We start from the raw sequence: 72,089 nt of genomic DNA on the forward strand, positions 1-72,089 counted from the left end.
ATGGTAGAAAAGGCTTTCTTTCTATACCCATCAGCTGGAATTTTTTAACTGACAGTGTCTGTGACATACCTCCTTTGCTGACTGGGTGGGATGGACTGAGGTAACAGAATGAGGCTAGTTCTGTAGACAGCCTGGCTCCATGTCATGTCATAGAGCTTTGTAGGCATGTTTAGGTCTTATATGAAAGATGAGATATAAACAAATCTCATTTGTCTATGTCTCTCTCACATATACAACTAAGGAGATCATGCTCAAATATTTCATACAAGCCTTACAAAGAGACATAGTGTTTTTGTGAAAATAAATGGAGCTAGAGACCAACTGGTACAGATTAAAAACATAAAGATTTGGATTTGTCTTTGCCCCACTAGGAGTTGTTTTATTGTACAAAAAAAGTGTCAGTAATTATTATACCTCTTGTGTTTAATCTTAATTCTAACTATACATTTGTATCTATTTCTTACTGCCTATCTTAATCCAAATTTTTCCTGTTGCTATAAATTGATTTCACTTTTATTTAGCCTATATATTTCTATCTCTGTGTTTCATGGCTACTTTTCCCTATTTTTATACTTTATACGGTAGCTCTGTATTATATTCTCTCCTATATTCACTTTTTCCCACCTCTTTGAATCTTCATATTTTCCCATTTCTTCAGCTTTTTAGCTATACATAGTCTCTTTACATTTGAAAACCTTTTCATTCCTTCTCTAAGGACATCATCATCATCATCATCATAGTTGAAAGGCACCTTGGAGATCATCTAGTCCAACCCCATGCTCAGGCAGGAAACCCTATACCATTTCAGACAAATAGCTATCCAGTCTCTTCTTAAAAACTTCCAATGTTGGAGCATTCACCGCTTCTGGAGGCAGGTTGTTCCACTGGTTAATTGTTCTAACAATCAGGAAGTTTCTCCTTAGTTCTAGGTTCCTTCTCTCCTTGACTAGTTTCCATCCACTGCTTCTTGTCCTGCCTTCAGGCGCTCTGGATAATAGCTTGACTCTCTCTTCTTTGTGACAGCCCCTGAGACATTGGAACACTGCTATCATGTCACTCCTCATCCTTCTCTTCATTAAACTAGACATACCCAATTCCAGCAACCGTTCCTTATATATTTTAGCCTCCAGTCCCCTAATCATCTTCTCTGCACTATTTCGAGAGTCTCAACATCTTTTTTACATCATGGTGACCAAAACTGGATGCAGTATTCCAAGTGTGGCCTTACCAAGGCATTGTAAAGTGGCATTAATACTTCATGTTATCTTGATTCTATCCTTCTGTTAATGCAGCCTAGCACTGTGTTGGCTTTTTTGGTAGCTGCAGCACATTGCAGGCTCATATTTAAGTGATTGTCCACTAGGAGTCCAAGATCCCTCTCACAGTCACTACTATTGAGCAAGGTACCACTTATACTGTATCTGTACAGTTGGTTTTTCTTGCCTAAGTGTAGAACCTTACTTTTTTCACCATTGAATTTCATTTTGTTAGATAGCACCCAGTATTCAAGTCTGTCCAGATCCTCCTGTATCTTAAGCTTGTCTTCTGGAGTGTTGGCTATTCCTGCCAGCTTGGTGTTGTCTGCATATTTGAAGAGTTCCCCATATATCCCCTCATCCAAATTGTTGATGAAGATGTTGAAGAGCACTGGGCCTAGAACAGAGCCCTGGGGCACCCAATACACACTTCCCTCCATGTAGATGTAGTTCCATTGAGGACCACATGCTGAGTACGGCCAGTCAGCCAGCTATGAATCTATCTGGTGGTGATGCTGTCTAACCCACATTTATCAAGTAGTAGGTTGTGATCTACTTTATCAACTGCCTTACTGAAGTCCAAGTAAATTATATGCACAGCATTCCTCTGGTCCACTAATTTTTTTCACTTGGTCAAAGAATGCAATAAGATTTATCTGACATGATCTGTTTTTGACAAATCCATGTTGGCTTTTAGTAATGACTTTGTTTGCCTCTAGGTGGTCGCTGAATTGTTGTTTGATTATCTTTTCCAGAATCTTCCCAGGTATTGAGGTCAGGCTGATAGGTCTGTAATTTCCTGGGTCCATTCCCCCCCCCTTTTTTTGAAGATGGGAACTACATCAGCTCTTTTCCAGTATTCTGTATTTCCCTAGTGCTCCAGGATCTTTGAAAAATATAGTTCAGTGGTTCTGAGATCACATCTGCCAGTTCCTTGAGAACATTCGGGTGTAATCCATCTGGTCCTGGTGATTTGAACTTGTCTAGGCTGGACAGGTGCTCATTTACCATTTTCTTGCCTATTTTAACTTGTGTTTTTATTCTGTTTTTTATGGCACTGTTTTTGGTAGGTTGGACTGTTTTTTCCCTTTGTGTAAAGACAGATGCAAAAAATGAGTTAAATAGTTCTGCTTTCTCCCTGTTGCTTGTCACCTTCTTGCCACTTTCCCCCACTAATGGACCAATCATTTCCTTAACCTTTTTCTTGTTTTTTACAGTTTGCAGTATTTAAGTTTTTCCTCTCTTTCCTTCCATCACTCAATATCTTCTTATCATGGAGCTTAAGTCAAGAACTCCACAGCTGGACTGTTACATACAGTGGCCTTTTTTCAGCTGTTTATTTTCAGGTGCTGCTCAGTCTGTCCTCACTCCATCCATTTTTGGGGGTCTACCTCAATCTGGTTTGCTTGTATAGCTGCCATAAGCCTTGCTGATTGCTTCTCTCATTCCTGGACTGCCACTGAGTTTATTTGCTTTTGAATTGGCAAATAATTGGAGGCTTTTCCCATTTTCCTGGCTTTGCTCCTTTGTCACCATCTGCACCACACTGATAATGTCCCATCAAGTCATTTTCAGTTCCTAGTTACCAGATAGTTTTTCTCCATGATTGATCTAAGCCTAATCTGGTTTTTTAGATATTTCAGTACACCCATCACCACTTTAAGTGAGATGTAGAAGAGAATAGAATACAGCTGGAAGGGACCTTGGAGGTCTTCTGTTCCAGCCCCCTGCTGAAGCAGGAGGACCTATCCCATCTCAGATAGGTGATTGTCCAGTCTCTTTTTAAAAACTTCCAGCGATGGAGCACCCACAATTTCTGTTCCACTGGTTGTTTGTCCTTACTATCAGGAAGTTTCTCCTTAATTCCAGGTTGCTTCTCTCTTTGATCAGCTTCCAACCATTGTTTCTTGTGCTGCCCTCTGGTGCTCTGATGAGCAACCTGACCCCCTCTTCTTTTTGGTAGCTCATCAGATACTGGAATACTGCTATCATGTCTCCCCTATTTCTTCTTTTCTTTAGACTGACCAAACCCAAGTTCTGCAGATGTTCTTCGTACATTTTGGTCTCCAGGCCTTTGATCATCTTAGTTGCTCTTCTCTGATTTTTCCCCAGGCTCTCAACATCTTTTTTGTGATATGGTGACCAAAATTGGCTGCAGTATCAAGGTGTGGTCTTACTAGGGCTTTATAAAGTGGTAGTAGTACTTGGTATGATCTTGATTCTATGCCTCCGTTTATACAATCCAGGATTGTATCAGCTTTTTTGGTTGCTGCTGCATACTGCTGGCTCATAGTTAAGTGATCATCCACCAGGACTCCAAGGTCCCTCTCACAGTTACTGCCTCCAAGCCAGGTCTCAGCCAATCTGTATTTGTTCCTTTGGTTTTCCCTGCCTAAGTGTAAGACTTCGCTTTTCCCCACATTGAAACTCATTTTATTGGATAGGGCCCATTGTTCAAGTTTGTCAAGATCTTTTTGGATCCTTAGTTTGTCTTCTGGGGTGTTGGCTACTCCTGACAGTTTGGTGTCATGTGCACCACATGCACCTGAGGTTTCACATGAGCAGGTGGCCTCTTTTACACCTCTTTCCTAGGCAAAATGAACCTATGGATCTGAGGAAGGCAAGAGTAACACCCCCTCATTCAGGGAGGTGAATTCATCTGCCCCATAAAAATAAAAAGCAGCCAGTCTGATAATCATATTTCAACTTCTTAACCCAAATTACTTCAGCCCAGCATTTCATTAATTGAACGATTATATTGATGCACCTCACTCTGTAAATACTTTTGATATTAACAGCTCTGGTTTTGTTTTAGGATAAAGAGAAAGTACTACCACTATGCTGTTACAAACTTAGAGAGAAAAGAAGAAATCATTAGACTGTAACAACAGCTCTTTTAAGATTCATAAGATTCCTATTTTTTCCTTTTGTTTTTCTGCTTCTCTTCTACCATGGAAGGAAAGCAGCACAATGAAACACAATCTTTCACACATGCACAATCCTGAATCCTGAAAAAGTTTGCCTTATAAACACACTAGATCCTGACAAATGAAGGCAAATATATGTGTCCCAGAATAGTGTTGCAGGATCCAATCTGGGCCAGTCACCAGGACCAGAGGTTTAGTCTTCTGAACACGTTGTGCTAGAGAGACGTTCCCTGAGTATGGACTCCAGCATGAATCCGAAAGCTTGGTGACCGACCCAGACTGGATCCTGCAACAATAGATGTCAACTTTGAAAATGAGCATGGCTGTGGCCATTTTCCCTATTCATTTTCAGTTGGCACATTGAAAGGAAGAAGGGGGGATTGCCAGGTGCTTTGCTAGTCAAAATAATCTTTTGTGCCTTGGGAACCAAGGTCATCAGCTGCTCCTGAGACTGCTGGCTGGCCATTTTGTGCAAAGCCCACCAAGAAGATGTATTGGGGAATATAGTTGCTTGCATAGCTTTAGAGGTGGGATTTCTTAACTTTATATTAGGGAATTGTTACGTGTGTCTTCAGACTTGGTTTCACTTTTGATGTGCCAATATTTTGTAACTAATAAACGTGTTCTTTGAGGAATTTCCAAGCCTCGGAGTTCTGCTAATTTGTTTCTGTCTATTGGAACCATGATACTCGATCCTGATTTATTTAAAATCTTTTTGTCCTACTTTTCTTCTCTAAAGTATTTATTTTAAAAACAGGACAGCCTCAAAATAAAAGAAGCTATCTGGACAAGATGCCTAACAAATAATTCCCAACCAATTTCCAATTCAATTTCTTTTTTTCATTCTTTTTTCAAATCCTGAGAAGGAAATTAAGAAAGTTACTCTAACCTTCTTCTTTAACATCTTCCTCTTTGCAAACATGTCAAACTCGCGACGTCATGTGATGTTACGTGACATATCAAAGTTTTTTCTCCATTGCTGGCAATGGGGTGGGTGTGGCTTCCAGATGACGTGCTCGGTCCGTGGGCCAGCAGTTTGACACCCCTGCTCTAAATCAACAGAATTCCTATGAACAAAAATGGCAAACATATATATACAAGAACCACTTACCATGAGCCCAGCTGACCTTTTGATAGCATTCAGCAAAAGCTTTCAGCTAGTAACAATGTATGCGAACCCTTAATTTTAGCAATCTAAAAGCTGCTGGTTGCTCTAAATTGCAGGTGCATCTCTACTGCGATTGCAGCAATTAAAATGATTAGAGATGGAAGTTCCATAATGAAGGTATTAATATATGCTGCCTTTGTGCTATTCAATAAATCTGGGCTTTTTAACAAGGCAGTTCCTATCACTGGACAACATTTGCATTGAAAGGTTTAATTAGTACCAGCCAGTTAAATTGGTAATCAGGAAACAACTGCTTTACTGCTTAGCTAGGAACTTTGTTCTGAATTTGTTAAAATGTAAATATATGGAGAAAAATGGGATATTAAATGATTGTATAAAGACTATTGTAATGATTTGTGAGGGGAGGAAGAGGAGAAGGAGGCGGAGGAGGAGGAGAAGGGCCATTAGACTTGGCAATGGTGAGAGAAGAGGCAGGATAGCTCACAAAAGGAAGATGGATGTAGCAAGCATCTCAGAAGGATCCATCCATCATTTTTTGGACTGTAAAGGTGGTGGGTGGGTCGGTGGGAAATATACTTTCAGACTTGCAAGATTCTGTTACTATAACCTTATAGTACTATAACCTTAAATGCTGTGTTAGTACTTATGGTTTTGTCTGGACTACCACTATAGTCTCCCTTTCTCTTTCTTCCTGTTGAGGTCACATTTCTAACAGAACAATTAGATGAAGAGAAATAATGGGAAGGCTTAAAAAGAAATGTGTAAGGCTAGAACCAAATCTACTTGGAATACTCATTCATGGACCTATTTAGGCAATACTGCATCTTAAAACAAATCCTGGTCATTTTTTATTTTTTTTTCCACTAAGCTGGACTTTTTACCAATGGGCCATTATTATTTTAACCAATATAGTCACATTTGCATGGATTAGTTTTACTGCTTGAAAGAGCTGATAATTCAAAACTATATTATTATTAGCTGTGTTATATGTATATCAGTTATTGTGTCAGTCCTGTTCATGAGTGACTAAATCAAGATTATTTACATCAGTGCTGCATCACTGTCAATTAAAAAGATCAAGTATTGGATCACTAGTGAATAAGAATGACAAAATAAGATACCGGTATGCTATCAAAACATTGCCACCAATACAATATCCTTATAAATAAACAATGCACTATAAATTGTATTTATAGAATGAATGAATGAATCTTTATTGTCAAAGTACAGCCATGTATACATTGAGATTGGCTGAGCCTCCCTTCATGCCCCCCCACAACTCACAGTGACAACAAACCCACCATCTAGTTACACCATGTGAGCTAATTGCACAACACACCGGCCTTGCAAGTCAATCATACATAAAATTATAAAATTATTTCCCATTCAAGAGCCTGGCATCCCATGGATAGAAGCTGTTCTTCAGCCTGTTGGTACAGCTGGCTATACTCCTGTATCTCCTACCCGATTGTAGGAGAGTAAAGAGGTACCGACCAGGGTGTGAGTCGTCCCTGAGAATTTTTCTCACTCTTCCAAGGCAGCGAGCCTTGGTGATGTCATCCAGTGGTGTCATGGGACAGCCCACAATGTTTTGTGCTGTGCTCACCACCTTCTATAATATTTTCCTATCCACAGCTGTCAGGCCAGCACACCAAACCACAATACAGTGTGAGACGACACTCTCTATAGTAGACCGGTAAAAAAGGGTCATTAGCCGTTGTTCTACCCTGTTCTTCCACAAGACCCTGAGGAAGTGGAGTCTCTGTTGGGCCTTTCTGGCCACCTGGGTTGTATTGACTTTCCAGGTAAGATCTTCACAGAGGTAGACTCCCAGGAATTTAAAGGAGGAAACTCTCTCCACATACACACACCGATGTAAAGTGGGGTAGGTTCCTCTCTTTTCCAATGTTCAGGTGCAAGTTGTTCTCTAAACACCATATGGATAGTTTTTGTACCTCTCCCCTGTACGCTGTTTCATCTCCACCTGTAATAAGACCCACTACAGTGGTATCATCTGCAAACTTAATTATCACAGTAGATGGGTCGGATGATACACAATCGTATGTGTACAATGAGTACAGATAGGGGCTAAGCACGCAGCCCTGTGGCGAGCAGGTACAAAGTTTCAGGGGGGTGGATAAAACAGACAGAGAAACAGAAGAATTATAAGCAATATGCATCTCAGGTGTAATTGACAGATTGAGGAAAATTCTGGACAAGGAAAACATGGGGATAAGATCTGGGAAAGATAAAATAATTGCTGCTTTTAATAAAAAATAAACTCACAAAAATAAGAACCAAGGGAGTGTATAAAACAAATTGTCAGTGTGGGGACAGTTATATGAACAATCTGAATGCCTCACAGAATACAGAAAGGAATATTCACTTAAAAAAGAAAGGATATTCAAGCAAGGTTGAATGCTAATCACATGGTCAAATCATAAGATTTCTAGAACATCTATATATATATATATATATATATATATATATATATATATATATATATATATATATATATATATGCATTATAATAGCTGCTGTCACAGAATTATTAGAAAGGGTATAGAAATTTATAAATCATACAAATGATTATTATTTGAATAATTTAAAGGAGGAAAGCTTTTAACTATCATCTCATTAGCATTCAGCAGTTGATTGAGGGCATTTTTCTTTCTTTAATATGAACTATATTTAAAATATAACTTTTGTGTCCAAGTTTGGTCTCAAACTTTCTCTAAAGATGCTGGGCATGTAGCTTGTGAAATGTAAGTGCATGCTCATTTTTCAAGGTGCTTTTTGGGGAAGTCATTTCATGTATAGAAATAATACTATGTAGAAAAATCTTTTTATATTATTGCACTAATTTCCATTCAATTTGATAAAAGTTCTTGAACTTTCTTGCAAATGAAAAGAGAATTTAGGCAAATGGAAGATGATAATTTACATTTTTAGTTATGAGATGACCAAGATATATGCATACATTTCATGTCTTTCTTTGTTCTCCCATGTATAAATATATCTGCATTTATGGATTATGGCTTGAATTGAGGAGAAACAATCATTTTATTATTTTGAAGGTTTATGGAAAGCCATGTTCATAAGGTTAATAAATAATCAAGTTTCTTATATATTAATGGTAACATGTTATGGTTTTCTTCCAAAATATCCTTAGTAAATGATACAGATGTTGTGCTTGATATTATTTTACGATGTCTTAAGATGAACTTTGCTTCATATTACAAGGTCTTGGCAGCTTTATAAGTCTTTACTTCATTTGATGGGATAATGTAAGTGTCCCACTGAAAAATAACCAGAACTTTCATTCTTTTATAAAGTCTATTTAGCAAACAAATTCCAAGCTTTTGGAAATAATTTTTTTGTGTCAAGTCAGTGTTTATTCCTGGTGATTGCCTGGACAAATAAATGTGCATAGCTGGATCTTGAGTTAGTTTGCTTCTTCTGTCTCCATTCATTTTTCTTATTAGATACAGCTCAAAACAGCAAGTCAAAAATCCAGAGGAATTTGGATGCACTGCAGTAAACTGTAGTATTACCTTGGTATCTAGGTGTATGTGATGGAAACATTATCAAGGTGAGGCTTTGCTCAGTTCTATGTCAAATTCTTCTATAACTCTACAGCAAGAAATGTAAAGAATATATATAAATATAAAGAAGAAATATGAAGAAATATAAAAAAGGTAAGAGAAGCATCAAATTATTTGTCTTTGCTATTGATTGATAAATAAATACATGGAGTGGGAGCACAAGTGTGATGTGGGGAGAAAATGAGACTATTGTTGGATAAGATGAAGAAGTGTTCATTTGGTAAAAAGGACAACTGAGAGAAATGTCAGAAAAATGTGACATGTTGCTGGACGAAATGAAGTGAAGGTGGCAACAAACATAGATAATTAAAGAAACTCAGAGAATATCTTGCCTTTAATTATCCAGTAATTATTACTACAATTAGCTACTTTGATCATCTCTCTTGTTTTACCTCACAAGATATCATAAATCTGTGCCAATAAAAATGAGAAAAAAAATGTCTACCTATATGGTTTTTGTTTTGGGCAGTGCTGAATTCAACTTGGATTCAATGTTTTTTAAATGCAGAAACTACTCCTGAAAAACAATTTTCAGTTAAATTGAGACTCCTGAGATAAACTTAAATTTTTCAACCCTTTACCTCTCAGCGCAAAGCAGAAAAAAGCAAAGAATGACAAATCCTTGCTTAAAGAAGCAGAATAAAATGAAATCACTCAAGCATTAAACCTGTATTACCAAATGTGAACTTGGGTTCCTCAATCTCTGCCTGCTCTTTTTCTTGCCATCTGTGTGTCTGTCTGTATGTGTGTTTGTGTGTGTGTGTGTGTGTGTGTGTGTGAATGATGAGTGCAGGCCATCATAATTCATTTTGACAGCATCTTTACCAAATGTTTTATAAATGGATACTATTAAACGTTTTGTCTACATGCAGAGAAAATTCACTCCTACAAAATAAGTGTTGTCAGGCAGGTTTAAATATATGTCTGAGTTTGTGCTTTTTGTAAAGACAAAGATATATTTGGATGACCAGTCCAATATTAGTCAAATCTAAAAAATGCATCTAAAATTGAAAGAGATAAGAAAGCACAATTCTTTAAGGAGAAAGAAAAAAGCATGTAAAACCAACTTAATAATTAATTGTCTTTGCATTCCTTTTCTTGACTTATGGCTGGAGTTCACAGGAGATGATGCTAGAGTGTTAGTTCACAATGAGGCTCCATGAGGTCATGCACACTGTGTCCGAATCCAAACTTTTTCATCAATGAGTCAAACTTCAGACATAAGGGGATGCATGCATAGGTGCAATTCATCTCACTTAGGAGCAAAAGTTCATCTTTGTTAATGGCTGGCTAACTCAGCTTGCAGCTAAAATAAAATAAAAAGGGAGGGACTTGTAAGTGTTGATAGATAATAAATTTACAAATAATGAGCAAACCAACATTTTTAGAAAATGCTGTTTTAACATGGCTTGATTATCTTTCAATTAGACTATTACATATCACTGTACAATAAGATTATCTGTAAAGCAGGGCTTTTCAACCAGTGATATGTGTACCACCGGTGGTACTTTAGCACCTGGCAGGTGATACATGACCATCTTAGAGAAGTAGTAGCAGGGAGGGGGGGAGAGGAGAGGAATGAGCTGAAGTGGCGGCAGCACTGCACAAACCTGAGGGAGAGACAGCTGAAGCTGTAGGGCTATTGGGACTGGGCAGAAGCCCTAGGATCAGTGCCCAGAGGCTGGAGGTGCCCTGAGGAGTAAAGGAGGAGGGGAGAGAGAGGAGAGGATATAAAAGGAGGTTTCGGTGGGAAAGGGCCAGCGAGGGGCTTCCCCCCACCTCCTGGGCATGCAAAAAGGAGAAGTCAAGCATCCTGCTGACCGTCCCTGCTGACCACTGAGAAAGAAAAAAGGTTTATCAAGAAAACCTTCCTGTAGTCACACAGTCATGGCCACCCTGCAACAAGCATTCAAGAGCCAAACTTGTTGAATTGGAAATGAAGATTGGATCTGGAATCCAAAGGAATATTCAGAACAGCAGACTAAGATGAAAGCAGATGTAGATAGCTGCAAGTGTACCTGTGGGTGATGAAAGACTCTTACTTTCATGCAAGGGTTTGCAATTAACATGGGCCCTTAATGTACCATGCATCATTTTATTTCTTGCTAACTGACACAGATGACATCAATTTCTCTTGTAATGGGGTTGAGAAATAGTGGTAACTTTGTTCCTGAAGCATTCGTACTTTATCAAGAAAAAACAGCAAGGATGTGTCCACCACCCTCAGAACATGACCTTTATAATTTTGTGAGGATGAGGGCAACTCATTAAATCATAGGCCCGATATAACTGTCAAGGATGTACAAAGGAATGCAGCTTTTACTGCAGTGCCTTGTTACAATGATAAAAGAAAGAGATGCACTAGTTGGTAATGCTGGATCTGGCAAGAAATTTTGGAATCTTTGTATCTTTGGACAATTAAGTTACTCTGCAGTACAAAAACAAAGCACTTAGCTATGAGCAGCCCTGCTGCACTTTTGCCATCCTCTTGTCCCCTCCTCCTGACTCTCCTGATGGTCTCCCATCCTATCTCTGAGGTTGCTTTGGTTACAAAGCCAGGTTTCCTCACATGGAGTGGGGGTGGGCCTCCCTCTGACCCACACATTTTGTCCTCCCGCACACACCATGAGCAACCTGGCCAAGGAGAGCAAGCCAAGCAGCAGCAGCCGCCACTGAAGAAATTTAAACCAGTACTTTTTTCTTTTTTTGATGGTTTATAACATTTTATTAGATTATGGAATAAAATACAAAAATACAAAAGCAATACAGTGGAGAAGAAGAAGGGGGAAAAAGTGAGGGGGAGAAGGGGAAAAGAAAAGGCATTGACTTCCGACTTCCTCTGTTGCAGAAGATAAAGCATTAATATCGAACCTCAACTTTTTACTTTTCCATAATAGTATAAACCAGCCATTTCTATAACAACAAATGAATCTAACCAATAAAACCCCAAATCCTGCCCCCCTTTTTTTCAGTCATCAAGTTTTTGACACCTTGCTAAGCACAGGTGGTAGTCGAATATTGTCATGTCCTAAAAGTGGTACAATCTGTCAAAAGGTTGAAAAGCCCTGCTGTAAAGCACCCAGAATCTATAAATGGTCCAGAACACAGAGCTTTGCTTTTGTACTGCAGAGTAAGTATTTGGGTAGGGAATCTATTCTTTCTTTCAGATAAGTATTTCACAATAAGGGAAAACATGTGTCACATTTTGTCACAGCTTTTAACAAGTCCAAATGTATTGCTGCTCATCAACTCTTACAGTGTTGTTAGTTGATTAAGAAATAAAAATGTTGATTCCTTTTTTTACATTTGCAAAATATTCATATTTTGAAAAGTTTTTTACACCCTTATCTGCATAATCATATTAATTTATCTGTAAATACATTAATCTGTAGGAACATTATATACTATATATTATGCAGAAGATTGATACTAGGTACTCTGTCAAGACAGACAAAATCAAAACAAAATGCAATTATAGAGTGAAATAAATAAGAGACCAGACCAGAACAAATATTAATAAGCACATCAGCTAAACTTTATTTGGAAAAAAAAGGTATGAATAATAGCCAACCACATTTTGAATCAGGCTTTGTGCTCTTGTGAATACTATCACAAATACAATGGTAAAAATTGCAAGTATAAGCATGAAGAATTAGATTGCTGGATGGTAAGGCTTTAAAGCAAAGCATCGCTATGCTGTTCAATTCTATAACCAGTTCTATGACCTAAAAGTAATTGAAAATCCTTGAGAAATGTGAAATGAAGCATGATACTCAAAAACATCAAGGACAAAGAAATGAAAGAGACCTATCAGATCAAATGTGAACCTTGTGTAGTTTCTTACCCACTAAATAAAGGACATCAGCTTGATTTGAGGATTTGGAAATAAGGAAAATGTATAGGTTGCAATCAACAATAAATTTTCATGACTTTGATTTTGAGGCTTGAGTAATAAAAATTACAATGAGTTCAATTTATTAAAGTGAGCTTATTTAATATTGCACTTGTGACCCAATAATTGAGATAACAATTATTGTTTGAAAATTAGGTTTCTCCGAATGCTTTGATGTAACTCTCCAATTTAAATTGTTTAAACATTCTAATACTAATACTATTTACTGAAATCTAGCATGGGTTTAATGCTCAGTTGACCAAATGGCCAAATGCATGGTAGAAAAGCCTTACAGGAAAGGACAATAGAGTTAGAGCCATCTGAATCTTAGCAGCAGCTCATTCAAAAAGGCAGAGAGGCTGGGAAACATATCACAGTTATCAAATAGTACAACTGAATTAATACAAGCTGTAACGAGAGTTTCTCTTCCCTTCTTTCTTACATTCAAGAGAGTTAAGGTAGCATCGCCTGACTTTCTATGCTTCCTTTTGTTTCTGTAATGGCTGCCACTCACTTTCTTCAAAGCTATTTCCATCTACTTCTGTACCCACTCTGTGTAACCCAGTAGGATGGCAAAATAACTGACAGTACAGGATCCACGAATAACCCTGCCCTGCATCATATAGTCCAGTGATGACTAGTCCCTTGAAGCTAGTGATGACTAGTCCCTTGAAGCATACTGAAAGCCAATGTAGCTTACACAGCAGTGGTATTTCATAGATGTACTATAGTCTGGACCTTATTTCTATAAAGGAAGCAGTCTTTTCTTTTACGAAAAGGAGTCCCTATTAAATTGTTTTGAATTAATCACCATGGTGTCAAGTCCCGTGGAATTCCCCTTTGCCTGGGAATCCCTCTGCCTGACCTCCAAGCAGCTGAGACTCCCAGCTGCATGCTGACTGCTCTCTCTCTGGCCGTCTAATAGCTGAGACTCCTGGCTGCATGCTGGACTGCTGGAGATGACACTGGAGGGGGGAGGCGGAGGCCAGCTATGCTGGTTTTAGGGATGGGCTCTGGATGCTGGCTGGTTGGATGGGGGGGTGGAGCTAAGGGGATTGCCTCTATATAAGGCACTGGGAGCAAGTCATTCAGAAAAAAACTGGTTATAGTTGGTGATGGTGCCTGTGGCAAGACATGTCTGCTGATTGTATTTAGTAAAGACCAACCAGTTTCCTGAAGTTTATGTTCCTACAGTATTTGAAAACTATGTAGCAGATATTGAAGTTGATGGAAAGCAGGTGGAGCTGGCCTTATGGGATACAGCTGGACAAGAAGACTATGATCGACTTAGGCCACTTTCATATCCAGACACCGAAGTTATACTAATGTGTTTTTCAGTTGATAGTCCAGATAGTTTAGAAAACATTCCAGAGAAGTGGAACTGCCAGAGAGCCGTGGTTACACTGGTAACCATGTCAATAAACACTGGTCAGAATGTTCCTGCCTAGCCAGTTACCTTGTTGACCATCATTTATCATTTGTGGAACCAGGGCTAGTAAGGACTCTGGCACATGGATTAGTCAGCATATACAATTCCAGCAACTGAATGGAGTTGATGCGTAGAAGCACCCTTTTCTAAGAGTGAAAATACAGTGATTACCTCTGAAAACTGATTTCTACAGACATAACATTTTCTGTACCTAGCTCTCCATTGAAGGAGAGGAGGTTGTATATATCAGTAAAGCAACAATATCCAAATGACATGTGCATGAAATGACATAATCATACCAATATGGTTTTATATACTTTTGTCAGGACATCTGACTGAGGTATATAAGTTTTTACATGCATTTACATCATTAAGCATGGGTCATCTTTTGCTGTTCCTTTTCTCCCTGCAAATGTCCATGGGTTGAAATTCATTAGGTATCAATATCCCAACTTATTTTTAAGCAAAATAGTAATAGCAATATTATGATAATACTATTGCGTTTACTAGATTGTAGTAAATGCAATATCATGTTATCCTATCTTATATCAGGAAAGGATAAAATTTCTGTGTCAAATGATAATTTTACTGGCCAAGCATCCAAGATAATTCGGGTCAAAACAAGATTAAAATGATATTGCACCCACACAAAATATTTTATTGCTGGAGGAAAAGAGAGCAAGACAGAGAAAAGGAAATTTGTAAGCTGGTGGGGACTGAGGTGATGGCCTCAATTATCCATTAGATTTTTTTCAATAAAATGAATGTTGGAAATGATATCAAAATGGAGTTAGGTTTTTCAGAGCAATTTGGAGAAAAAGTATTTGGACATTATTAGAAAATAGCCAATCTGGTCCTGCTAAAACATAGATGTACGGGCAATGCAAAGGTCAGTATTCTGTTCTGTTCTGCAGCAAAAGATTTCAACTACCTAAAATTGGTGCCATAGTACAGTACTGGGAAAATATAATTATAATAGGTAGTTGGCATCGCCTGAGAGGAATTAATTGGCTAGAAAGTTTTGATATAGTTCCAAGCAAGTCCAAGAACTGCCATTATGCTAAATTTAACATATTCTTCATTGATTCTTATCTATCCCTCCATGACTTAATTAAATGTATCATCTTAACAGGATTTTTTTTGTGTGTTTAGTAGAGGTTGTCCTCTACTTACAACCACAATTGAGCTCAAAATTTCTGTTGCTAAGCAAGACAATTGTTGAGTTTTGATCCATTTTACAACCTTTCTTGTTAACAGTTGTTAAATGAATCTGTTCAGTTGTTAAATTAACACAGTTGTTAAGTGAATCTGACTTCCCCATTGACTTTGCTCTTCAGAAGGTTGCAAAAGATGATTAACTGCAACCGTCATAAATACAATCCAGTTGTCAAGCTTCCAAATTTTGATCATGTGATTGTGGGGATGTTGCAGTGGTCACAAGTGTGAAAATGGTCATAAGTCACTTTTTCCAGTGCTGTTGTAACTTCAAACGCTCAATGAACAAATGGTTGTAAGTCAAGGATTACCTGTATGCAGCCCAAAGGAGAGAATCCATATGTTGAAGAAAGCAATTGTGTGAGAAAGTGACCACAGAGGACTAGCTGGTGTGAAGGACTACAGGAAGAGGCAGTTTCCCAGGAAGGAAGAAGCAGATTCCAGAAAGGGGGTGAGAGGGACAAGAGGCAGCCCAGCCCAGAGCTGGATAGGAGACAAAGGAAGGGACTTAGGATAGCTACTCTCTAGAATCTCCAATGTTATATTAGTTGGCATGAAAGTAGTAAAGGGTTAGCCTGGCAAGATTAGGTATATATCTAAGGTGAGATCAATAGGCATGATCTATTCTTTTCTTCATACATTTGTGAATATAAATAATTTAGGAGTGTTTTATTCAGAGTTTAGTTCATTAAGCAGTGGAATTCAATTGCTCATGGTTCATTCCTCATGCCGAGTTGTGTCCTTTTTTAAAAAAAATCCCATGTAAAAGAAGTTTCTGCTTTGCTTTGCTTTTTGTTTTAAATTTATTCTCAGACCATGCGAAAATACGTTTTGAATTTCTCTTGGTATTGCTGGGTTTGATTTGTAGATGAAACTGTATCTAGCAGGTGATACTGGCTTCTCACTGGTCTAAATTCTCCTGGCTGCTCCCACCACCTTATTTGAAACAGTTCAATAGGAGAAGTCATTATATGAGAGGCCAGGAGGTGGTATGGTGTTGGAAACATTAATACATGGTGAAAGAGAGAAACCATGATCATCTTTCAATTGTCAGGAATAGCCCAAGAATAACATAGAACAATCCAGTCAAAGTTCAGTTCTTTATTTACTCACCCCAAATAGACAGAATCTTGTCAGACTAAACTATATTACTCTCTAATGGGTGTACCTTGATAAATTCTAGAAAGTGGCTGTCCTTATTCTCTTTGTCTCCCATCCAGCTCTGTGCTGTGTGTTGTCTCTTCTTTTCCCCACCTTTGGAATGTGTTCTCTCCTTTGTGGGAGACCTCGCCTTTTGTAGGCACAATCCATCACAGTAATAAAATAAATAAATGTACCAACACCATATTTTTCCTAAGAGAATGCCACTGAAATTCTGTTAGGAAGCTAATATAAAAGCTGGTACTGAGTTGTTAGAAAATATGCAAGATTTTGTTATTCTTGGTTTTCATCATGTTTACTATGATACTCAGTAATGGTTAACATTTGTTGGACTGAAATGTCCATTAAGTATATTTTTTTACTGTTTTTCCTTTTACAGTTGTTTTTAAAGAACTAATTTATGATTTGAATAAAAATACAAACATGTTAGTATATTCATTAAAAATCAGCTGAAGTGATTTTTATATTGTGAATAAACCAATGAAAAGAAGCATGTACTTTTAAAAATATCTCATTTGTATATATGCATGTTAATTTTTCTTTGGACTCTATTTGAATAGATTTTGATATATATGAGGGTCATTAGCAGTTTTTATTGAAAAGAAGACATATATTGAGTTACAAAGTTCTATTAATGGAAATGTATGTTACTTTAATTATTTCTGGAGAAAAATTGGATCATAATGTTATAAATGTTCCAATATATTATTGTATTTCAGAAGTTCTTGTTAATGCTTCCCCTCTTATTTGTAATATTACTGTAAAATTTGCAATTGAAGTTGCTTCAAGATATTCAGATAGTGTTCTTCTTTTCAGGTTACATCTCTGCATCCCCACAGCAGGTGACACAGATTTTTCAGCAGTTTTTATTTGCTTGTTTTATTTGTTTGGGGTTTTTTTAGAAAAAGCAAAATTAAACACATTCCATAACATCCGAAACATCTGAAGAGAGAGAGAAAGAGAGAGAGCTTATTATTTTATACAGTATATGAAGACAAAAGAAAATGTGCTGAGATAACATTAGGTCACCTGAATGCTTTGTGATGATTCTTTAATGCAAGAGTGCCAAACTGCCGGCCTGCGGGCCAGATGCGTCATGGCAAAACCGTGTACATCCCATTGCCAGCAATGGAAAAAAAAAGTTGTAATACATAGCAACACATCACGTGACATTATAAGTTTGACACCCCTGCTTTAATGTGTGGTGTTGATATTGTAAAAAAAAGTTGCTTGTGTGATCTTAATTGACCAATTGCATTCAATTCTTACAACATGGCATATATTGAGAGGAAATGTTCACCGAGCAAAAACAAAGTAAGTACATTTTATTGTGCTTATATAAGCTGAATTTTAAGATAGCATCAGATTTGCAAACATCAGAGTGCTTTGTTCTTGCTTATTGGGCTTTGATATCCTCAGATGAACTAGATGTGATTTGTTAATTAAGCTTCCATTTGATGAAAGCAGCCGTCAATGGTTTTTAACAAAAGAATGGAAGAAAAAGAGTGAAAAGAGAAGAACATGCATACTGAAGAACTGCTGTAACATCAGCAGTTAAGACAATCTTTTCCCTCATTCCTAGTTACTGGAAATGGTATGTATATTATATTTTTTAAAAAGTGGGGGGAAAGACTGCTCCATCATGAAGTTTACAATGTGCTATACTTTTAAAATCCCCAGGTGGCATCTGAATGACAGAAGTTAAGGATTTCCATCATTTTTCTGCTATATTTTTATGTATCTTTAAGAACAAGAAATCCTATTTAACTTCTCTCTTATGGTACCTTAAAACAAAATACTAATGAAAATGTATATTATGGGAAAGTCTTTTAGAATGAATTAAATTTGTGGATTATTGGTTTTTTTGGTGGATTAGGCTTTATATAGATTTTTGAGTATTTAAACACTCTTAATATGGTACATATTTTATGTTTAAATAATGGCATTATATTGATGTCAGTGATCAGATAGGTCTCTGTGCAAAATCACATCCAGTAATGAAAACTTCTAAGGAAATAATAATAACTTGAAAAACCCCTGAGACAAATGAAAAGTGTTGAGCCACATCAATGAAAAGTAGCATTTGTAAGAGAAATAGAAAGCCAAGCCTAATTACAAACCACTCTACAACAATAAATATAATTTGACAACAGAACTCCATTTTATTTTCATATTTTAAATCATCTGAAACATCCATCTTCAAGTTGACCTAATCTTCTAGAAAGATCTGTATAATTTAATTTAGTCACATGACATTTGTTTGCCCTGAACAATATGCTAATGCCAGAGATATTTTAAGCTGTTCAAATGCCAAAGAGGATCTGACTTCATAATGAACTACCCAATTGTTTCTGTAACATAGAAGCCACAATGCAGTTAGATTACTGTCTGCTGACATTATGAATTTAACATTATGCTTATTATCAGAAATGATTAAAACTATGCAGAAACTATCTGTCTGAGTAATCACGCAGCTGTCAGCACTCTTCAGGCAGGCTACCGATACTAATTCACAATTGATGCCTGAAGGCTCCCCTATGCATATATTTATTATATGGATAGGAATTCAAATTAACAATATCAATGTTCATGGCCTTGTGTTTTCCATCCCTTCCTGCATAGCACATACTTCAGAATGACATTGTTCCTACATCATCGCATAAGCTTTCATTAGGTGTACAGAACAAGGTAGAATTAATTATTTATTGATACTGTAAGTTGATTGATTGATTGATTGATTGCCTCTTATGTTAATTTTGCCTTGCTAAACAGCAGCAAACATATTTAAGCTCCCCTGAAATATTAGTGGGCCTTCCTTCCCTCTAGCATTTTTATGTGCCATGAAGTTGTCTTTAGTGATTATACAAAATGGTTCTTAGGCAAGCACTTTGTAGGCCAACTCCCCCTTTCTGAAAGATGCTGAAGATGAACGATTAAAGAGTGGCTTCACCGATGTAAGATAAATGTTCTTTGAACTGTAAGAAGGGAGTGGAACTGGTTGGAATGCTTTAGAATTACATGCAGGTGAATTGCTCCTTTATGTTTCAGAAGCTATCATTAATGAATACACAGAGTGAAGAACTGGAATTTGTTCTTATTGCCCTACCACAGGCTTTTTTCTACCAAGGCCTTAAGTGAATATACACACATAAAGGCTTGCTTTCTGTGTTGTACAATTGGTACCCTTCTGAATGATTTTATTCTAGTAGTAAAGGATCTAACCATATCATTTTTGTTAAGATCCAGTTCTTAAATACAAAATTGAGTGGTATTTTTTAAAATTTAATTAAATTAATTAACTGAATTTTTTTCCTCCCAAATACTTCTCAAAACTTATTTCCTGTTTCAGCCTAGCCCAAGGACATCTACAGGCAGTAGCCACAGCAGTGGCAGCTCATATTTGTGTAAATTGTTTGTAAATTTTATTCTTTGTTAGCAAGCCAAAAAAATTCTATATATATATATATATATATATATATATATATATATATAGGGACGCGGTGGCTCAGTGGGTTAGGACGCTGAGCTTGTCGATCAGAAGGTCGGCAGTTTGGCGGGTCGAATCCCGAGTGCCGCGTAACAGAGTGAGCGCCTGTTACTCGTCCCAGCTTCTGCCAACCTAGCAGTTCGAAAGCACGTAAAAATGCAAGTAGAAAAATAGGGACCACTCCGATGGGAAGGTAACAGTGTTCCGTGCGCCTTTGGTGTCTAGTCATGCCGGCCACATGACCACGGAGACGTCCTCGGACAAGCACTGGCTCTTCGGCTTTGAAACAGAGATGAGCACCGGCCCCTAGAGTCGGAAACGACTAGCACGCATGTGCGGGGGAACCTTGACCTTTTATATATATATATATATATATATATATATATATATATATATATATATATATATATATATATATATATATATATATATATATATATGTGTATATATATATATGTATATATATATATGTATATATATATATGTATATATATATATATATATATATATATATATATATATATATATATATATATATATATATATATATATATATATATATATATATATATATATATATATATAATTTTATTTTGCTTGCTAGATATGGAATTCTGTTGTGCATAAACGATCATTTATTAATATGTGCCTATATGTATAATGGAAGGGACGTGGTGGCTCAGTGGGTTACGATGCTGAGCTTGTCGATCAGATGGTTGGCAGTTTGGCAGGTTGAATCCTGAGTGCCGCATAACAGAGTGAGCGCCTGTTACTCGTCCCAGCTTCTGCCAACCTAGCAGTTTGAAAGGACGTAAAAATGCAAGTAGAAAAATAGGGACCACTATGGTGGGAAGGTAACAGCCTTTGGCGTCTAGTCATGCCGGCCACATGACCACGGAGACATCCTCGGACAAGCGCTGGCTCTTCGGCTTTGAAACGGAGATGAGCACCGGCCCCTAGAGTTGGAAATGACTAGCACGCATGTGCGGGGGAAACTTTACCTTACCTATATGTATAATAATGTCCAGATGCAAAGATCTCGGCTTACTTGAAAGATCATTCGCAAGAACGTTATATTATGGAGTGGAAAAATGGATTGATTATATCCAGAACAAATATGGGACTAAAAAGTTTCATTTAGCATTTGAATAAGTCTTCCTTTCTTTTTTCTTTTGTTTTTCTTTTTATATGTAATATTAATATTGCTTGTAGTTATCTTATATGAGCAAGAGAGCGATAGATTTAATAGTTTATTGTTGTTAGCATATGGATGTTTATGATTGTTCTTTGTTTTTATACCTTGTACTTAGCTCTGGGAAGTCCGGGGGGGAGGGGGAAATGGGGGGGAGGGACAGGGAGGGTTAGGTAGGGGTGGGGGGAGAGGGGATTGTTAAAGATAAAATGTACTGTAAAACTTTTCAATAAAAAAAAATAATGTCCAGATGTTTCACAGAGTATCATTGCATTTCTTACATCTTGTTTGCTTTAGAAAATAAAATGAGATTATGCTCAAGAGGAGGAGTGCTTAGCCAGCCAAATAGTTCTATAACAATCTTAGCCCTTTTCTCTTGATGAAACTTTCTTCAGTTGTTATATTCTATGTAACTAGATCATCCAACCAAGCATTTCTCTTTCAATGATGTTTTCTGGATGTGGATCATATCTTTTGGTTGTTTCTTGCATACATTTTATGTAGTTGTTCTACCATATTAAGTTCTAAATCTAAACTCCTTAGGGAGTGTATCTTTATGGAAAAAGGTTAGGAACTGAATTTCCAAATGGCTTTGAGACAGAACTGATTGAAAACAGAATTTCTATGAGGGACATGAAGCAAGACTGGTTATGTGGTCTCATAAACACCTCTACTCCAATAAAAAGAAAGTTTTTTTTTTAAAAAAGACCCTCCTTCCTTTGCATAATGGAAGTTCTTAAATATGCCAAGATATCCAATCAAATTGAATAGATGTGGTCTATTTCTACAACATAGAATCTTAATTGGTTGAGTTATCATTGCCATGGAATTTATTTTTCCCCTGGGAACACCTTACTTGCTCCTTTCCCCCCATCTCATCCTATGTGAGGAGTGCACCAGGGATTTTCCTCAAATAAAACTATGTTGTATTTCTGTGCAATGTCATCTTCTCTTCCAGTAGAGTAAACCCAGCTATAACTTCTGAAAAAAGTGCCCTCAAATTTTAGTTATTGACTGTTGAATTTCTCTGGAGTCCACATACAGGTTACTCATGTTTTTCTCAAAGGAAAACCCTACTCTGCAAAATTCCTTCACATCTCATTTTTAGGATGATTAATTGGATTTGTTGTAGGAATCAATGCGTTTAAGTCAAATCACATAAAGTTTTAGTTTGATGAACTTCTCATTATTATTTCCCTTAGGCAATATATCTCTTTTCTTATTCTTTTACTTCAGAAAATTGTTGAACCCTTCTTCATTTAATGCAGAGGTACTAAATAATGTCCTTTAACTATGAATTACAGCATGATCTGTCTCCAAGCACTCATAGTAAAGCAGCTCTCTCTCTCTCTCTCTCTCTCTCTCTCTCTCTCTCTCTCTCTCTCTCTCTCTCTCTCTCTCTCTCTCTCTCTCTCTCTCTGTGTGTGTGTGTGTGTGTGTATGTGTGTGTGTGTGTGTGTATGTGAAGTTAGAGACAAAGGGAGAATATGTTCAGTGGTGGGATTCAAATTTCTGAACAATCAGTTCTCTGTGTGGATGCCACTTCTGGAAGTTCATTCTGGGCCCGGGCAACAAAAAATTAGCTACCAGTTCTGCCGAAGTGATGCAAACTGGCTGAATCCCACCACTGAATATGTTGCTTCCTGGATGGTCAGACAAGTAACTGTAATTGTTAGTAGTAGAACTTGAATAATCACTAACAATATTATAATTGTTGTGTTTATTGCCTTTTACAATACAAAATATATTAGTTGCTCAACAACAACAAAAAGAAGTGTGAGTGGAAATTTTTCCAAAGTTTTGACTCTGGTAAAACAGAATACTATATAGCTATGGATCAGAGATATCATGAATAAAAAAATAATCTTGGTTCTAGTAGGTTCTTTACAGGTTGAAGAGCTGATTTAAGTAGAGAAAGACTTGGTGTGATTTTCCTGTAGTAAATGGTATTACCAGGAATGAAAAGATTGTGGATGCCATTTGAGGAGTCATCACATGTACCTCAGATCTCAAAGTAGAGTGCCAATCAATGCTAGTACCTTCACTCAGTATTAAAATGCTACATATTATATATTATACATTTGGAGTATTTGAGACATTGATACTTCTGACCTGCCTTCTCAATGACTTTGACCCTTTTCAGAATGTTGTTATCATTAATCATGCAGTTACTCTTGTAAATTTTAAGGTGAATTGTTTTATTTCAGAAACTTTTATAATTCCACAACGTTGTTTACCCTAAATTCCTTACAGATAATTCTTGACTTACAACCATTCATTTAGTGACTATTCATAGTTACAATAGCATTGGGGAAAATTAATTACAACCAGTCTTCACACCTATGACCGTCATAACATCCTCATAGCAGGCATTTGACAACAACAATTACAGCATCCTGGAGTCATGCGATCATCAATTGCAACCCTCCAAGTCATTTACTGACTAGGAAAGTCAATGAGGGATGCCGGATTCACTTGACAACCACATGATTTATTTAACTGCGTGATTCATTTAACAGCTGTGGTAAAAAAAGAACATAAAATCAGGCACATCTCATATAACAATTGCCTTGTTTATCAAAGGAAACTTGCATCTCAGCTATAGTCATAAGTCAAGCCCTACCTGTATTTAATACTCTTTTTTCCACTATTTTTTTTCCTTTTGAAAGGTTGAGAGTTATGATAACTTCAAATCTATATTGATTAATTTTATGTGGTCTCCTCTATTGGAAAATTAATTATAAATGAAAATATTGCAAATGTTTTTGAAAGTGTATGGAGGCCAGTTTAACGACTCAGTCCAAATAAGCTTTTAAATTGTCACTGTTGAAATATCTGCAGGCTTTCAAGGGTGAAAAGAAGGCCAGACTGAATGCTTACTATTTTCCATGCAGCTAAATTACTATTCTGGCTGGTAATAAGTTTTTTAAACCTTACATTCAATACTTGTAGTAATAATGCAATACCTTAAATGATGCCATTGAGGTGTAACAATATATAATGTCTCACTTATACGGTCAATAGTAATTAGCTGTCAATGACAGCTATAGTCTGTGAGCTTGATGCAGTACTTCAGCATCCTTCACTAATTTCAGTCATTCATTGTGGCATTGTATAAAAAGTATAATCCAGCACTTGGAGTTCTGAAAATCACTATGCCTACAATTCAAGCACCTTTATTTCTAATAGCTATAATAGCTGGTGATGATAGCCTGAATCTGTTGAAGATAACCCTATTACTAGTAACTGTTTTGCCTAGTTGAAGGAAATACATGGAAATGTTGTTTCTCTACTGTACCCTGTCAGCTATTAGATGGGTAGTAATTAAATTACTGTGCATTCTGCACAGATTTATGCCCCTTTCCATTCTTCCTTCTATTTCAATAAATCTACATCAACATTCACATCAACCTTGAGAGCTATTCAGCATCCACAGTGTATCCACAATTACAAATATTAATATATGTATGGTCCAATGGTAGAACCAGCATCTTAATGCAAATTCCAGGACCTCAGCATAATGATGGGACTTTGTAATTCTGATTCTGGTCTTGTACTGAAAAAATCAATTACTCATAACTCATTGCTTGAATTTAGTAATGAAGGGCAGTTGGAATATTGCCATTCCTACATTGCTGTGAAGCAATGCTACTTCTTGGAATTGGGGGAAGGGGAAATACAAATGATAGCAGTTCCTATTTTCCTGTCCAAAATCTACCTCCTGTAGATAGTTTCAGCAAAATATAAAACTAGAATAGATGGAATAAAATTATAGCCTCATCCTGAATTGCTCTCACTTGTTAAACATCTGATTACAGGATATTTATTCAATTATTCATATGATTTATAGAAGTGCCTATCTCCCAGCAGTGAATCTGGAATGGAGACAAATATTAAAACATCATAACTATGTAAAACCACTGTGACTCCCCAGTTAAAGAATAATCTCTCAAACAAAAGCTACATCACCAAACAAGCCAGGTCTCCAGAGCCTTAATAAAGGTATCAGAGTTGGAGTGCTCATGATTTCTGAAGAGAGGGACTAGTGGAGGTTTGCATAGCTTGTTCTTCAACAGGACAGGCATAAGAAAGGAGACAAAACTCCAAGATCCAACAAAATGGAATTGTTTAATGGAGGAGACTTGGAGCATGCTCTCACTTCTAGATTGGGTGTGGTGGGCATAAACAATGAGGGACAGGACTTCTAAAACCCAGGAAAGGTCCTAGACCTATAGATTTTCATAGGTACCAACCAACTTCTGGAACTGTATCTGTAAATCTTCTGAAGCTTGTGCAGCATGCAGAGCATCGGTGTTATGTAATTGTATCAAAAAGTCTGAAAAACTTCCTGGGTTGTGGCATTCTGGACCACTTGCAACTTTCAAATATTCTTGAAGGCTCTAGAGCAGGGGTGTCAAACTGCCAACCCACGGGCCGGATGCATCCCGATAAACTGCATCCACCCCATTGCTGGCAATGGGGAAAAAGCTCCAATACATCACGTGAACATCACGTGACGTTGCAAGTTTGACATATCTGCTCTAGTGTGTTTTACAGGAAGCAACAAATAGGAAGTAACTAATGTAGGGGTCATCATGAGCAACTCTTTCAGGTTAGTAATGAGCACAATTGCACAAAGCTGTGCAAATGTCATGGTTGCCACTTGCACTTTGAGCAGGAGCATTGTATCCAAGAAAAACTTCAAATTGTAGACCAGCGATGAGTAGGATGGCGTACCCCAAGAAAAAATAAAGATGGACAATTGCCAGTATTGGGAGGCCATAAAACTACAGCATTTAGTCTTGTTTCTTCATACCTATCTTGGAGTATTATCAACTGCAGTCAAAGAAGCTTATTGATTAATAGAAATGTGTCAGAATGGAATATAAAGCACTATTCTTTATTTTTATCTATCATTATTTCCCATCTAGGGTACAAAACAGTATGAAGCTGAGTTTCAAGTTTGCTGATCAGAAGAATCCTCTTGGAAACTTGTAAAATAATGGTTTATTGGAAAAGCTAAGTATATATTCAGCATCCTTGACACTTCCTATACAAAAATGTGCTACAGTAGTGCTTGACTTTGAGGAATGTGAATTCCAGCATGCACCAACTTGATCTGAAGTTCATGAGTTAAAGTGCAGATTAAAACCCACTAAATTTTGCACATGTCTAAGTGTAATATCAGCACAGATCCAAATAGACATAAACATTTTCACTTCTTTCCCCAACATTGGATAATTCCATCAACAATCTACTCATTTAATCTGAAGTACTAATTCATTTATTTTCTTTTAAAAATATGCTATATATATATATATATATATATATATATATATATATATATATATATATATATATATATATATATATATATATATATATATATATATATATATATATATATATATATATATATATATATACCGTATTTTCCGGCGTATAAGACGACCCCCTACTTTTCCTGTTAAATTATAGGGTTTGGGTTATACTCACCGTATAAGACTACCCCTCTTCCAAATAAAAATTAAAAAACATCAGATTTGATTTTAATATGGTAATTTTAATTCAAATGCTTATGACATGCAGGTGCTTAGTAGGAAAACTGTCACTTATAAACATAAGGCTGTTTGTCATCAAACATGTAAACATAAAACAGTGCAAGTGGATTAAACTTTTCCTAATTCACTCTAAAGCTGAAAGGAAGGATAAAGACAATAAACCCATGGGAGCTGCCATGCTATTTGTTTTCTAAGCTGTCAACCAAACTGGAACTGATGATGATAGGAGGAAGATAACAAACAATATAGAGAGAGCAAGTGCCGGGCAAGTCCCTGGCGAGTCAGCAACACCCATCGTAACTCCAAGCTATTTTTACAGGATTTGCTGGCGTGACAGTTTCCCTTTAAAAGCCTTCAAAATCCTCCTCTTCATCATCTGATTTCATTAGTACATCAATGACATCTTGTGATACACTTGTAAGGCAGTCATCGTATGGATCTAATTCCGTATCAGATGGTGTGGTCTCAGCTTTGGCTTCCTCTTCATCTTGCCACAAGCAGTCGTCCTCCATACCATCTAATGAATTTGATATGCCACACTTCTTGAAAGACTTGATTATTGTTTCTGCATTAATATCATTCCACGCTTTTATGACAAACTTGCACAAAACATCCAACTGTGGAGCACGCATGTTTCCTCCTTTTGTGAATGACTTTTCGCCACTAACCATCCACTCATTCCACTGTTCTCGAATGCGATCTTTAAATGACTTATTTAGGCACACATCCAGTGGCTGTACCAACGATGTCAATCCTGCAGGAATAACTGCCGCATCTGTGTTCATTCTTGCCAGCCTTTGCTTGGTGCTGGGAGTTAAATGAGCCCTGAACATATCCCACACCAGTAGACTATGTTTTTGAATAAGTCCACCTGGTCGCCTGCTCCATACATTATCAAGCCATAGCTTCACCCCTTCTTCATCCATCCAGCCTTTTTCATTCACATGTACAAAACAACCAACAGGGAACTTGAGTTTTGGCATTGTTTTTCTTTTAAAAATAATCATTGGTTTCAGTCTGGCACCATCAGCTGTGCATGCTAGTACCACTGTAAAATTGGACTTCTCATGTCCTGTTGTTTTAATTAAAATTGTTTTTTCACCTTTTGGATGGACAGTTTTATTTCCAACCATATCAAAACTCATTGGGGTTTCATCCATATTTCCGATACTACTTAATGCATAGCCATGTTTTTTGCACTGTTGTATTACGTATCGATGGAAACTAATTACTTTGGCATCAAGATCTGTAGGTATTTTTTGTGAAATTTTTGTCTTTTGCCTCAGTACCAGATTATGCCTTTCCAAGAATCTAGTACACCAGGATACAGTGGCCTTAAATCCTTTGCTGTGATCTGGGTTAGATTTGGCCCACTGAAGTGCAAACAAACATATTTTATTTCTTGTCACTATATAACCGCTTTGGCGATGCTCATTCACCATGTTTATTACATGTTTTTCAAGTTCTGGCCAATGTGGAGTGCCTCTTCTTAATGCACACTTACCCCTTGGCATACTCTTTAAGGTTTTTTCATTTGCTTTCCAGTCCCGAACCATCTTTTCTGTTACTCCATATTGTCTTGCAGCAGCACAGTTATTATGTTCTGTGGCAAACTTTACAACTTTAAGTTTAAAACTGGCTTCATATTTCTTTCTTCTTACTGGTGGAGCCATGATGGGGCCTTGACTGTTAGCCAGTTGTATGAACAAGTACAGATACTGGTGCTGTGCTGTACTGTATTCACCACCAAATGTATCTGCTCACCAGACAAGACTACCTTCCCTCAGAATCACCATTCCCAGTATAAAACAACCAGCCAATCACAACAAGCAATGTATTTCCTGCATACAAAATCTGCTTGGATTGGGTGGGTCATCTCTCCCTCCCTGCCTGCCCAGCCCTCCCTGTCTCCAAGAGATCTGAGCTATGCAATGTGTCACAGGAGTGTTTGGGAGTCAATAAGCTGAAGACTTTGAGGAACCCTGCCTTATAGCAAAGGTAAAGAATCCCAGTTTTATAAAGTACCAGTAGCTCTAATGTGCTTCATTGAGAATTCACCCCAGTAGGAGGAGATGCAGATTCTATGCATATTTACGGTACACAGAAGCGAAAGAAATAACTCAATATTTCACTTCCTGGCACACAATCTGCATATTAACAACTCTTTTAGTACCCTTTTTTTATAAGTGCCACGATATTGCTAAAATAAAAGAGGTAAACTTCATGACCCACCCAGCCCATGCATAAAACAGAAATGAAAAGTCTTAAAAAAGTTTTGCGCGGTTAAATAAACGGCATTTGCATATTGTTTCTCCACGGAGCACCGACAAAATTAGCTCGAATTAAGGAACGTGGGGAGCTAAAGAATCGGGCTATAGGGAATGTCTGGCATGACGGGCAACCCTGGGAAACACGAGGACTGTAGTGCAGTGGCGTAGGGTGGGGGGTGCAGGGGGGGGCCGGCCGCACTGGGCGCAACATCTGGGGGGGGCGCGACCGGCGGGCTAGGGCAAGGCTGCTCGCGAGCGAGGGGTATCTGTGCCTGCGCCGACAGAGAAACGTTTCTCTCTCTGGGTGGGGGAAGGCTCGGCGGCTCCCTGGGTCTATATATGCCTCTGTATGCGCATGCCACCTCGCGCTCCCGTGAACGAGAAAGAAAGAACGGCAGCGGCGGCGTCTGCGAGCCTCGCCAGCGGCGGCGTTCCTCGGTGTGGGCGTGCCTGCGTCTTTGGGTGTGAGGCTTTCGGAGAGGCTGCCTTTGGCCCCTGGTACTTGCAGCCGGTGTAAAAGAACAAGTCTGTGAAAGCGGGCGAGAATTCATTTCGCACTGGGCGCAACATCTGGGGGGGCGCGACCGGCGGGCTAGGGCAAGGCTGCTCGCGAGCGAGGGGTATCTGTGCCTGCGCCGACACAGAAACGCTTCTCTCTCCGGGTGGGGGAAGGCTCGGCGGCTCCCTGGGTCTATATACGCCTCTGTATGCGCACACCGCCTCGCGCTCCCGCGAACAAGAAAGAAAGAACGGCAGCGGCGGCGTCTGCGAGCCTCGCCAGCGGCGGCATTCCTCGGTGTGGGCGTGCCTGCGTCTTTGGGTGTGAGGCTTTCGGAGAGGCTGCCTTTGGCCCCTGGTACTTGCAGCTGGTGTAAAAGAACAAGTCTGTGAAAGCGGGCGAGAATTCATTTCTTTTACACTGGCTGCAAGTACCAGGAGCCAAAGGCAGCCTCTCCGAAAGCCTCACACCCAAAGACGCAGGCACGCCCACACCGAGGAACGCCGCCGCTGCCGTTCTTTCTTTCTCGTTCGCGGGAGCGCGAGGCGGCGTGCGCATACAGAGGCGTATATAGACCCAGGGAGCCGCCGAGCCTTCCCCCACCCGGAGAGAGAAGCGTTTCTGTGTCGGCGCAGGCACAGATACCCCTCACTCGCGAGCAGCCTTGCCCTAGCCCGCCGGTCGCGCCCCCCCCAGATGTTGCGCCCAGTGCGAAATGAATTCTCGCCCGCTTTCACAGACTTGTTCTTTTACACCGGCTGCAAGTACCAGGAGCCAAAGGCAGCCTCTCCGAAAGCCTCACACCCAAAGACGCAGGCACGCCCACACCGAGGAACGCCGCCGCTGGCGAGGCTCGCAGACGCCACCGCTGCCGTTCTTTCTTTCTCGTTCGCGGGAGCGCGAGGCAGCGTGCGCATACAGAGGCGTATATAGACCCAAAAGTGCATAGATTTAGACATAATGAAAAGATTATAAAATATGCCTTTTATAAGAAAACAACAGGGATTTTCATTACTTGAAAATATGGCAGAATCATCTGAGGAAAACAGCTATAATCTTGTGATGCTAATTGGTCAAGCTTGTAAGATTTATCTTATCACTCAATCTCCCATCTGTTCTTTAAATATATACTGTGCAAAGAGCTTAAATTATTCTTTTCAACTGAACCAGGCTTAAAGAGTGCAGTCCTTCTGCATAATTTATCCCTGATTAAGAAAAGGTTGTGGCACAATTTAATGATCCAGTATACATAGAAATTTAATTTAATGTTAATTAGATAGGAAGTTGATTGACATAAAAGTTAGACCGTTGCCTTATCTAGTTTACCAATTCTCATCAATGGCTGAAGAATTCTGGGAATGGAAATTCACATATCTACTGTTTAAATAGAAGAAAGTTAATCTATGCTGACTTTCTGTGTTTTTAATAGATATATTTCCTACTCCCATCTAAAGAATACTGGATCAGAGACTTGAAATTTTCACCATGAGAATGACATATTCTTTCATTAACTATAGTACAGTGGTTAAAAGAGATGCTGAGTCTTATTCCAGTATAAATTATGCAAGTAATTGCAGCACTGGTATAATTTCTGCATAGAAATTATGGAAAGTTCATGTGTTATGAAATCTTATAGAAATGGAAAAATATTAAAAATTAATTTAATATATTTTGACCATTTCTCATAAATGGTCCACTGACAGCCTTGTTCAATTAGACTGAACAAGCAAAGGTTATAGCCAATTGTTGAATTGTAATAATTATTTAAGAAAGTATCAAATTTCCTAATCAGGATATAGATTCAGATCATGACTTGAACAGAGTGACTTTTAAATCATCTGAAGATTAAAAAACAGTTTTAAACTAGATATCCACAGCCTATGGTAAAAAAAAATAATCAAGGTATGTTACAAATGCACAACACATAAAAATAGGCCAAACTTTGATTTCAGCATTGCAGCTGCTCTCTTCAATTTTTACCTTTGCTCATGGACACTCTTGCAAATCAGCAAATAAGTATTCATGTCTACCATGGTATAATTCAGTTATTCCATTAAGAACTACAAATACTACTACCATTAAAACTATAACCATTTAAAAATGAACAGTTAATAAAAAAGCAGTAGCATAAGAAAATTATGAAATTTGGTTTTTTCTGCATTTATTGTTAAAGTTGGAGTAAGGGATAATTTCATCTTTCTTAAGCCTGAAGAGTGATTATTGTCCTGGGATCATGGACTTTATTCATGGGTTACACACTGTGATGAGTGTGGCAGCCTTGTGCTATGAGCCAATGTATTATCTTCACCAGCTTCTGACAAGGTTTTTAGACAGAGTCCTTAGAAAGTGGTGGTTCTCATTTCGGGTGGTATATTAACTGAATCTGGAGATACATTTTTTGGATATGTTTTGGCAGAATCATTCAAGGCAGGCCATGCACGGTGGAGAACATTGAACTAAATGAGTTTTATGATGATTTGATGATTAATCTTGACATTTTGAACTGTTGTTTTAATTTAATGCTACTCCAGAAACCACCAGATTTGTCCTGTTTGCGAAGCTAGGACAGACAGAAGTATATTTTAAAAAGTCAAGTGGTGAAAATGATTGGATTCAGACACCTTTTTTATTTTATTTGCCTTCTTTGTGTTTCTCTGAAAGTAAAAAAAAAAAATCTGACCTGTACTCACTGGCAATAAGTGAGAAGTGATCTTCCTGAAGTCTCTTAAAAATATATATTAGCTAAACATTAAACATCAATAAAACAACACATAACATTGCATGACAGACCAAACACCATGAGCAAGATGCTGGAAGGCTTTTTAAATACTCTCTCTCTCTCTCTCTCCCTCCCTCCCTCTCTCTCTCTCTCTCTCTCTCTCTCTCTCTCTCTCTCTCTCTCTCTCTCTCTCTCTCTCTCTCTCTCTCTCTCTCTCTCTCTCTCTCTCCCTCCCTCCCTCTCTCTTTCTCTCTCTCTCTCTCCCTCCTTCCCTCCTTCCCTCCCTCTCCCTCTCTCCCTCTCAGTATTTTTAAAAGCCTCATGACATGGTCGCTGTGGCTTAATAGGCATTCTTGATCTTTTATTTATTTTACACAGAACAGTACAAAATGAATTCCTGAGTATAGCTTTCCTAGAGGGGAAAAAAAAGAACAAAACATACAGAAAAAAGGAACGGTTCCTGAAAAAACAGAGAAACAGGGGAAAAAACAACAGCAAAGAATCACATTAATTCAGGATTTGGCCAGATTTGGCTACATTTATTGTAATTAGCTGCAGGGGACTTATTTTCAAAATTTGTTTAATTGTTGGTTATTGTGCTACTGTATTACTTCCAGTCTTTCATTTCCCCATTTTACTAATGCTAGCATTCTGTTTTAATTGTAATTCACTATTATAAGAAAATATTTACAGAATAGGTCTAGCAAAGACTAAAATTCAATGCAATCTCAGATGGTTTCTATTCAGTCTGACCTGACTTCTGAACTAATCTATTACTTCACACTTCTCTGCAGTCACATTTGAATCCTTAAAATTTGCTCTGAAATACTGGAATGTGTGAAGAACTCCAGAATATAAGGTAATGTCTTTTTTTTCTACATACAGCAGCTTTTTCCTGCATCAATTCACCCAATATAATTATGTTCACTGATAATATACAATAATTACCCCCAATAATTACCCATTTATGATTGTCGTTCTTTTAAAATAAATGAACAAGGAACCTTCCTTGTATATTCTGAAACATTTCTTCTAAAAATGACAACTTTCAAAGAGTGAAAAATGTGCAGGGGTTTGGCCTTGGGGAACTCTAAGCCTGTACTATCCCAGTTAATAAAGGTAAAGGTAAAGGTTCCCCCGCACATGTGTGCTAGTCATTTCTGACTCTAGGGGGTGGTGCTCATCTCCGTTTCAAAGCCGAAGAGCCAGCGTTTGTCCAAGGACATCTCCGTGGTCATGTGGCCGGCATGACTAGACGCCAGAGGTGCACGGAATGCTGTTACCTTCCCACCGTAGTGGTCCCTATTTTTCTACTTGCATTTTTACGTGCTTTCGAACTGCTAGGTTGGCAGAAGCTGGGACGAGTAACAGGCGCTCACTCTGCTATGCGGCACTTGGGATTCGACCCGCCAAACTGCTGATCTTCTGATCGACAAGCTCAGCATCCTAACCCACTGAGCCACTGCGTCCCATCCCAGTTAATAGTTTCACATAAATTGAATTTTGTATTATACAAATTTTATTTAAATAATGGAACCCAGACAACTGGCAAGAAGGTTGAAGTCAATAAAAGGGAGGTTCATGGCTGACAGCTCTCTGAAAGTGCAGCTAATACATGAAAAAAGATAGGATTCAGCCTTTTTTTTTTCAGGATGAAAGAAAAATAGCCTGCGTGGATTTCTTCCCCTTCAGATCATCATTGATATATTTAAGAAGTTTGCTACTATCAGTACATTTTAAGATTTATTTTTTAAAAACAAAATGAGGTAGCTTTTCCCTTTCCAGTTGCACCAACAGTGTTTGCTTACAAATGGAAATCACATAATTATTCTTAGATATTTTTATGGACAGTTGATTAACCTTCCACAGAGATTACAGCAGGCATGCATAAATAAATGCCCCTCCCTTGGGTTGTTCACAAATGTTGGTAGTTCAGTATAATCTCACTTTTAGTTTGTGATAATCAAGACTCATTTGTACTTTGCATAATTTTTGAAGGTCCAGTCTTATAAAGAAAATCTATGTTCCTGAAAAACTGCTAGTGCTCTTTCCCATTTACTTGGGCAGAAAGAAAACCCTTTATTTGAGTAGAGAAAAGAATCTGCCATTTTCCCTAACACCTCTATTTTTCTTTTACTTGGTAATTCACCCATTTTAAGCCAGTGTTTCTCAACCTTGGCAACATTAAGATATGTGGACTTCAATTTTCAGAATTACCCAGCCAACATCCTTTTTATTGAGTGTGTGTGTATCATTATCTGAATAGGCTAATTTATTACGGCAAAGCAGTGCCTGTTTGAGGATTATAAAATTTCTCTTTCACCATGATTGGGTAAGGAAATAGAGAAGCATACATCCTTACTTAATAGAAAGATCCATATTCATTTGAACCATAACACAAATGTTTGATTGAAGTGAGATATTTTGAAAATATTTGGATCTACGGCCAATAAAGTGTTCTAGAAGCTTCTAGAAAAACATCATGACTTTCGATTATTCTAAAATGACCTTTAGAATTTCTTCACCAAATTTGTTTGAAGAAAAGTTCGTTGGACAGGAGAAATATCTGCCAACAATTTCTCAGAGGCAGAATTCACTTTAATGGTGACAAGTAGCACTGCTACTAGAATAGACCAAAGAATCTCCTAATGATGTCTATTCTTGGGATTTAATTAAAGTGTGGGTAAGAAGAAAAATACAGCTTAATGGCTAATTGAGAATGAAAGATTTAATGCTCTTCCAGCCTATAACAAAATGAATGTAGAAATTCCATATTCAACCCATGAACATTTCCACTTTTCAACACATTTCTAAAACAAATTCTTTTTAATTAAGCTGAATGAAAACTGTTAAAAGAAACCATCAAAAGAATTATTCTGCCTGGCACTAGGTAAGCTTTTGTTTATTTCTTATTATGGCTACCTATTATAGACATAATAGGTAGCAGAGGTTCATTAAATTAAATCCAAATCTGGTTGATATGGAAAAAATTGGGAGATGTCCAAATGAAAGCCAGGAAAAGGCCTGTTGTGTGAACGGAACAGAATACAAATCCTTCTGAAAATGTTCAGGAGAGTTAAAAGGATGCAGAGACATAAATACTGGATATACAAATTATACTTGTCCCCATTTTCTTCATGAAAGGAAATCATCATAGAAAATGTTTTTTAATACAAATTGAGATTTAAGTAAAATGAACAAATCTGCAATCAGAGTTTTCTGCTTCTTTTCTCTTTAACCTGAAGGTGGATACAGGATTCTCCATTTAATCTTCCTAATGAGCCCAATTGCTGAGATTATGCCAATTCAAACTGCTACTTTCTGTACAATAGCTGCTTTTTGCACACTTTCTGTATATTCTGTGTAACTACAAATACAGCCATTTTTTGCATACAATCATGGAACAGAATCTCATCTGAAAAGGTACACCATGATGAATTATGTTACAATGCATGAAAAAGCAAAGAACATTACACTGTAAATGGCTGTTGAATGATACAAATATGCAGGGATAAAATTATGAAAGTAATAACCACAGTCATTAAATTAAGCAAAATTAAATTAAATTAGCATTGAGCATTAAAGAGGACCAATTTATTCTCTTTTTGCAGGACACACCTACATCTTCCGAGAATGAATCTGCTAGAAAAACTAACTGGCCTTCTGCTAACATTCATCATGATTTTTCTGCATGGTTGGAATGCAATGAACCGCAACTAAGGGGCACAAATTCTTTTCTCCAGCTAAACAGTTTGACAAATGCTTTTCTCCTGAGAAGAAGGAAGAACATTCTCAGAAGAACCTAGCAATGAAACTGAAAGGTTCAGTCATCATGTCATTTTATAAGGATCATATTTTCATGGGCAAAGGCTTGCCAGGCAGGGAGAGTCACATTGAAACCCTTCAAATAGAATACGAAAATGCCAAACCACTGAAATGGAGATTTGGGGGACATGAAACTGGCAAAGTGATGTATGTAGGAGTCTGATGACACCAGTGATTTTGTACCCTAACCCAGAATGATTTGGCAGAAAGGTAGGCTTCAATGAGAAATTCCAGGCAGGCTAGCCTGTGTCATTCTGCTTTTACCTCTCTCACGTTTACATGTACATATGTCTGTGATATTTTAAGGAATAAGGATTTCTCCTGAGTTTGCAGCATCCATAAAATGGTTTGCATAGTTTTCTTTGCATTTATGCATGGATGTTGTTGCAGAAATTATGGTTGCAAAAGAACTTAGGTGAAATTTGGGCTTACTTCTGCAAGATAGACTACTGGACAATCATCCAAGTATGGATATTACTACTATTGGTTCACTGCTGGCTGGTTTAAAAAGTATTGTGACTAAAAGTCTCTTCGTGAGATTAGAAGAATTTTTTGTGAATTATTGTCTAAACATATCAAGAGGCCATCACGTTTGGGAAACTGATGTACTCTTTTGCTTATCCATTTCAGCAATATCCATTCAGCAAATACTATCTTGCAAAAATAAAGTGAATTAGCAAACCCGTTCTAGACTTAGATACATTTTACAGCCATATCTATAATGTGTTATAGAGTTATGTGTTTTAGAAATTTCTGTGAGAAATTTTTTCAGTCTGAAATCATCAGAAATTGAAGTCAAAATATGGGTAGAATGGAATGAGCCAGTGATAAAATTTATTTTATTTATTTAAATTTAAATTCAATTTAAAATAAAATTAAATGATGTTAATATATTTATTTAAATATTTAAAATACTTCCTTTTGTAATCTTAATTACAAATTCATTACAGATTTTGAGTTTTTGGAGGAATTCAATGAATTATTCCCAAAGCTTTAGAGTGGGGCTTCCCATGACCCAGGATTATTATTTGTGTACCCTGATGATCTGGTCTGAAAAAATAGTTAATACTTATTTCCACTCTTGAGCACATTTAAAAACATACAATAGAGAAATGTATTGCATAGCATAATGTATAGCATAATTACACCAAGCATTTCTTTATTATCAGTATCACTTTTTCCTATTGTACTTTTTTTTTACATACAGATAAAGCTTCTCTCACTGACAGGTTATTCAATTTTCTTGAAAATCAATGGGTATTTGAGGGATATATTAACTGACTTCTTTTGTCTTTCCCTGAGACAGGGTTTTATGAAAAGACTCTAGGGAATTGAAAAGACAAGTCATTTTTAGCTATCAAACTGCATGCATGCAAATGTCAAAACAACAACAACAAAGCAACTTAGATAGAAGATAGGCTAACTTCATGTCTTCAAAATGACCTTAGAAATTGAAACAAAGGAGGTAGAAAGAAGATACCTTTCTCCCAAATGACTTCATCACAGATTTTTCTTTTTGTCACAACACACTGAACTTTTAAATTGTTAGTTCTATTTCTTCTAAAATTCAGTATGTTGTGAGAAGAGGAACAATCCCCAATGAAGGAACTTAAAAGAATTTATGGTGCCTTCTTTCAATCTCTTTTGTTTCAGTTTGCCCAGTCAATTAATTTTAAAGAGTTCCTGGTGAATGTCAATGGAGATTCTCAATTATCCAGGTCATGGTTGTCCCAAAGGTGCTTTTCAAAAGGCAACTGGACTTTTTTGAAATCAAGAAATCAAGAAAATCCAGTTGTTTTTGAAAAGCACTTTTGGACAGTACTAGTGAACTGCCCCATCTCAGTTGATTTGTGAGAGCTGCTTATCATGGAGTTCACTAATCTTTCCCAGGTTTGATATAAAATGCTGAAGTGGTTCCAGAAATCAAAGTTTTCTTTGATGCTATAGTTCTATAATTTCTTGGTTTTTACTGCCACAATTATATCAGGATTAAAAATGGATAAAAAAATTTCCCAAATTTTTATAGAGGCATCAATCTCAATCGCACCGCTATATATTTTTCTTAATAATGTTTGCTCATGCTAAGAAAAAAAGAAAAGAAGAAAAGAAGAAAAGAAAAGAAAAGAAAAGAAAAGAAAAGAAAAGAAAAGAAAAGAAAAGAAAAGAAAAGAAAAGAAAAGAAAAGAAAAGAAAAGAAAAGTAGTGATAGTTCCTGGAGGAAGCGGATTATCTGGACCCCTACCAATTGGGCTTTAGGCCCGGGTATAGCACGAAGACGGCATTGGTCGCACTGGTGAATGATCTCTGGCAGGCTTGGGACAGGGGTTGCTCCTCTGTCCTAGTCCTATTAGACCTCTCAGCGGCTTTTGATACCATCGACCATGGTATCCTGCTGCGACGTCTCAGGGGGTTGGGAGTGGATGGCACTGTTTTACAGTGGTTCTCCTCCTACCTCCTGGGTCATTCACAGTCGGTGTTGGCAGGGGGGCAGAGGTCGGCCTCGAGGCCTCTCGTTTGTGGAGTCCCTCAGGGGTCAGTCCTCTCACCCCTTCTGTTCAACATCTATATGAAGCCGCTGGGTGAGATTATTCATGGTTTTGGGGTGGGGTATCATCAGTATGCTGATGATACCCAGCTTTTTGTTTCCACCCCAGATCAACCCGGTGATGCCCTCACCGTGATGTCCCATTGCCTGGAGGTGGTGAGGGTCTGGATGGGGAGGAACAGGCTTCGTCTAAATCCCGACAAGACCGAGTGGCTGTGCATACCGGCATCTCAGGTTGTCCACTCTGTTCCATCTTTATCTATAGGAGGTGAGGTGTTACCCCCCATAGATAGGGCTCGCAACTTGGGTGTCCTCCTTGACTCACAGCTCAGTTTAGAAGATCATATAGGAGCTGTGACCAGGGGGGCTTTTGCCCTGGTTCACCTGGTGCGCCAGTTGTGGCCCTATTTGGACCGAGATGCCCTACGCACGGTCACTCATGCACTCGTGACCTCTCCGTTAGACTACTGCAATGCTCTCTACATGGGGCTGCCCTTGAATACCACTCAGAGGCTCCAGCTGGTACAGAATGCAGCCGCGCGAGTTTTGATGGGGGTCCCCCGATACTCCCATGTAACACCTCTGCTCCGCGAGCTGCATTGGCTTCCAGTTGTCTTCCGGGTGAGATTCAAGGTGCTGGTGATGACCTATAAAGCCCTAAATGGCATGGGCCCAGATTATTTATGGGAGTACCTTTTGCTGGCGTTAACTTCCCATCGTCCTGTGCGCTCCCACAGAGAGGGCCTCCTCAGGGTGCCGTTGGTCAGGGAATGTCGACTGGCGGCCCCCAGGGGGAGACCATTCTCTCTAGGCACGCCTGCCCTCTGGAACCAGCTTCCTGTTGAGCTCCGGATGGCTCCCGACCTTCGCTCTTTTTGCCTCGACCAGAAGACTTGGCTATTTGAACTTGACGGCCTGGACTGAGGGATTGGGGTTTTAGATTTTAAATTTTAAATTTTAGAACGTGTTTTATTGTTTAGGGCTACTTGGTTTAATTTATTTTAATTTTTGTATATTATGTGTTGTATATAGTGTTTTAATTGCCCTGTACACCGCCCCAAGTCCTTCGGGAGAGGGGTGGTATATAAATCCAAATAATAAATAAATAAATAAATAATAGTTTCCCATATTCATTTGCAGTGAGTAGAAGAATATAAAAGGTTGGTCCAGGTGTCAACTTGTGTGTTGCCTGCCAATGATGTTATGACAGAAATGATTGGTCATTCCTGTCAAAATATGGTAAAGAAAGAGATGAAGTTCATTTCCATCATGCAGACTTACAGGGTCTTCAGACTATCATCCAATCATTGCTAAAGTGGTAAAAAATCTTTACTCAGTTTTCTTGGCACAAAAATGATTGTATGATTGTAGAAGATGCTCTAAATTGGGTAAGGACTTCAAAGATCAGGTCTGCTCTCTAAGAAATAGACAGTATGTTAAATTAATTAATTTGATGCAAATTGCAATCTTATTAATAAAAACAATAAGATTAATTATTTAATAATTAGACTTATGTCATTTTTAAGGTTGGAAGTTGTACCATTCTCTTTCAATGTTTTCGTGACAAAATTAATTAGAATGAAAACAAACTGCATGAAAACATATTCAACAGTACTGGGCTTCTGCTGCTTTCATAGTTAGTTTTGAATGGAAAGGAGTCAGTTGAATAACTTACAGGCCAAAAAAGTAACTTTTTTCTCTGTGCTTTGCTAATACCAGTGAATGTCTGGGTGGAAAGTTAAAGCCATGTTGGGATTTCCTAGAGATTTAGCCTTGAAATATACCTTTAGAATTTATTGACCTCTAAAAACTGTTATCCAAGTATTTATGCATCCTGGTTTCTTGAGCTAAATAAATCTACTCTTTTATCTTAATTTTTGTTCAGCCATTTCTTTCACTCTGAATTAATTTTCTTAAGTTTAAATTTGGAAGGAAGGAAGGAAGGAAGGAAAGATGGAAGGAAGGAAGGAAGGAAGGAAGGAAGGAAGGAAGGAAGGAAGGAAGGAAGGAAACAATATGATTGAAGTGTGACAAACAATATGGATTTGACCAATAGAATATCTTGAAAAAAATATATAATTATATAATAAGACATTCTAAAAGGCTACATCATTAGGTGAAAATGAATTGATGAAAAGATATTACTAAGATGTTACTTTGAACTACTAAGCCTTGGTGGAGCAGTGGGCTAATGCCTCCTTAAGTAACACCAGCTGCCTGCAATTAGTGCAGGTTCGCGTCCCACCAGGCTCAAGGCTGACTCAGCCTTCCATCCTTCTGAGGTAGGTAAAATGAGGACCCAGATTGTTGGGGGCAATAAGCTGACTTTGTAATAATGCCGCTTGGGGGGGGGGGGCAAAAGCCCTAATAAGCAGGCATATACATAGAATGAAGGCTATTGCTAAGCACATTGGTTTGTGCTTAAATTGTAAGCCACCCTGAGTCTTCAGAGAAGGGCGAGATATAAATGGGATTTAAAAATAAAATCTCATTATGGTTTATTTTTATGTCTACTTTGTGTGCAAGAATTGTTTGATGAATTTTCTGTAGCATTGAGAGTATATCCTTCTGAAATGTATTTGTTTTTTTCTTGAGGCCTCATTTCTAGAAATCCTCTAGTGTCACCAGCCTGAGTAAGAGTGGAACAAAATTTCCTCTAGTTTTCTGGTCTTTATATATATATATAGCCTTTATAATCCAGTCCTAATAGCAATATTTTATAGTAATCCTTTGTCTCAAATATCCTGAAAATTACCAGTCAGGCAAGTTATAATCAGGCAAGTGTTCAAAATGTTAAACCTCTCTGCAGCCAAATGTATTCAAAAGTCATTTTTTTTCTTTCTCTCCAACTAGCTCTTGAGATTAAAAGTCCAAGCTCAGTAGGTATTAATAGTCCAAGAAGGTCAGGATGATAAATATGCCAAAATAATTTCCTTTATTGCCACCTGAAATTCACCAAGCAGCCAAGGAGCTAGTTATACTGCTATACGCAAATCCATGTCATTCAAAGTCCATTTTCCACTCTTAAAACAAAGGGTTAATTTCTTAATTTCACCTCAATAACTTTTTCCCCAAAAAGAAAATCCTAACAATTTATTTCAGTTCTCAAATTTATCAAAACTGTAGCTTTGTATTACTTTCCCTTCAGTATTGTTTATTTCTGTCCCCCATAAAAAAATTAAAACATTGCTTCCTTTCTCATCTGGAGGTTTATAGCTTCTTGGGAGCCTTTCTCAGGAAATTCAGTTGTAAAATAGTAAAGAAAGGATCAATATTCTCACCCAGTCCAAACATGCTGTTTATGGTGTGCTGATTAAAGCTTTTGTTCTTCGATTGTCAGCAGCTAATGGCTGGCCAGTCTTTCCCCTGCTGGTTTACTGGGCTTTCAAACAGAAAGTTCCCCATCTTTCCGTGATTAACAAGGCACCCCTCTTTCCTCATTGCCCATTTGGGGTGACTTTAGGCCCTTTTCAGGGCCCCAGCAGGGCGAAATCGGGCACAGAAGCCAGAGCTCTGCCTTCCTGTGTCCCGTATTGCTGTGATGCAAAACCAGAAGTCACAATATATATAGTTTCACTGTAACCTATTTTCATGCAAATAAGCAATAGTCTTGTTTCCAGTAGTAGATTTTTTATATTCTGATTTATTTACTTATGTAAGTATATTGTTCTAATATGCTGCCTGACACTTCTTTCTTATTCTTATTTCTATTGGCATTTTTTTTTACTTTTATCACATTCTTTCCTGAGATGAATCAAGTAGTTGCTGGTCCTATAAAAATTATCATATTTTAGAAATGAAACGTTTATTTCAAAACATCTATTTTTCTGGAAGTTGAATTAGAGAGATGCACAATGCCACAATATAGAGAGTATAAAGAAGATACATCACCAAGGCAACAAATAGATAAACATAGCTTAAGTCCATATGAAGACAGTTTATGAAAATATTGCAAAGATTTACTTCCCTAATTCATAAGAAGATTAAAGGGATTGGTGAAGGACATACAGACTTGCGAGATACTGTTACTATAGCCATTTTAATAAAAGTAGTTTTAGGCCTATGTGGTATCTATTTCTTGATCTGGTTTATCTTGTAGGTGTCATACAATGTTATACTCTGTAGAGTCATACCCAGATCTATAGAAATGGACCATAATAAGAACAATCATCTCAGTTCTGTGGATGCTATTTCAAACAGGAACTACTATGTTTTTATGTCACCATATAGGTATATCCACATAGCGATTCAAGAATTGAAATTTCAAAGACTATATTACACTGTTGTGGCAAGTTCTGAAAGAGATGGGAGTACCAGACCATCTTATTTGTCTCTTGAGAAACCTATATGCAGGTCAAGAAGCAACAGTGAGAACTGGACACAGAGCCACTGATTGGTTCAAAGTTGAGAAAGGAGTCCGGCAAGGCTGTATACTGTAGCCCTGCCTATTTAACTTATATGCAGAGCACATCATGAGAAAGGCAGGGCTAGATGAATCTAAAGTTGAAATTAAGATTGCCGGGAGAAATATCAACAACCTAAGATATGCAGATGATACCACTCTAATGGCAGAAAGTGAACTAAAGAGCCTCTTGATGCAGGTGAAGAAGGAAAGTACAAAAGTGGGATTGAAACTCAACATTAAGAAAACCAAGATCATGGCATCCGGCCCTCTCAATTCCTGGTAAATAGATGGGGAAGAAATGGAGGTAGTGACAGATTTTATTTTCCTGGGCTCCAAGATCACCACAGATGGGGACTGCACCCAAGAAATTAAAAGATGCTTGCTCCTGGGGAGGAAAGCTATGGCAAATCTAGACAGCATACTGAAAAGCAGAGACATCACCCTGCCAACAAAAGTGTGTATAGTCAAGGCCATGGTTTTCCCAGTTGCAATCTACAGTATAGCTGTGAAAGTTGAACCATAAGAAAGGCTGAGCATCAAAGAATTGAGGCCTTTGAACTTTGGTGCTGTTCTGTACCAGCCTGCTACAGGCCCTGCAGAAAAGGCAGGGACCACCCCTTTACAAGAAGGCAAGAGGCTGGAACTAAGCCTGCTAAATTTATTAACATAAAACAGAGCAAAACAAGACACGAACCATGAAACAGGAGCTATTCAAGCGGTTGCCTTCAGCAAACCAGCCCTCCCACGCATTCCCCTTTTATACAGTTCAGGGCGTGGCTTCTCTCTGCCTCCTTCCGAGGTGCCCCATTGCCTTCCTCTGTATACTCCTGATTGACTGCCTCCTGCGTCGGGCGTCCTTGAACAGGGCCAGCTGTGGGTCATCTTCATCCACGCTGTCAGGCTCACACAGCTGGGTCTCCGTCATGACCAGGTGGGAGGGGCCTGGCTGAGGGCTCTCATCAGCAAGCTCTCCAACCCCCTCAGCAAGCTCTCCAACCCCCTCAGCAAGCTCTTCAACACCCCCCTCCTCCTCTGAGTCATCCGACCCAACTTCCGAACCCACAGGCTGACCCTGAATCACAACAGGTGCTGGAGAAGACTCCTGCAAGTCCCTTGGACTGCAAGATGTTCAAACCGGTCAGTCCTAGTGGAGATCAACCCTGACTGCTCTTTAGAAGGCCAGATCCTGAAGCTAAAACTCAAATACTTTGGCCACCTAATGAGAAGGAAGGACTCAGCAAGCTCTTCAACACCCCCCTCCTCCTCTGAGTCATCCGACCCAACTGCTGAACCCACAGGCTGACCCTGAATCACAACAGGTGCTGGAGAAGACTCCTGCAAGTCCCTTGGACTGCAAGATGTTCAAACTGGTCAGTCCTAGTGGAGATCAACCCTGACTGCTCTTTAGAAGGCCAGATCCTGAAGCTAAAACTCAAATACTTTGGCCACCTAATGAGAAGGAAGGACTCAGTGGAGAAGGGCCTAATGCTGGGAAAGATTGAGGGCAATAGAAGAATGGCATGACAGATAATGACATGGCTGGATGGAGTCACTGAAGCAGTAGGCATGAGCTTAAATGGACTCCAGAAGATGGTAGAGGACAGGAAGGCCTGGAGGAATGTTGTCCATGGGGTCACGATGTGTTGGACATGACTGTTGTGATTCAGCATCAGCCTGTGGTTTCGGCAGCTGAGTCGGACAATTCTGAAGAGGAGGAGGAGGGGTTTGGAGAGCCTTTGGTTGCAGAGGAAAGTTCTGATGCACCGCAGAGCTCTCAGCCAGGCCCCTCCCATCTTGTTCCTCCTCAGACCCAGCTGTGTGAGCCTGAAAGATTGGAAGAAGACGATCCACAGCTGGCTCTGTTCAGGGACGCTTGAAGCAGGAGGCAGACTAGCAGAATCAACAAAGAAAAGCAATGAGGCACCTCGGGAAAAGTCAAAGACAAGCCATGCCTTGACACTGCTTTTAAAAGAGGAATGTGTGGGAGGTGCTGGTTGCTGAAGGCAACCGTTTGAAGAGCTTCTGATATAGTCTCGGTCTGTATTTGTTTAACTCTGTTTTGAACTGTTTCGTTTAGTTTTTGCAAATAAATTTGGTTGGCTTAATTCCAGCCTATTTAATATAAAAAAGGGGTTGTCCCTGACATTCCAACTGGGCTGGTTGTAGGCTGGAACAGAACAATGACTTCGCAACTAACAACAAAAATATTACACTGGGAAATATTTTTGGTTCCTTTGTCTATAACACTTACCTTATTTTTCTACTATTCAGTAAACAGCAATAAATGTATATAGCATAACATAGGCAAAGTATGATTTTATTTCAAACAGAACCACAAAGAATACTTTCAAAATGTGCTTACAAATGCAGAGAAAAACAGAAAGATAAGCTGCATCCATTTTGTATTTTTACCTTTCCCACTAAGACTCTCCCCAAAATTTTAAATGTCATCCTTGGCTCTGAAAGATTTCCTAGCTGGCCTATAAAGTAGTTGTTTGGGTGAGTTGATGGTTCTCTGACTTAATCAATACTCTATACCATATCTCTTTGTTGTTATTTGAATCACTAAAAGGTGAAGGAGAACTTTGTAAGAATTCCAAGAGCCCCAGGTTTGGTTGTCCTTGATATCAATTTAATCTGAAATCCACTTTTTAACTACTTCACCTCATTTTCATACATAAAGAATTTTCATGCTAATTATTGTTTTGTGCACTTCCATTTCCATCTGAAGAACAATACATCACAGCAAATCAATTTGTAATTTTTTGGCAGGTACTTTTTCTCCTCAATCTTTCTCCCCCCCCCCTTTCCTTTTCTTTGAGGAAAAAGCCTCAAGTCAGAAGAAAAGAGAGTTCAACCTATAACTCATTGCAGAATACAGCAAATCAATATCCAGTTGTAGCTATTCTGATTGGCAGTGCTTTTACATGTTTGCAATATCTGCATTAATAGAGATGCCCAGGAAATGGACTTAACCCATCATCTGGGAACAATTTGATCCTGTTGGAACTGAGAAAGTGAATTGGGTTCTTTGGACTGCAAATGCCATTAGAAAGAAGGTGGTAAAAAGTGGCTAGGAGAGCCTTTTTTTAAACTTTGTGCCCCTTCCTGGACAAGGAGACCCTCTTCTTGATCATTCACGACCTGTTCTTCTCATGTTGGGACTTTTACAATGCATTCTATATAGGATTAGCCTAGAAGGGTAGGTAAAAGTTTTAGCTGGTATAGAATACAGCCAAGCAAGCAATTTTGGGTACCCCAAAGATGGCACATGTAATATCTCTGCTGAACAAGCTGTATTGGGTGTTGGTTTGCTTCTAAGACCAATTCAAGGTACTGGTTACAACTTTTAAAACCCTACATGACATGGGGCAAGTTACCTGTGGAACTATCTTTGCCCATTACATAGACCTGTCCACCTGGTCAGGCAGAAAAGCTATGCTATGACCCCATAAATGATTTTGACTGGTAGGGTCCAGGAAGCAAGATTTTTTTTTGCCATCACCTTCACACTTTGGAATATTCTCCTGCCAGACCTGGGTTTGCCAACTTGCTTGGGCATCACAGAGGAACCTGCACCCTTTGGCTTGGTTAATGTCTTGAAGGCCCTCCACTGATCTTTTTATCTTTGTTTTAACTGCCTCCTTTTATTGAAATATAATGTTTTTATATGGTGTTCATGTTTTCATGTTAATTTTATACTGCCCAGAGATGCTTTGTGAGTGAAATGAGTGGCATACAAACAAATAAACAGACAGACAGACAGACAAATGGCTGATGAGTGTGGACTGGGAACCAATACAGTGCCTCATCTTACACTTATGAAAGCTTGTTTCTCTTTGCTCAAATGTTATTTCACTTTAAACTCAGCCTATGATATTTCTCAGATCATCAAACAAAATGAACATCTGCTCTTTCAAGTGTAAAGAAGATTGGGAGAACTCAGGAATATATTGCTTACAATTACTTTCTTTAATACATACTTGGGTATGATGTTTAAATAACACCGTGAAGTGCTGTACTTCCATTTAGATTGCATTAAGAGCATAAATATACACCTGTTGTAACATATAAAAACAGAACTATTGTTGATTTTAACAATAAATATGAGTTTGATGTTCAAAAATATTTTTCATGGGGAAATTCAGTGTGGAGTTCATCAAACATTCCTGAATTTCATATCCATATTTCTGAAAACCTAAAGAAATAAGGATGCCATATTACAATCTTCGAATTTTGATTTCTGACACTGTCACCATTACCAGCCATGATTGGCCTTGTTTTAGCTTTGGTATTGGAGTAGACCAGAGCCTTTTAAGAGTGAAGATCTCGATAAATTAATATTCTAGACAAATTGATACTCTGACTTTGTTGGTGTTTGAAACAATGTACAACCATCTGAGTTACTCACAGATATCCATGGTCCTGATTTTTGATTTCTGTTTTTCTAAATCATTAACTTTTAACCTGCATGTGGCATTGTCCCAACAGAATATGTATCTATTAAACCATGTTAACTGGTTTGTGATATAGTGGAAAACACAGAAATTTATTTATTTAATTAGATGTTGAGCCTTTCTGATTCTCAGTTAATGTGGACAGCTTACATAATTTTTAAAAAAATCAAGACAATAAAATCTAAACATTGAAAAGCTAATAAAAATGTAAATGCTAATCAAGATTAGATTTTAAAGTAGATGAAGGTTCTTATGCTCACTGTATTTTTATTAATTTATTTTCTGAAATATAGAAAAAAATAAATTCAAGGTTAAAGGTTACTTTGTAGAATAGAAAAAGAAGTCATTTATTTCAAGCTGTTCTCTCATGTTTTTAATTATAGTTTTTATACCCTAGATAGGTCTGTCCTATTTGGGAATCTAATATCCCTTAAAATAATGAAGTAACACAATAACCCATATGAAAAATTAGAGCCAGGCATGTGGTTATACAGTATGCATAAGCTGATCGAAATTGAAGAAAAAATGAATAATATTTTTTTAATATTCTCTCAGTCTTAAATACAATACACTGATCTCAGCAGAACAAGCTAAGCTCTAAATTTGCTCATCTCTAGCATGTTGTTCTTGTAGTTTCAGGCTTTTGTAAAGATGAAAACCTCCAAGGACAATTAATAGTAATGTGCTTTTTTTCTTCATTACAGCAAGAGAAATTTCGTCTCATTACTGACACAGGGTCACTTGCAACTCAGATTAATGACTATTGATTTATAATTATAGTCAAGAACAAGCAAAATGTCAGAGTCAGCAAGACAAGGATGTTGCAAAAATGAGGTAGAGCCATTGTGCGATGCATTAGTGGAAGCATTACATCTAAGATGCAGACATGTTTACCATCTCTTAGCACAACTAGTGTGGGCCTCAGCAACTATTTATTGTTGTTGTTCAAAATTTTAATAAGTAGATAGATAAATAATATATGCCATTTCAAAGAAAACACATAAAATGGTTGAAGAGAAATAAATTTTATCTGAGGTTCAGCTGTTCTTTTCAATGTTGACATTTACAGGAAATATTGCAAAGCATTATGTGTCTGCCTATTGACTTCAATGGAGTAAATGCTAGAGGCAGAATGGCAACAAAGTGCAAAGTTTTCCTGCCCAGCTTTTCAGATTTGACTCACCTAATACTTCTCAAGTTCATAAAAAAAAACAACTAAAGCCTTAAACAATTAGTGTTTTCTAATTGAACACTATAGAAAACCACAGTAGGTGTACTATTAATGTGTGTGATATATGGTTGCAGCATAGTAATGTGGTGGTTCTAAAAAGTCTATACCAGTAAGTTAAAAATTAGAGAAAAAGCTTGAAAAAGTCTAATAAAGCACAAAAGAGTAAAATAGTAGTAAATAAATGGGTAGGTTATTCTAGAAATATGAGAAAACAATTTTAATCCATTTTTAGAATAGAATAGAACCCATAATGTCTCAGACAGGTGAATGTCTAGTCTTGTCTTAAAAATCTCCAATAATGGAGCACCCATGATTCCTGGGGGTACACTGTTTCACTGGATGATTGACCTCACTGTCAGGAAGTTTCTCCTTAATTCCAGGTTGCTTCTCTCTTTGATCAGTTTCCAACCATTGTTTCTTGTCCTTCCCTCTGGTGCTTTGGTGAACAACCTGGCCCCCTCTGCCTTGTGGCAGAGATATTGGAACATTGCTATCATGTCTCCCCTATTTCTTCTTTTCTTTAGACTAGCCAAACCCAAGTCCTATAGCTGTTCTTCGTATGTTTTAGTGTGCAGACCTTTGATCATCTTAGTTGCTCTTCTCCGAATTTTTTCCAAACTCTTAACATCTTTTGTGTGATATGGTGACCAAAATTGGCTGTAGTATTCCAGGTGTGCTCTTACTAGTGTTTTATAAAATGGTACTAATACTTTGTGTGATCTTGATTCTATGCCTCTGTTTATACAACCCAGGATTGTATTAACTTTTTGGGTTGCTGCTGCACACTGCTGGCTCATAGTCAAGTGATCATCCACTAGGACTCCAAGGTCCCTTTTACTGTTTTTGAGCCTGGTCTCATCCAATCTGTATTTGTACCTTTGGTTTTTCTTGCCTAAATGTAAGACTTTGCTTTTCTCCAAATTGAAACTCATTTTGTTGGATAGGGCCCATTGTTCAAGTTTGTCCAGATCATTTTAGATCCTAAGTTTGTCTTCTGGGGTGTTGGCTATTCCTGTCAGCTTGGTGTCATTTGGAACTTTGATGAGTTCCCCTTCGATTCCCCCATCTAAGTCATTTATGAATATATTGAAGAGTACTGGGCCTAAGATGGAACCTTGTGATACCCCACTGCTAACTTCTCTCCATGTGGATGTAGTGCCATTGAGGACTACTTTTTGAGTATGGTTTGTCAGCCAGCTACAAATCCATCTGGTGGTGATGTTGTCTAATCTACCTTTTCCTAGCTTACCAAGGAGTAGGTTGTGGTCTACTTCAAATGCCTTACTAAAATCTAAGTATACTATGTCCATTGGTCTACTTTTGTTGTTGTTAGTTGCGACATCATATCCAACCCATCGCAACCCCATGGACAACATTCCTCCAGGCCTTCCTGTCATCTACCATCTTCTGGAGTCCATTTATGGCATGATCTGTTTTTTAAAAACCCATGCTGGCTACTAGATATGACTTTGTTTGCTTCTAGTTGTTCACAGATCTGTTTTTTTTTATTATCTTTATTCCCAGATATTGATGTTAAACTGATTGGTCTGTAATTTCCTGGGTCCATTTTTTTCTCCTTTCAGCCCTTTTCCAATCCTCAGGTACTTCCTCATTGTTCCAGGATTTATGAAAGATGTGGTGCAATGGTTCTGAGATAACATCTGCCAGCTGTTTCAGAACTCTGGGATGTAATCTGTCGGGTCCTGGTGATCTATATTCCTCAAGGTTGGATAGGTGTTCTCTTACCATTTTTTTGCTTATTTTAATTTTTGTTTCTCGTATGTCTTTTGCAGTGGGTTTTTTTTTTTGGTATGTTGGGCTATAGTTTCTTTTTGTGTGAAGACTGATGCAAAGTATGAGTTAACCAGCTCTGCTTTGTCCCTGTTGCCTGTAATTTCCTTGCCATATTCTCTGTTTAGTGGGCTTACAGTTTCCTTGACTTTTTTCTTGTTGTTAATATGTTGGAAGAAACTTTTTTTAATTGTCCTTGATTTCTGTTGCAAATCTTTGTTCTGAGCCTTTGCTTTCTTGACTTCATCTTTGCTTGTTGTGGCTATCTGCTGATAATCGCCCTTAGTTATGTGCTCTTTCCATTTTTTGTATTTGTCCTTTTTGTATTTCAGTTTGTTAGAAAGACCTTTGTGCAGTCATGCTGGTTTCTTCTTGGATTTCTTGTTTTTCTTTCTCAATGGTATTGTGCTGGTCTGGGCTTTTGTGATCACATTTTTCAAGATTTTCCATGCTTTTTGGGTTGTTTTCCCCTTTAGGGTTTTTATCCACGGGATCTTTCCTAGGTTTTCTGTGAGTTTGTTAAAGTCAGGTTTTTTTTGAATGTAAGACATTGGTTGGATTGTATTCTATTGCTAGTGTTTGCATTATATTAAATTCCAGTATGACATGGTCACTTGCATCCAAGGTTCTGGCAATTTCAATTCCCTCTATAACTTCTTTTCTGTTTGTAAGGATTAAGTCCAGTATAGCTTTACATCTAGTTCCCTCCTCTACATTTGGGTGACAAAGTTGTCAGCCAAGTTGTTTAGGAATCTGTTTGATATCCCACTCACTGCAGAGTTTGTCTCCCAGTTGATATCTGGATACTTGAAGTCTCCCATTACTACTGTGGTACGCTTCCTACATGCATTTGTTAACTGGTTGGCAAAAAGTTCATCTATTTCTTATGATTGGTTGGGTGGCCTGTAATGTACACCTATGGTAATGTCACTTTTTCCCTTTTATAATGACCCATATACATTCTGGAGAGATTTTATCTTTGATCATGTGCATTTCTGCAGATATATAGTGTTCTCTTATATACAGTGCAACTCCCCCTCTTCTTTTTGTAGACTTGTTTCTTTTGACCAATTTGTATCCATGCATCTGTTCATTCCATTCATGGGTTTTGTCCCACCAAGTTTCTGTTATGCCAACTGTATCATACCTTCCCTCATGTACTATTGCTTCTAGCTCGCCCTGTTTGTTCCCTAAGCTTTGAGCATTTGTATATAAGCATTTAAGACTTTTATGCCTGTCCATGGGTGTGTTTCCTGTATCTCCTGATTGTTGTTTGAGTTTTTCTTCTTTTTCATCACTGACAACCTCATTGTTTGATTTGTTTTCTTGGGATTTGTGATTGGTTTTGGGTTCTAGAGATTCTAGAGATTGGTAACCCTCCCCTCAGTTTTAGTTTAAAACCATCCTGATGAGTTGAGCCAGTCTTTTTCCAAGTACATTTTTGCCTTTTTTTGTGAGGTGTAGCCCATCCCTTGCCAAGAGTCCTTTGTGTAGGAAATGCAGTCCATGATCCAGGAAACCAAAGTTTTCTTGGCAACACCAACCCTTTAGCCAATGGTTTATTTCTAAAATTATTATTTGTTTTACATATAGAAACTTTAAGTAACATAATAGCATTATCATTTTTACAAATACTTTATTGTCCCAAACCTAAAATGTTTGGTTGCAAAATATTCCGTGATAGTACATTCATATCACTGAAATTGTCAATTTATACCAGAACTTTTCTGATGGATTTTATTATGAATGAAATCTGTCAGATAATGATACTCACAGCTGTTAAGTTAAAGGTAACTCTTTTAAAAGTCAAGAAAAGTTTATCCATAACTTTCAGAGACAAATAGCTTCAAATATTCATTGTAGCTAGCACAAACAATTCTACCACAGTTGTTCCACCTTGCTTTTTTTTCTTTAGAGAAATAAAATATGTGAAGTTGACCTAGAGCAATGCAGCAATCCTTCCAGAGTAAATTGCTCTGTAATTGAGGAGGAATGATTTCCTAGAGAGGAGCTGTCAAACAGCTGTATATAATAGGTTGTGATGATATTGGTGCCTGCCCAGCATAAGGGACACTTGGCCCCGAGGGCAATTTATCATAAGGCACAGATGCAGTTAGGTGAAGCTCAGCAAGCCTCACTCATGAATGCATTTTGACAAGCAATGGCATGAGAAAAAAGAGAACAAAAATTAGAAACAGCTAGTACACTCTAGTTGCTTCAGGGATGGGAAAGTAGAACATTAATTCTGACTGCTAAAATAAAGTTGACACTGAATTGAACTTATTGACTTGATCAGTATAATTAGCCTATCATCATCTGTCTGTCTGTCTGTCTGTCTGTCTGTCTGTCTGTCTGTCTATCTATCTATCTATCTATCTATCTATCTATCTATCTATCTATCTATCTATCTATCTATCATCTATCTATCCTCTTGTAGCTCTACTTTATAGATTTATTTATTAAGTTTTATTTAGTCTGGATTATTGACCTGTAATAAAGAATGATTTAATTTGAGAAAAAAGTTAAATTTATTTATTTATTTATTCATTCGGTTTATATACCACCCTATTCCCGAAGGACTCAGGGCGGTTTACAGGGCAGAATTTAAAAACAATACAATATAAAATTAAAATAAAATTAAGTATGGCCCCAAAAAGTCAAAATCACAATTTAAAATCATTAAAACCCCTCAGTCCAGGCCAGATATCTCAAAGAGCCAGGTTTTTAAGTCCCGGCGAAATGAACGAAGGTTGGGGGCAGTCCAAAGTTGCATTGGCAGTTGATTCCATAGGGCAGGCGGGCCCACAGAGAATGCCCTCCCCCTGGGGATCACCCGCCAACAATCCTTGACCGGCGGTACCCTGAGGAGGCCCTCCCTGTGGGAGCGCACAGGACGATGGGAAATTGACACTGGCAGCGGGTGCTCCCTCAGATAATCCGGGCCCATGCCATTTAGGGCTTTATAGGTCATCACCAGAACCTTGAATCTCACCTGGAGGGCAACTGGAAGCCAATGCAGCCCACAGAGAAGTGGTGTAACATGGGAGTATTGGGAGACTCCCATCACAACCCGCGCGGCTGCATTCTGCACCAGCTGAAGTATCCGAGTGGTCCTCAAGGGCAGCCCCATGTAGAGAGCATTGCAGTAGTCTAGCCAGGAGGTCATGAGCACATGGGTGACTGTGTGTAGTGCATCACGGTCCAGATAGGGCTGCAACTGGCACACCAGTTGAACCTGGGCAAAAGCCCCCCCTGGCCACGGCTCCTGTATGATCTTCCAAACTGAGCCGTGAATCCAGGAGGACGCCCAAGTTGCGGGCCCTATCAATCAGGGGTAACACCTCACCCCCCATAGTTAACGATGGAAAAAGTTGGTTAGTCCGAGATGCCAGTATGCACAGCCACTCAGTCTTGGCAGGATTGAGACAAAGCCAGTTTATCCCCATCCAAACCCGGACCACCTCCAGGCAACGGGACATCACGTCGAGGGCATCACTGGGTTGGTTCGGGTGGAAAGAAAAAGCTGGGTATCATCAGCGTACTGATGATACCCCACCCCGAAACCATGAATGAGCTCACACAGCGACTTCATATAGATGTTGAACAGGAGGGGAGAGAGGACCGACCCCTGAGGAACTCCACAAAAAAGAGGCCTCGGGGCGGACCTCTGCCCTCCCATCAACACCGACTGCAAGTGGCCCAGGAGGTAGGAGGAGAACCACTGTAAAACAGTGCCCCCCACTCCCAACCCCCTGAGACACCGCATTAGGATACCATGGTTGATGGTATCAAAAGCAGCTGAGAGGTCTAACAGGACTAGGACAGAGGAACAACCCCTGTCCCGAGCCCACCAGAGATCATTCACCAGCGCGACCAATGCCATCTCCGTGCTGTACCCAGGCCTGAAGCCCGATTGGTACGGGTCCAGATAATCAGTTTCCTCTAGGAACAGAGGGAGCTGATGCGGCACCACGCTCTCAACAACCTTCGCAAGAAAGCGAAGGTTGGAGACCGGATGATAGTTGTTCAAAATAGCCAGGTCCAGGGCAGGCTTCTTGAGGAGGGGCCTCCCCACCGCCTCCTTCAAGGTGGCAGGGAAGGTGCCCTCCCTCAAAGAAGCAGTTATTACTGCCTGGAACCAGCCTCGTGTCTCCTCCTGGGCTGCATATACCAGCCAGGAGGGGCACGGGTCCAATAAACACGTGGTGAAACTCAGTCTCCTGATGATTTTGTCCACCTCATCTGGGGTCAAAGGATTGAATTCACTCCAGGTAACATTCTCAAGACCGCTCGATTCCTCCCCGTCAGTCTCTGCCCAGTCAGAATCCAAACCGGCCTGAATCTGAGCGATTTTGTCTGCCAGATGATAGCTAAACTCCTCGGTCCACCCCAGCAAGGGCTCCTCTCTCACCTCCTGATTAAGGAGGGAGCGAGTCACCCTAAACAGGGCAGCTCGGCGATTATCTGCAGACGTGATGAGGGCAGCAAAGTAATTAGACTTCGCTGTCCTCATCACCGCGAGATAAGACCTCGTAAAGGTTCTTAACCACAATCGGTCAGATTCAGACCGGCTGGATCTCCAACAGCTCTCTAGACCCCGTTTCTGGTGCTTCATCTCCTGGAGCTCCACAGAAAACCATGGAGCCCACCGGGATCTGCGCCGGGTCAGGGGTCGCAAGGGTACAACACGGTTGAGCGCCTCGGTGGCAGCCCTTTCCCAGGCATCCACCAAGGCATCGGCTGGTCTGTGAGTGAGGGGGATAGGTTCCGGATCCATTAGGCACCTGGGGTGGAATCACCTGGTTGGTTCTGCAGCCCAGCAGCGGGGGGTGGCATAGCGGAAGACCAACCGCAGGAGGTGATGATCGGACCATGACAGGGGGACAATAGTTGGCGAGTCCCCTCCCAGATCATCAAACCACTGCCCAGATAAGAAAACTAGGTCGAGAGTGTGTCCCCCCCATGAGTCGGACCCTGAATTACTTGGGTCAGGTCTATGGCCATCATGGAGGCCAAGAACTGCAATAAATGCAATATACCGTATTTTTCGGACCATAAGACACACCTGACCATAAGACACACCCAGTTTTTAGAGCAGGAAAACAAGAAAAAAAATATTCTGAACCAAATAGTACCGGTATACTAAAACAGGGCTTTTCAACCTTTTCATCCATTGTACCACTTTTAGCACAAGGCAATGTCCGAGTACCACCAGTCGCCAAGCAAGGTGTCAAAAACCTGACCCCCCAAAAAAAGGAAAAAAAATGATAAAGTACAGGTAGTCCTCGGCTTACAATGATTCACTTAGTGACCGTTCAAAGTTACGACGTCACTGAAAAAGTGACATATGACCATTTTTCACACTTATGACCATTGCAGCATCCCCAGGGTCATGTGATTTACATTCGGATATCTTGGCAATCGATTCATATTTATGATGGTCACATTGTTCCAGGGTCATGTGATCGCCTTTTGCAACCTTCTGACAAGCAAAGTTAGTGGAGAAAGCAGATTCACTTAACAATCATGTTACTAATTTAATTTTTCTCTCTCTCCTTCTCTTTCTCTCCCTCTCTCCTCCCTCCTCTTTCTTTCTTTCTCCTCTCTCTCCCTCTTTCTCTCTCTCTCTCACTCTTTCTCTCCCTATTTTTCTCTTTCCCTCTATTTCTCCCTCTTTCTCTCTCTCCATTTCCCTCCCTTTCTTTCTCCTTCTCTCTCTCCCTCTCTATTTTTCTCTTTCCCTCTATTTCTCCCTCTTTCTCTCTTTCCCTCTATTTCCCTCCCTCCTTCTTTCTCCTTGTCTCTCTCTCCCTCTTTCTCTCTCTCTCCCTTTCTTTCTCTCCCTCTTTCTTTCCCTCTCCCTCTTTCTCTCTCTCCCTCTATTTCTCTCCCTTTCTTTTTCCTTCTCTCTGTCTCCCTCTTTCTCTCCCTCCCTATTTCTTTCTCCTTCTCTTTCTCCCTCTCTCTCCCTCTCTCCCTCTCTCTCTCTCTATTTCTCTCTCTCCCTCCCTCTCCCATTGTCCCTTCCTTCTTTCCTTCCTTCCTTCCTTCCTTTCTTCCTTCCCTCCCTCTTTGTCCTTCCCTCTCTGTGTTAGAGCAGTACCCAGGGAGGCAGTCCTATGGCCCGGCTTTCTCTTGCAGAAAGCAAGCTGAAACGGAGTGAGGGAGATTGCCAGGAATGCGAATCAGCCGATCTCGTGCTCCTGCAATCTCCCTCACTCGGTTTCAGCTTCCCTTGCTACAAGAGAAAGCAGGCTGAAACAGAGCGAGGGAGATTGCAGCAGCGCGAGATCGTCCGATTCGCGTTCCTGGCAATCTTCCTTGCTCCGTTTCAGCCTGCTTTCTCTTGTAGCAAGGGAAGCTGAAAACGAGTGAGGGAGATTGCAGGAGCGCGAGATCGGCATTTCTCAGCACGTGCCGATTCGTGCTCCTGGCAATTTCCCTTGCTTTCCACTTGCAGAGGTTGGGGCTGGCCATACGGATCACCTTCGGACCATAAGACGCACCCTCGTTTTCCCTCCCCACTTTTTTGGGGAAAAAAGTGTGTCTTATGGTCTGAAAAATACGGTAAATCAATGGGAGGGTCCCCCTCAAAGATCATGCTTTGTGACACTTAAACCATGTTTCTCACTCTTATTCCCTCCCTCTCTTTTTCTTTGTCTCTCTCATTCTTACATATCCACACTGAGCATTTAAACTGCTACTGTCCTGTGTTTAAGTCACCTTGACTCTAAGCCAAAAACAGAACCCCATTAGAGTGAGATATTTTGGGAACAATTTATAAGAATCCAAATAATAGACAACCATTTTCTTTTATTGGACATTTTCACAAATGCTTGGGCCTTCCACTTTTGTGGAATTAAGACAAGTCTGGCATTTCAGGCTTATGAAAACAGCTTCATAATCCTTGGCAACTTTGGCTAATTCTCAGAACAGATTTGGAACAGTAGAACAGTGGGATGAAGAAACTATTACTGCTGAAGTGCGCTGTTTTATTTACAGAAAGACAGCAGTGTACACATAAACAGACATGCAAACTTACCCTCTCCCAAAGTCTCATTCCTTAGAACCATCTTCTGTTGCCTTTTAAATGTTGGCATTCACATATTTAAATCCCCTCATTTCCATATAGTTTGGTGATGTTAATTTTTACTATCTACATATAAATATAACAACTACATATAAATACAAGTGTAAATTCATATTACAATTGCATATCAATTAGAAGTATTTTTTATTTATTTTATAATATATCTTTGCTGGCAGTAATATTTGTTTTTGTTTCTTGTATCTATGGATTTTTACTATATTCTCAGACTGAATTACCTTTGTGCTCCGTTTTGTATGCTAGCTCAGAAAATACAACTCAAATTGATTCTTTCAGAGAAAATGTACAGCAAATATGTTTCTCTTTAATCTGTATGTTTTGAAAGGCAGTATTCTAGCTTTATAATATGCCCAGTATTTTGATTTTGAACAAATATTTGTCACACAGTAGAGGAGGAAAAAAGCAATTCCACAACACATCTGAAGAATAGAAGTAATGCTTTCAAAACAGCTGATAGAATTCAAAAATCTGAGTTATGGATTGAAAGAGATATCAGACATGACAGATCTAAGATTGGTTTTTGAATCGTTTTTATATAGCCATCAATGTATAAGATTCAAGGACAGGTTAATGTCAGCTTCATGCATTGAGGTGAGGTCGAAATGATTGAAATAATTTCATTAAGTTAAGGATGAGATTTGATATTTGATATGGATACATATAAAAAGTGATACTCTGTACAATACTCCCACATGGAAGGGACAACATAGAATATATTTAAATAAAGAAGAATCAAAATATTCTAAAGAAATTGTGTGGAAGAAATGACTTGTTACATTCACAGATGTTGTTTTTTCATCAATAAATTAGTCCTTTTAATATGTCTATAAAATTGTAGAATCAGTGGCTCTTCATAACATCTCCAATTTTGAAAATAGATGCAATAAAAGTGAGAACTGTATTAACAAACAGGGAGTCTCTCTCTCTCTCTCTCTCTCTCTCTCTCTCTCTCTCTCTCTCTCTCTCTCTCTCTCTCTCTCTCTCTCTCCCTCTTTCTCTCTCTGCCATTTAGAAATTGCCCACCTCTCTCACAAAGGGACTCACAAAGATAAATAGAAATACACACACATGTGCATACAAACACACACATATGCATATATATACTGTACATATATACATTCATACATATACTGCTATTCACTTATGAAATTATTTTAATACATGAGACTTAACTTTAACGCATATGCTCTAACTTTTTCCTAACCAAAGCTTTGAATGCTGTGCGTATACAAAATAAATTGCCATTGTCAGGACAGGTACCTCAGACAAACTGGATGCTCCACAAAATACAGAACTAAAGAGTATGAAAAGAAGATCAGCTTAAAAAAAGGTCATTCAAGCTTGGATGAACAACAAGCACTATTGCAAAATCACAAAATATACCTGGAGAACATCATCATCCCTGTGCAGTCTATGACATATTTTCACAAAAGAAAGAAATTTATAATCATCAAAATAATTTAAATAGGGAAAGGTTATTACTGCGGATATCTCTGATAGTCTGAGTACAGTTGTGGATCTTCTTTTCTATTAAACATTATAATGATTTCTGTTGATGAAATCAATGATCAGATTTGAAGAAATGAGGAGCACAGCTAATGATACAGCAGTGCATATTAATAGACACATAAAAATCACTTCATCACTAAATAAGTATATTTTCTCTTTATGCTACTGCTTCTGGAACTCCCTTAAATTTAATATTTTTGAGTCAAATTGTGTTTGTTTGTGCAGATTTGCCTGTAATTCCTGTTCAAGAAATGGAAATGCAAAACATCCCTGTGCACACTACTGTATACAAATTGAACAAGCAAACAAATAAAAGTCATACTGAATAATTCTGTAGATGCTATCTTTTATAGAAACTTACTACAGTGAAGTGGTGCAGAAAGGATATCATTTGAATGTATATAGAAAAATAAATACCCTGTAAGATTATACTTTGTGAGACACGTCTTCTGCATTGATGCTTCCTATTCTGATTCTAGTCTCATGTAATTTACTAGTAGAACTATAACTATATGTCTTCTGTTCACATTTTCCTTTTATTTTTAATGAATAGCAATTGCAATAATATGAGATTGCTTATGAATGCCAAAACATTCCCCTTAGATTTAATTCTAAATCTTGCTACCACTGCATTAAGGTGTGTAGCTTGACAGTGTTGTGTTTTCCTTTTAAAATAACCATCTGCTCAGTTTTACCAGCCTGCCAGGAGATTTTTTTCTTCCAAATTCAGTCTGCCTGGCACATTTTCTAAAGGCTGAGAGAGAAAATATTGTTGATTATTTTATCTATGCAGGCTGACAAATGTTTACTTTTTTTCTTTATTATAACAACAACCAATTACACTTGTTTTGCTCTCTGGCTCTTATTGAGGCTATATGATTTTAGCAAATACACTAGTAAACTCTAACCCCAAAGAGATCGTTATCTTAATGACCCCAGAGAGGTCATTAATAAAGTAGATATGCATTTACAACATTTTGCAATATCTATTTTTAAAAGGTTTCAAAAAATCCAGAGGGTGAGTTAAATGAGATGATAAGATGGTGGAAAAAGCAATTAAGCCACTAGTTTGTGTATTACCCAAATATAGTGGATAACAACTCATTACTGGGGGAAAAATTCTCCAAAGAGAGTATATTCATGCAGATAACATTTAACCATGGGTTATTGCTGCATGCCTGAGTAGAAAGAATTGTAAAGCATCACACTTGCACTTTCTCCTTGTTATTCTTTTTTTTCTGATGCTGTAACCATATATATTAAAAACAACTGATATTAATCAGAAATATTTGGGAATTGCTGGCACCTTTTCTTTCAATCTTTCAGGAAAACTGTGACTGTTGAGCTAGAATGATCTAGGTTAACAGTCGGGTTCTGAAAAATTGGGTCACTAGTAGGCAGCCCCTACTGCCTTAGTAAAAGCCTGTTTTATCTGGATAATCCTCCATATCATTAAAATAGTCCAGCAAGTACAAGAAAAGGAAGCTGACAAGAAACAAGATTTGAGGAAAAAGACATTTTTAGATCTTTATGGTTGTATTCCCAGACTTGTAGAACACACCACAGCTCTTCAACCCCCATTCAATACAATCACTGAAACAGCATATATGCCTACATTGAAATTGCTGATTTATTGTCACTTGGAGACCCAACTATTATCTGAACTCCTTATTGTAATTATTATTTATTTTATTTAGCATATGATGAAAACATGACAAAAAAGAACACATACACTTAATCAACATCGTTATATACAAAACTACTGTGTGGTAGTAAACTCATAGCTAGATATCCAATTCAGCCTTTGGCATTACTTCGTGCAGATCACATGAACAGAGTGAACACCTGAGAACACACATTGTGCAGAATCTGAATAGCACACTGAATCATATCTGGAAACTGAGGGATTCCAAATTACAAGTAAAGCACCGGCCCGGCAGACCTTTGACAGTTGACAGCTGTCAAATGGCTGCCAGAAGCACCTGCGCATGCGCGCCGCCCCGCCGGCCGCCATTCCCGATGACAGCTGTCAAAAGGGCTGCCAGGACCAAACACGCACGCGCCGGATTTGACAGTTTCCGGAACTGTCAAATCCGCAGTCCACAATCTGGTCCTCCGAACTGAGCTAAGCGCTCAGCTGAGGGGAATTCCCCGACAGCCGCCGAGCTGTCAGAATGCCGCTCGTCGATTGGCTGTTCTCCAAGCGGAGGGAAAAATACTGTTACCTGATTGGTTATGATGTTTGACAGTTCTCTATATAAGCCAGGATTGTTTGACAATCAGCTGCCTGGAGCTGAACTGAATAAATCTTTGAACCCTTGCCTATGGTCTCACTCTTGTCTTTGTAAAGACAATTCACCTGGCGACGAGGATGGGATCCCGGTACTATAGAGCTGCCTGCTGAGCTAAGTCACACCGCGAAGGAGTTCCGATCCCTCTCGCTGACAAGTCACTGCTGAAGCCACTTTGAGGGAAAAGGAACCCTTCGGCAGTTTGAACAGTACTGTGGACCCAGACCATGGCAAATTTAGGTCACGTCAGAGAATTCGACGTCCGCCACCCCGAGGGATGGGAGTCGCACTGGGGGCAAATTGAAGGCTACCTCGTTGTCAACAAGATAACGGAGGACCGCCACAAAGCCGCAGCCCTTCTCTGTCTCAGCGGGCCCGCCGTTTACGACATCGCTGTAGGGCTCTGCAGCCCAGACCCCGTCGCGACCGTCCCCTACGCTGTGCTGACCGACCGCCTTAGCAAGCATTTCATGCCCCGTCGGTCTGAGCTGTATTGGCGCCTCCACTTCGCCCGCCGCCGCCAGCAACCCGGCGAAACGTCCACAGCCTTCGTCGCGGGGGTACGTCACGCCACCCGCAGGTGCCAATTTCCAGACCTGGAAGACCGCATCAGAGACCAGGTTATCGCCGGTCTCTCCAATGAGCGGCTCCAGCGGAAATTGGTAGCCAAGGCCACGATGGACCTCGCTCAACTCATACTAGAAATCATGGCCTACGAAGACAGCCACCATGAGGGCTCCCCAGTGTTCAGAAGCAGCCCGGCCGGGTCAGTCCACCACACCTGGGAGCCGGACAACGAGCAACCAGAGGCCTACAACGGCGTCGACGACATCATGTCCCGTTTCAACAAAATGAGCGCCGACTATGGAAGAAACCGCAAGCCATTCAAACCAGCCGGTCCAGGCCAAAGACCCACCTCCACCGGCCCCAAACCGAAGTGTGCCAGCTGCGGCGGGGCTCACGCCAGAGCCACATGCCGTTTTAGAAATGCAAAATGCCACGGATGTGGAAAGACCGGGCACATTCGCTCTGCGTGCCGCAGCCTGAACCGGGAAACCCTCCACGAACTTGAGGAAATTCCGGCAGGTAGGACAAAAATCCATTCCCCTGCCAAAAAAACCCCCCAGTCCTCAGTATTGTCAATTAGGGCCAAACAAAAAAACTTCACCATCCACCATTTACAACCTAAAATTAAGATCTGGGTTAAGATTCAAGGGGTTCCCTGCGAAATGGAGGTCGACTCCGGGTCCTCTGTTTCAATAATGTCGTGGGATACTCTCAAAAAAATCGGTTTTAAAAGTAGACGCCGTATCTCCCTACAACCCTCTAAAATACTCCTCGCAGACTTCCAGGGGGCCGCTATCCAATTAAAGGGACAAGCACAAGTTAAAGTAGAATACAAAAAATTCCTTGGGCACTTAACGGTCCAAATTACAGAGGCACCCAGGACCACCCTCATCGGGTTAGACTGGTTCGAGGCTTTGGGCATCCACCTGGAAGGCACCAACCGCATACAATCCCAAACACTAGAACAGGTCTGCCAAGCGTTCGCAGATGTTTTCGACGGAACGCTTGGCAAATATACTGGCACCCCTATAGACCTCAAACTAAAACCTGAGGTAGGTCCCATCTGCATTAAGGCAAGAAGGGTCCCCTTTGCGCTGAAAGAAAGAATCGAGACCGAATTAGACCGTTTAGTCAGCCTAGGGGTCCTAGAACCAACAGATGGGGGAACCTGGGAAACTCCCATAGTGACACCAGTTAAACCAAATGGAGATGTGAGAATATGTGCGGATTATAAAGCAACTCTAAACCGCGCATTAAATCCCCATGCATACCCAGTACCTGCAGTCAGAGACGTGCTATCAGAAATAGGGTCCGGCTCAATATTCGCCAAACTCGACCTGGCGCATGCCTTCCTTCAGCTACCTGTCACCCGAGAAACAGCTGAAGCCCAAACCATTGTCACACACCGCGGCGCTTTTAAGGTAAACCGCCTACAATTCGGCATCTCAGTGGCTCCTGGTATCTTCCAGGAGGTCATGGAAAAAACCTTAAAGGGAATACCAGGTGTCTGCCCCTATTTCGATGATATACTCATCGCAGGGGAATCAGAAAACAACTTAGCAGACAGGCTACAAGAGGTACTATCAAGATTTAGGAAGGCGGGGCTAAAACTCAAACGCGAAAAATGTTCCATAGGCGTCCCATCCGCAGATTTCTTAGGCTACAAAATTGACTCGCAAGGAATCCACCCCACCAACTCAAAAATCCTCGCTATCAAAGCCGCCCCAACCCCAAAAAATAAAACTGAACTCCAGGCTTTCCTTGGGCTTCTAAACTTTTATCATGCCTTCCTGCCTGGGAAGGCAACCATCGCAGAGCCTCTCCACAGGTTACTCGACAAAGGGGCAGCCTGGCAGTGGACATCAGCCCACGAAAACAGTTTCAAATCACTCAAACAAATGCTTTCCAGCAACGCCACCATTTCCCACTACAAAGAAGACAAACCTCTCTGCATAGCCTGCGACGCATCCCCATACGGGATCGGAGCAGTTTTAAGCCACTTAGACAGCGATGGCACTCAAGCCCCGGTGGCCTATTATTCCAGAACTCTTTCCAAAACGGAAAGAAATTATGCCCAGATAGATAAGGAAGCCCTGGCAATAGTGGCGGGAATAAAAAAGTTTCATGACTACCTTTACGGCCGCCCCTTTGTGATTTACACAGATCACAAGCCACTATTAGGACTGTTCACCTGGGACCGCCAAACCCCCCAAATCTTGTCACCCAGGATGTTGCGCTGGACAACATTCCTCGCAGCATATTCCTACCAACTAGTATACAAGCCGGGACACCAAATGTGTCACGCTGACGCCCTCAGCAGATTGCCTCTACCCCACTCGGAACCAGACCCTGCCCCAGCGAGCAACATCTTAGCCATTCAAGAACTCCTGGAATGCCCACTGACAGCGAACGATATCGCTGCCACAACATCCCAAGACAAAACGCTTAGCAGAGTGTTAGCGTGGGTACATACTGGCTGGCAATCTTCCTGTCCAGGCACAGAATTTCAGCCATACTTCTCAAAGCAAAATGAATTAACCTCTCACTTGGGATGTTTACTCTGGGGGTGCAGGGTAATCGTCCCACCCAAGCACAGACCAAAGGTACTGCACACATTACACAAAGGCCACCCTGGCATCGTAAAAACAAAAGCCTTGGCCCGCAGCTACGTTTGGTGGCCTGGAATAGACCAAGACATAGAAAAACACATTGCTGGCTGCTATTTGTGCCAGGAATCCCGCCCACTCCAACCCAGAGCTCCGATCCACAAATGGGAACTCACAAAAAACCCCTGGTCCCGCATCCACATTGATTATGCTGGACCTTTCCAAGGGCAGGTCTTCCTCATAGTTGTGGACAGTTATTCCAAGTGGCTGGAGGTTCTCCCGGTTTACAGCGCAACGTCCGCCGCAACCATCCAAGCCCTCAGGGGAATCTTCGCAACACACGGTCTCCCCGACGTTATAATATCTGACAATGGCCCTCAATTTACTTCTCATGACTTTCAGATCTTCACGAGGAGCAATTGTATTAGGCACTCAACATCGGCTCCCTTCCACCCATCGTCCAATGGCCTTGCAGAGGTTATGGTGAGGACCACCAAAGACGCCCTCAAAAGAATCATCACAGGGAACTGGCACCATCGCTTGGCACAATTCCTTTTAGCCCACCACGCTACGCCCTGCTCCTCCACCGGCAAAAGTCCGGCCGAACTCCGATGGGGTCGCCGCCTGGTGACAAGGCTCGACAGACTCCACCCCGACAGACCTGCAGCCGAATTGTCACCCAACACCCAGCCAAAAACATTCTCCAGGGGTCAAAATGTTTGGTCTCGAGATTATGGGGGAAGGGATAAGTGGGTTCAGGGGGTTATTCTGGACCAAACAGGACCGTTGTCATATACAGTGGACACTGGGACGGAACTTACGCAACGCAGACATGCAGATCAGCTCCGACCCAGGTCACCCCCCAACCCCCTTCTGCAACCGATTCTGGGTGAGCCTGCGCCATTCAACACCCCCGGACCCAACGAACCTTCCCCTCCCCAGGACCCACAACCGCCTGCCGAATTCCCTTCAGAAACAACTTCACCGGCTACGCAACCCGAAGAAAGCACCCCCTGCCTCCGACGGTCCAGCCGAGCCAGAAGACCCCCCGCATACCTTGCGGACTTTGAATGGAAGGGAAACCCGCCGACAGCAAAAAACCCTGTTAACCATACTTGTTTTAAATGTTCAACTGTTGTTACAAATAACGTACCAGTTCAGGGGGGGGGGAAAGGGGGTGAATCATATCTGGAAACTGAGGGATTCCAAATTACAAGTAAAGCACCGGCCCGGCAGACCTTTGACAGTTGACAGCTGTCAAATGGCTGCCAGAAGCACCTGCGCATGCGCGCCGCCCCGCCGGCCGCCATTCCCGATGACAGCTGTCAAAAGGGCTGCCAGGACCAAACACGCACGCGCCGGATTTGACAGTTCCCGGAACTGTCAAATCCGCAGTCCACAATCTGGTCCTCCGAACTGAGCTAAGCGCTCAGCTGAGGGGAATTCCCCGACAGCCGCCGAGCTGTCAGAATGCCGCTCGTCGATTGGCTGTTCTCCAAGCGGCGGGAAAAATACTGTTACCTGATTGGTTATGATGTTTGACAGTTCTCTATATAAGCCAGGATTGTTTGACAATCAGCTGCCTGGAGCTGAACTGAATAAATCTTTGAACCCTTGCCTATGGTCTCGCTCTTGTCTTTGTAAAGACAATTCACACACTCTGAATGCTTGGGTAAAAGATTTCAATACTCTAAAATAATTTCAATTATTTCATTGTAATAAGAATCAAAAGAAGAACTGGTGCAATCATAAACCATCTCACAATTAAGCTTCATCTGGAGATAGAAGTCACATTGTCACAACTAGCAAATTGGTCAATAGTGCTACAGATCCTTAGATACCATCTCTAACGCCACGACTACTGCCAATCAGCAGCATACAGTATTTGGGTGAAAGAAAGAACAATTCAGAATTAATTTTTCTTTGCCAGAATCTCAGTTAGTCTGCAGTCAAGTCAGAAATTATATTTGAAATTTAGCTTTAAATTTCAAAACAAGGCAAACTCAGATATAAGAACATATCTCCATAAAGAAATAATTTCCAATTCCCAATTTTCACATAACAAACTGAAGAATGTTTTTTCTCATTCTGGAGGGTTATCTATCATGGGTTGTGGATTCTTGGCTCTCAGTAGCTTCAGACCAATTCAACATGGCATATTTTTAGACAACCTACAGAACCGGGCTATGGGGTTATTGTATTCCAGTTATTCAGATAATTCCTACTGGATCATACTCAAGGTCACTAGCTTTGTATTCCATCTGGATCTATTCTTTCTCTTGTGGTGCTTCACATTTGCATAAAGCTGTTATGAGACAGGTAGCTGTATTGATCCTTGTCACCTAATGATAGAAAAGTGAACTTAATAAAAGGTGTTGGGGGAAAGTCAAGAAACTGAAATAAAATCCAAATAAAATAAAACTGAATATTATATTGTTATTGTTATAGTTATAGTTGTTGTTGTTATCATATCATATGATATCATATTATGATGATTAGCTCATCTAATTTGGAGAAGTATTCAGCTTCTTGCTTTGTGTCTTCCTAGTTTCAGGAAACTGAGGTCAAAGTCAGAGTCAAATAATTAATTTCAACTAAATAGAAGCTTGACATTTCAGAAATAGCCATGGGCACTTTGATAGCCAGAAGCAAGAGTGAAGCTACGTCACCCATATCTGCTAACCTACTTAAATATTCAAGTGAATATTGATAAGTAAATACTACGTTAATTCAGGCTTTAACCTTTTGAAATGAATTTTCCAAGTCTTTGAAACTTCATATTTCAGACCTGTTTGTGGTCTTTAGATGAGTAACCTAGTTAATTGTTCAGTATCCTTAACCAAACCAATATGATTAGTGCAAAATAAGTCCAAGGAAGAAGGAAGTTGCACTTTCCATGAAAAATCAAGTTCTTTTACAGTCACTGGACTGCCAGGCAATGACAGTGGTTACATGGAATGCAGTTATACAGTTATGTGAAATATGTAACATTACTTTTTCTAGAACAGATATGAATAAGCAAGATCATCTAAAAAGCAAGAGAGGTGGTAATTGTAATGCAATGGCATCATCTGCTCATATTGCATATCCATTGTCAACAGTGTCTATGGAAATTCTCAGTCGTCCAGGTCATGGTTGTCCCAAAGATGCTTTTTCAAAAGGCAACTTCAGTCAGAACTGGAGAAACTTCTTGGATGAAAAGTAAAACGTCTTCAAGGAAAAACAAAGTCCAGTTTTGTTTTGAAAAAGCACCTTTGGGTGTCCTAGGTAATTGTGAATAATACAATGTTACTTCTTTATTAGATTGAGCAATAATTTTATGAACATAATTAAATGTTATTATCCCAATATCTAGGCAAATCACTCCTGCTTGACAGGATTGATAGCTTCCAATCAAAACAACTTAAATGCAATGGCTGAAAAATTATGCCAGAAACCCTGTTTTGTTTTTTCATACTTTTTCTTTTTTAAAAAAAAATCCTTAATGGTATTATACTATTGTTTATATCTGTAACTTACAAACATGCCTATGGGGTTGGAATCCCAACAACCTTTATATAAAAAAGTCACTGTGAAGATTTAATTAATTAGCAGGAGAAAATGAGTACTTACAGTGAATAACTATAGCAGGCATAAATGTGAAATAATGGAAATCTCTACCTATACAGAATTCCTTTTGAAAAAGCACATAGTTCATATTCCAATTACAAGTATTTACTGATTCAACATGAAAGCATTATATTTTATTATAACATTTACAGGCTCCAATGCAAATTAAATATAACATTTGTGCACCCAAAAGCTTTAAATGTTGCCTCAAGCATAGCAGGATTAAACTAAATATTGAAAACAAAAAAAACACATGATATCGTCTAGTGGCCATTTATCTGTTGACTGTAAAATTCAACAATAAGCCTGACCTAGTTAAAAAAAAAGGAGCAACTGTTCCCATTTATTTCTTGGGGCTGTATTAAGAAGGAAGAAATGCTTTATTGAAGTGCCATAAAGGATTCTTAAGTGTATAATGGTTCAAGAAAAAAAAATCTGAAATGGCAGAATATGAAAACAGTATGTGATGTAAATAAAATAGGCCAGGCTTTTTATTTTTCTTTGACCTGCCCACTCTCCAGGTTTAGAAGTGCAATGGGTAACTCTGAGCCAGTTTAGAAGTGCAATGGGTAACTCTGAGCCAGCCACAATCTCTCAGTCCAATGCCTCTCACTGAGTTCTTGTGGGGCATAAAATAAACTGGAATGGTGGAGGCTGTGATAAAAAAGGTCATAAAATCAAGCATGACTCACTTAACATCCGCCTTGATTAGCAACATAAATTCTGATCCCAATTATGATCATAAGTCAAGAATTGCTTGTGCTAATGGCAGCATTCCATTTCCTTGATTTAAAAAGAAAATAAAAGCTTTTTGTGCCTTTCAACACATACAAATGTTCTTTTTAAAAATTAATATTTTCTGGGAATATTTGCTCTTTCTCTTGAGCTCCATATGAATATTATCTTTATTGAAGTAAAAAGGGATTAGTGTTGATGTAAAAAGATATAATGATATTAATAAATAATTTCATTGGGGAATATTCATTTTGGTAGTTCTAGGGTCTTTTGTGGCTAAAACCATGAGGCAAATTGGTTCCAAAATGAAAACTGCTCAATTTCTGTAACTGTTTAAGATGCTAGTTTGGGCATGAATATATACAATTACACATGTACATAACTTACACACATATATACATACACACATGTAGCTTCATAAAAATAGGGGCCAATTTTTATATTTTCATACATTTGTATTCCAGTTTCACTGGAGAGTTAGTACCCATTCAATCAACATTCTATAAGCAAGATAATCACATGAAATATCAAGAATAGATAATCTATATTGTTTCTTTGCTTTATATAATGTTAATTTTACATGAATCAAGGAGCAATTAAACCTCAAGGGTATATTCCCTTTCTCAGATTTTTATCTGCAGCCATTGAATTAAGAACCGATGATGCCATTGGCTTCCACTAATCAATCAAAGAGTAAATCTTATTTAAAATATGTTCTGCTTCTCAATAATGTGCTTCATGTCTTTGGAGTATACAGTACTCTATCATTTCATTTTTAAAAATTAATTCCAAAGGTTTATCAGCATTCATCTATTTTCCCTTTTGTTCTGCAAATGTGTTCAAAACATTTAAGTTTGCTTCTTATGACTGTCTGCCAAATCTAGATTGGCAATACTCCAGGAAATGAATTTGAAAAACATGAGATTACCACAATAGAATCAAATTTGGAGGCAGAGGAGGAGACCAATAACGAACAGCCAACTCCAGAGCCCACTTCAGAAGTGCTGTCAAATGACAAGCATCCAGCTCCTGCACCTCCAGACTGATTGCTGTCCAAGCAGGCAAAGGAAGTATAACAAAATAAGCAAACAACAGAGACTGCTGCCTTCACTCTCTGAAGATGAAGGCATGGAATTACCACACCTCTCAATAAAAGAGCTTGATAGGCTGTAAAGAGAATAAAGCAAAGGAAATTTCTGAAAGTGCACTGTTCTTATTGACTCCCTAAAACCATTAAAATACTCTATCTCTGGTCCCTGGCCATTGACTTTCACGACCACTAACCTCTAAGAGAATAAACTCCCCCACTGTTTCAAAAGGACATCTGCTTCACTTCTCTTGTCAAGCTGTAGCCACGGGAAGATGCAGAAAGACAAAAGTGGAAGAAGAAGAGGGCACCTTAAATGCCAGTTTTCCAATCCTGCCATTAGGTCACTCTGTAGGATGAAAGAATTATTTCCTCTCCTCATGGGAGAAAAAGGATGAGACAGAAAGGAAAGAAACATGACTCCTTCAGTCTAGTAGTCTGATCCCACAGATTGTTCATCTTGTAGGATCAGAGAACTGGCACAAAAAAGACCTACTTCCCTGTCAGCACGATGGAAGGATAATAGTAATTCATCAATCAGTAATTTAAACAGTTCTTCCAAAAATGTTGCTAAGCCTGAACCATAAACCGAAACCCAGATGTCTGATTTTGCAACTGGCTTAAGAATAGGAGAAAAGCCATTTCAGGCTACAAAATGGTAAATACCTCTGTCTGTATGGATGCTGATTCTAGAGGCAAGAAGCAGAAAGACGACATAGGTAAAAGAGTGAAAAAATGAACACAATAGTCTACATCATAACTATTTGTTGCAAATCCAACTTGTTCTTCTTTGGCATCACTATATATGCTTTTCTTATTGTTTAATCTAATTCAATTATCAATGCTATGATTTCTTTAATGATTCCTATAATAGTTATGCCTTATCTTAACAAAAAAAGCCATGATATTTCATGTCTTCTATGTCTTTGGAATAATATAGATTCTTGGTATAAAAGTCTTGATCTAAAAGTCACATGGATAAAAGTCTTAGTTCAGATATTGTTTTGTTTTTCTTCATGGTAAATCTTTTTATTCTTAAGCCTTTTTTTGGCTTTATATCAATCTACAGTATGAGAAGCATGTGCTTGGGGCCATTCTCAAGTGTCAGTGTTCTGCAGGAAATACAGCTCAAAAAACAAAAAAAAAATAGTTCATAAGCATTCTCTTTTTTTATACCCTGCTTCCAAAAAGTGTTGTTTGTATGATATTCAGTATGTCAGATGAAATATGCTTTATCCTTCTTCTGAGATATCAGTCAATAATATTGTAGTTCAGCAATAGAAATTAGAAAAAAGTACTGCTTGGGTAAAAAAAGGAAGTGAGAACTATTTCATAGCTCAGCAGCAACCCTTTACTTGATTATCCTCAGAAGTTAGACAAATACAAAATGCATTAATATTTCAATTGCTTCACTGTTGCCAAGAGGAAGCAACTTTTTGCAAAGTCAAGTAAAGACTTTTCTGCAAGATAGAAGAACAAATGTTTTGACTGTTTTTCTCAAGGAAGGTAACCTTAAATGTTTTTTTAAAGCATTCTGAGAATGGGAACCTGGCAGTTTTAAAATAGTGGATTATAAATTACTGGTACAGAAAGAGAGCGGTGTCAAACTCACCCACACGGATTAACATTGGGATGTACAAATGACAAGATCTGGCTTTTCAGACACCCTTTTTAGTTCTAATCATTCACTGACTACTGATGCTCTGTTCACTCACATATATTCACCATTCATTAACATACCGAAAAGCAGTCATGTACTTTGTTCATATTCAGCCCATGGAGTGTATCATTGACTCAATTGACCCCTGTGGAAAGAACGAGAAGTGTGTGATCAGATCATTAAACAGAATAATACTAACTTACTCCTAACATAGAGCTCTTCCTATTCAGTCAGAAAACCTAGCAAGAATGCTTTGCCATATTTCCTTACATAAACCTTTGGAAAACAATATAAACATTCACTAAGTTTCATTGGTAGATA

The 72,089-nt window shown here is 39.2% G+C and overlaps 1 long non-coding RNA gene across 1 annotated transcript; it reads left to right on the plus strand.

Annotated features, from left to right (window-relative positions):
* The first annotated feature begins 18,066 nt into the window (after window positions 1-18,066).
* On the plus strand, window positions 18,067-36,714 carry LOC308668471. The gene is made up of 6 exons (XR_014026529.1): window positions 18,067-18,208; window positions 19,237-19,302; window positions 33,137-33,201; window positions 35,178-35,232; window positions 35,588-35,765; window positions 35,954-36,714. It is a non-coding gene; the product is annotated as an uncharacterized lncRNA (long non-coding RNA).
* The last annotated feature ends 35,375 nt before the right edge of the window (window positions 36,715-72,089 follow it).

The sequence above is a fragment of the Vipera berus genome (assembly GCF_964194415.1).
Source record: "Vipera berus genome assembly, chromosome: 5".
In the NCBI taxonomy this organism is placed as follows: Eukaryota; Metazoa; Chordata; class Lepidosauria; order Squamata; family Viperidae; genus Vipera; species Vipera berus.